The sequence below is a fragment of the Crinia signifera genome, chromosome 6 (assembly GCF_055691185.1).
Source record: "Crinia signifera chromosome 6, ASM5569118v1, whole genome shotgun sequence".
Lineage (NCBI taxonomy): Eukaryota > Metazoa > Chordata > Amphibia > Anura > Myobatrachidae > Crinia > Crinia signifera.
The window spans coordinates 194,432,071-194,504,159 of record NC_139222.1 but is presented as its reverse complement, the minus strand read 5'-3'; the positions used below and the strand labels follow the sequence as shown (position 1 = coordinate 194,504,159).

The following is a 72,089-nucleotide window of genomic DNA, read 5'->3' as shown; positions in this document are numbered from 1 at the left end:
AATGGGTGGTGTGAATGATTACAATATTAGCATGATTGGATACTGGGATGGGCACCCCTGGGAAAAGTTCCTCTTATTAAGGATCCTGTTCCAATTGATAGACTAAGTACACCATTGATATGGAAAATTATTTTTCATTTGCTGTAATATAGAAAGATTAGTATTCTGGGAAATGTAGTCCATTTATATGTAGGACCGGTAGCTATAAAAGAAAATGTAACTCCACTAAATAAGAATTGCTATGTATTAAAAACAGTACCTATACCCATGAAAACAAGAAAGGATAATTTAAGTGAACATGAATACTAATAACTGTGATGTACAGTATTGAAAGCGGCATGCATCTCCATGACAACATGGTCTGTCTATTTATGTGGTGTATGTCACATGACCCAAATTTGTATTCAAACTGAGATATACTAGTCAGGAAACAGAAATTGATTGACACACTCAGCCGCGTATCCGGAGTCTGGAATAATAACCATACTTCCGGTCATGTGAGCGGACCTGAAACGCAGCCTGGAACACAAGCCAGACCTCCGGGTCACGTTAGCAGGTCAGATTACCCGGTACTTCCGAAGTTTCCCAGTGGACAATGGAGACCTTTGGAGAATAGGGAGTGAAAAGAGGTCATGTGACCAAATGTAAAGTGGGTCAAATCCAATCTAACACCTTATATATGTATAATTTTAATGTTTTATGTCTGCCTTCTATTTTCTTAATAAAATTATGTTTTGTACAAATAGATTCTATGTTAAAATTTAAAAAGTTTCACAGCGTGCAGGTAAAACAGCTGACAGCTGTACCAATTAGTGGCCATATTGGCCTCGGTATAAATATAGGGATACAACCAGGGCTATTTTTTTGCAGGCTCCAGCAGGAATTGTGGCCATTATTCTAGTTCACTCTTTCTGACAAAATATTTCTTAGATGGACAAGGTGAGACAGGTGTAAAACCCCACCCAAATCTAATTATCTCTGCACAAGTAACACCTGCCTCACCTGCAGTGCACATGGTTTTGTCCATCTAAGAAATATTTTGTCAGAAAGAGTGAACTAGAATAAGGGCCACAGTTCCTGCTGGAGCCTGCAGAAAAATAGCCCTGGATACAACCAAGGGAGCAACACCTTTGAAAAAGCTGGGAGTCCCCCAGCGAAATGCGTCAGTTACAGGCACCCCTTCCTCCCACTTTGTAGATTACAAATATTGGATTTAGATTCCTGAACCAGGACTATTGATAACTATCGCAAGCATCATCAACTGATGTGCGCTAATCAAGGGCAGCAGCATCCCTTAATCGTGTGGGGGGGCGGGGGCGTGACACTCTACAAGGCCTGAAATAGCTGAGAGAGGCAGACTTCCTAGCAGCACGACTAGCACAGGGACAGATGAAAGACAAGAAAGGAAGGGACAGACTAGAACAGAGAGAGAGGGAGAGAGAGAAATTAAAAAGGGGAGAAATTAGCAACAGCCTATACTTCGAAAAGAGGGAGCAAGTAAGGTTCACGTCCTACCCATTCCTGAAATTTCCTCAGAGAGGCAGACTTCCTAGGTCACAAGTCCCTCCTAGCCTAACTACTCCCCTGCACCCATTGGCTGCCAGCAACAGCACACTTCCAACAGCCCCTACTCAAACTGTTAACACAGATGCAGCACAAGAAACTTTCGGTGGTTTATGTCACCTCTGACTTAATCAGCCATCGGTTTTTCAGAAGTTAGGGACTACAAATGTCAATAGGGATTCTTGATGTATAAATTAAGGAAGCAATTCTACCTTGCCAGAACTCTATTTATTTCATAACAAGCATAATCTATAATCATTGGAACTGCAATGCATCAACAGTGACAGGAAATAGCTTGCCCCACATTCTACACATTTGGTGACACACTCAAGCAAAACTCTTCTGTACTACAACAGAAAGGATCAGGCACCCATATCAATAGGAAATAGGATTGGGCCTAGGCAGAAATTCACCTTCAGCACATTATTGCTTGCAAAGTAGGCAATTGCCTAAGGCATCTGCTATGCCTAGGGGCCGACTCTGTTTAACAGGGGTGGTCCATGGGGCACCCAACAGATGGTGTCACCACCACTGACTCTGTTCTTGCAAAGAGGTGACTCTCTTTGTTTGTACCACCCTCTTGCTTAAACATAGTTTCTGTATTTTGCTGTAACTCACCAAGGAAACGACAGAAGAATGTCTTGTCTAGGTTGTAGGCAGCTCTCTGTATAATATGCTATGGTATTGTCATTAGCTGTCAGGGCCAAATACCCACGGTACACAGTCGAGTAGGGCACCACACATAGAGGGTGCTCTGGCTGTTACAAGTCAGCAGGTAGTGTCCACCTGTAATATAACACATTAGCTGCCAGCCTGTTCAGTGCTGGTGATGATATTCTCCAGCTCTGTGGATGCGGCTCCTTTAGATGTAAATGAACAGTCTAATATCATGGCATCACTTCAAAACTGTACCGGGGAAGGAAGGAAAGTTGACTGTGGAGGACAGAGAGGAGGATCGAAGCCTGGCAGCCTTCCCGCCATCGTATCGCATACAATTATTGTAAAGTGTATGGGCATCTTCACAGACCCAAGGCTGGGCTTGTGTTTTGGCTTGGTGAGGAGGCTCCATCACTTTAGAGAATGTGCTACCACATATTTTGTCATAGGCCATCAACCACTTCTCCACACATTTTACATGGCTGTGGCAGCATTTACATTGCCACTGGTGGCATTTTAGATTGGACACTTCTGTATCAAACCTGTGGCGTACAGAGATCTTAAGGTGCCCATACACATTGCGATTATTGGATGCGTTTTTGGGACCTAGTTCAAAAAGAATGTGCAGCACATACTTTTCCAGCTGTGCGATGGAATGTTTGAAGGAGCATGCATTGCACCACCCTGTCGCACTATGTATGGGCACCTTTAGTGCCAGTCAGGTTGTTTATTTGTTCATGATCTTCAAATATACATGTCTATGCTCACCAGGGGCACTCTGCTGTATTGTATAAATGAAGGAATGGATCATTTCATGCAGAAGAGTCCCCACTATTTTTCTCCAGGACTGCTGAGTTTTATATTGCACGGCCCGCCATTAGAATGGCTAGGGTGCTGGCAGAGTCTGGCGCATTTCTTCAGCTTTTTACAGCTTTACTTTACTTTGTGACTCCAAGATCTTCTTGTTAAACTCTTTATGTATATTTGGGCTGGAGTCTATGGACTCCCAAGCATTGTCAGTTAAAGACCTATTGCCACTAAAAACATCATCTTCACTCACTTGCCTAGAACTGAGGCTCAGTGACTGTCAGGTACTTAGAATGCAAACTGCAATGCATGTATCACAAAGCCAGTTGTATGATGCCTATGCAGGTCACATGGAATGTTTGTGGTTGAAATGGGGGTCGCACCTATTAACCCCGAAGGGTGCGGATGATTCACCAGATGCGAATCATCATGACCCCGGGCGCACTTTACGGTGGTCCGAATTCGCTGAAAAGTACTCGCACCTCCATAGGGGTGCGAACAATTTTCAACAAATTCAGCCCTGCAAAGGGTGCACATTTGGCTTAATTCGGGTGTCATTTTCAGCGTTAAAATGGCACCGGAACAGCTTGCACCCTTCAGGGTTAATAGGATCAACCCCATAGAGAGAAGATAGGTAAGATAATTCATTTCAAGACAAAGGATGTTACACCATAAATGGTCAGGTCCAGTATGTTTTTTTGAAACATCTGTTTATTATTTTTTTAAACAAAAAGGAGTAAGCAAGAAGGATGAAACATAGCAGAAACACGGTCACCAACCAGCAGTAAAGCCACTTTGGAACACATACTGTAGTGCATATATATACATTGTTGGTCCTGAGGAAGAAGCGCGGAATAAAGCTTTGAAACGTTGACCTGACCTAGGGGGTCTGTGAGTGTTATTTTTGCTGATCGAGTGCCACCTCTACGCTGTCTTTATTATTACCTGCAACGTGCAGGTTGTGGTGTGCACCGGACATTTACCGGATGTGAGGAGTGCTACTCAAGATTAGACTTTCATTGTATCGTCCGCCAGTTTATTTTTTCTCAGCTTGTTGTAATTGTTTTTTATGTATCACTGTATATAATTATTTTATTATATGCAACATCTTGTTATGTGCATATTCTTATATTGTATGTTGTTTTATCTTTGTGCATGTATCTAACCTCCTATGTTACCGCACGCCCCCCACCCCATACGCCGGACTGAGCATTCTGTTGCTTAGCAACAGTCAGCGGTACGGACGCACTGATGGCATCTAGTTGCGTCTGATCAGGCTGATTGCGCTCCGGTGTAGGAGAGGTGTGGCGGTCGGTGGATGCGGCATGTGCCTTCGGTACATAAGGTGAGTGGAAAGCATTGTACATTTGTGTGTGTATTCCTCCTGACGACGGGGCGACAAGCCTCGAAACGTTGAGGTAATAAAAGCCACCTTTTAAAAGTCCTCCAGTGCCGTGTTTGGTTCCTTCATTCGATTGGATCCTCCAGGGTCCGGCACTCCACTGGTTACAATGCTGGTTCCTTGCTCCGGTGCCCTCCTCAGACTCCAGGGTCCAAACATATATATATAGCAGCGTATGCACGGCGGCACTCAGGACTGAAATAAGGACAAGACACCAGCCGGTATAATGCCAACGTTTCAATAAGTGTAACTTATTTTCATCAGGGCTTATTGAAATGTTGGCATTATACCGGCTGGTGTCTTGTCCTTATTTCAGTCCTGAGTACCGCCGTGCATACGCTGCTGTGTGCGGGCTACATGTCTCCTAATATTTCACAGATGGCAACAGGCAAGTTTATTCTGATTTAGCGAGTGCCATTACCCATTGACAAATTATTTATATATATATATATATATATATATATATATATACCAGTCCAGGAGACCCACCGAAGCGGGAATGAACGGCACTCAAGGAGACTTTGTAAATGCACAAAAAAGTGTATTGAAGAATACAGGTATGTGGGGGACGTTTCGGGGTATCAGCCCCGTCCTCAGCCCCAAACCTACAGCAATCATATACAATACAAACACACAATATATACTCACCTGGTCCTGGAGTCACCGCAGACGCATCCTCAGCCCGCCTCCGTCCGCCGGAAGTGACGCGCACCGAACTTCCTGTCAGCGGCACAAGTTCCCGGTTGCCAGGCCTGGACTGGTATTTATTGTATTTCTGGCACCTGGAGCATTTGCCCATGAGACAATTGGAGTGCCGGCAGCATTGGATGGCTATATATATATATATATATATATATATATATATATATATACATATATATTCAGGAAAAATACTTATCAAAAGTGGTATCAAACATCGGATTAAATGTGATACAATTATTTGTGTGAAAACCAATTGTTTTTATATCATTGTACAAAATAAACTTTTTATATATTGTTCCACCGATGTGTATGTAATTTGGGTGAAACCTACACCAGTGCACCTCTATACTTCTTCTTTCCATATATATATATATATATAGACTTTTGGTTTGCAGGATGGCACTCTAAATAGAAAAAAATCCCGGTGCCAGGAACATAAAGTTTTAGGACATGAAAAGCACTTACCCCCCTTGGTTGTAGAAGGATAGGAACCGGCACACGGGTGGATGGTGAAGAAAAGTTGATTTATTGTACAAACATGATTGCACACAACGACAGCTGTACACCTGACAGCTGTTTCAACCGAAATAAACGGTTTTCATCAGAAACAATTGGGGTGCGCAATCTAATCCTTACAGTGTACCTCCCAGTTGGTATTACAATAAAATCAGTAAAATCTGAAATACATTCTGGAAATCCTTGTGTTCAATGTTGAACGAAACGAAACGCGTTGGGTTTATTTCTTGCAATAAAAAGACCATTCATCCTGAAAAGGACTGTGCATTATTATTGCGAACATATTCAACATTGAACATTGAAGGATCTCCAGAATGTATTTCAGATTTTACTGATTTTATTGTAATACCAACTGGGAGGTACACTGTAAGGATTAGATTGCGCACCCCAAATGTTCTTTTTTGTTGTATTTTGTCTATTGTTCCTCACTAACAGGAGGAATTTTGGTGGTGCCGCATACAATATTAAGCGCAATTCAGAGTCAAACCCCCTATGTTGTATGTATATATATATATATATATATATATATATATATATACATATATATATATATATATATATATATATATATATACTGAATAGTATATATATATGGATGTACATTAGGTATGAGGTAGCACTCAATCCTAGTGGTTCCTCCTGGTGCAGGGCTTTAAACACAGCATGGCTCAGGGTTTACAAATAATCCATAGAGACACTCAATCCAAATAGATACAGTAGATCCTGTGGACATTCCATCACCACATTTGGGACTAATACGGCCACCTGCTAATATAGTGTGCTGCTTAAATACAACCATTTGGAGAGGTCCCTTCCAATTATATCTGCTGGCCGTGATATAGGAGTTTAAAGTAAGAATATAATGTGTCATAGCACGTTTTTATTTTTTTAAATGAATTTATTGTTTAACTAATTGTGTATTAAATATGTATTTTTTACTTTGGAAGAAACTGTCCTTTTATATAATTTCTCTTTAATTATATTGTACAGCCAGCACTGGTTCACTTTCTTTCCTTGTCTTTGTGCATATTGAGGACTGACAACCCTCGCACCAGTGGCAGTTAGCAGCGCACCTTATTGCATCCCTCTTTTTCCTAAGACTATACTTACTTTTATCCTGGTCAGAGATCACCGCCCCCATCGTTCCCAGGGGAACGCCCATAAAACACTGATTTTCTAATCACGCAAAGTGTGAATTAGTACAAAAACCCACTGCAAATAGGCCTACATTCAACTCCTGTGTGTAAGACTTCTAGGTATACACTCATGTATGACCATGTGATAAACAGTAGCAAGTAGCTTTCACCTACAAGCTAAATGTTACTGGGCCTTTGTAGGATTGACAACTAGAATATTCTAATGATTTGTCAACAGATACAGGCCTGTGATACATCATTTCTTGCATAGGTAATTAACTTTCTGTAGAGAACATACCTCATGGCGGCAGAGAATCCCCATACATGCACAGAGCCATTTGACAATGCATGTCCCAATCAGTGACTTTTAACCATGTGGAACAGTTTCATTGTAACAACAAACAAAATAAATGACAGTAGTGTCACAGGTAATGATTCATTTCACAGTATTCAGCAAAATATGACACAAAGAAGGTTTTTTCACTTAGCATACAGAATCAGAGTAGAAGGCTTCCGGCTTCCGCTTGTTAATGTAGTAGCAAAAATATGCTGAAATACACAAACTCTTTTGCACTATTTTTTTTTTTTTAAATTAAAACAGCAAACATATAGTATATCCATTTTTGTTTAAGAATATTAAGGTAAACACAGGTGTTGTTACCCTTAGCAACAAAACAGCTCATAACTATTTTTTTGTAAAACTATAAGGGGGAGGTTTATCAAGTCCTGAAGAGAGATATAGAGGAAGGATGCATCATACGTGATGCCTCCCGCCACGGATCACATGCATAGGGGCATTTAGTTCCACCGTAAGAATGCACAATTGTGATCACCTCAAAAGATGGTCTTTTAGGGTAGTCCTTCTGCGCATCAGCCACAGGGGGAAGGATCCATCTTGAGGAAGCCTGCAGTCAGAGACACATATGGTTAATGCATGCTATCCCAAATGAAGGGGAGCCTCTTTGCCAGTGCCCGCCTCCCAAGGCTAATACAGAAGTGGTCACCCCCCCTCTTCCGCTCATTTCATATTGCCATTTACTGTCCTAGCAGTGCTTGCAATGGTGGCTGTGGCATCAATTACAGCCTCAGCGATGGAGGCAGCCGCGGCTCTCACATGATCTCCTCTTCTTTCCACCCTGCCTCCGTTACACCAGTATTCCCAGCATGCACTGCTGCTCCCAGTTTGCAGGGGAGATTGCAGAAGACCTTGCCCTACTCCAACTCCAGTGGCACCAGGAAGTGCTCACATCCCACTGCAGTCTATTATGCTGGTACTGCGCCCCCTGCCCCAGGATGCAGCCTACTAGACTGTAAGCTCCTCAGCTCCCTCCTGTTGTCAAAGCCCTCTTCTCTTCACACTTCACTCACAGCTCTCCCATACTCAAACACTCAGCTACCATCTTTGTCCACATACTCATCTCCATCTTTGGCCACCAGTTCTTGTAATATGTTGATCAAGTCCTCAGTACTTACAAGAAAGCTGTATTGAACTCTGGCGCTCTTTTTAACTGTACTCTATTTTTGTTAGTCATTTACTGTAATGCTAAGTTTTCTCTCTCCTGTACGGCGCTGCAAAACACTTGTGGCACCTTATAAATAAAATTATAATAATAATCAGCTCATTGGTTAATCGGGCCCTGCTCTTTGCTATGTCAACCAGTGTTGCCGATGTCCAATCCGGCAGATCCTTCATGTAGCAGGTCCAATCTCCGACTCCAATTTGCACAGGACCACACATCAGATCAGATCAGATGTTAACCCCTTCCCGACATTTGACGTATATATACGTCATGGCCGGGATGTACTTCCCGACACATAACGTATATATACGTTATGACTTTAAACTGTCCCCGCGTCTATAGACGCGGGGACAGAGGGACGATGTCTGCTGTCCCTGACAGCAGACATGTCCCTGCATGCCCAGGGGGGGCTGCGATGCCGCCCCCCCGTCGGCGATCGCTGTGATTGGCTGTTCAGTGTGAACAGCCATTCACAGCGTTTTCCTGTGTTACCGGCGAATCAGACGCTCGGTAACACAGGTGTCAATCACCGCCGGGCGTCAGGGGGCATGAGGGGGTCATCGGTGACGACGACACCTCACCCCACCTGCCCCCAAGGCCGTGATTGGTCCGTGGGACCCACGGACCAATCACAGCCAAGGCGTGTGATTTAAACTAACGGTGACTGCACTGCAGACGCCATTCCGGTCTGGAATTGCGTGCAGAGCTGTCACCGTGCCAATCTGTCGTAATACATACCTGATCCTTGCCTGAAACTTACCTGATCACCGCTGATCACCGCTGGTAGCGTGCTGCCAGCAGCTGGATACTTCCTGGATCTTGTGACTTCTGTGTGTGCTGCTGCTGCAGTGTCATAGAGTCACAGATCGTGAGAGATAGGGACAGATAGTGACAGAGAGTGATAGAGAGTGATAGAGAGTGATAGAGAGTGATAGAGAGTGCTATATTTTGTGTCTGCTGCACCCCCTTTTGTGCTGATCACTATATCTGAGGTGATCAGCAACTTTTTGGGGGTGCAGAGTTTTTTTTTTTTATATATATACCTGTCAGTTGCAGCAAAGGTTGTGCTGCCTGTGCAACTGACTGCTGCCCCCCCCTGCTGCCCCCCCTTTTGTGCTGATTGTGCTGATTAATTAACTGATCAGCAACTTTTTGGGGGTCCAGGGTTTTTTTTTTTATATATATATATACCTGTCAGTTGCACCAAAGGTTGTGCTGCGTGTGCAACTGACTGCTGCCCCCCCTGCTGCCCCCCCTTTTGTGCTGGTCAGTTTAAATTAATTAATCAGCAACTTTTTGGGGGTCCAGGTTTTTTTTTATATATATACCCTGTCAGGTTGTGTGTCTGCTGCCCCTCACTGCTAATCAGTGTTGCATCACTGCATCACTGATCTGCAGTTTTTTTTTTTTTTGGAGAGTGCAGTGGGGTTTTGTTTTTACACCCACGTTGCTTGTGTGGGTGTCCTGTGGCCGCTGAGCGCTGATCAGTTACGTACAATCACTGAACAGCATTTTTGGCACAGGGTTGATATAATTTTTTTTTCTGCAGTTTTTTTAAATTTTTTTTTTTTTTGGAGAGTGCTGTGGAAATTTTTTTTAAATTGTTTTTACACCCACGTTGCTTTTGTGGGTGTCCTGTGGCCGCTGATCAGTGACGTACAATCACTGAACAGCATTTTTGGCACAGGTTAATATTTTTTTTCTGCAGTTTTTTTTAAATTGTTTTTTTTTGTTTTTACACCCACGTTGTTTTTGTGGGTGTCCTGTTGCCTTTGAGCGCTGTTCAGTGACGGACGTTACTGACCAACATCTGTGCTCAATTTTTGGCGCAGGACCTTTTTTTTTTTTTTTTAACCCCTTCAATTTTTTTTTTTTATTGGGATCAAATTCCTGTATAAAGTATTTTTTTTTCTGCACTACATACACACTACACACTACATACCCCCCGTGTTGAAATAAAGTTTGTACCCCCCCTACACTATACACGTGTTGAAACATTACACTTACAGAAACACAAAAATAAAAATGGCATCCCAAATGTCATCCCAGTCATCCAGAAGAATGTATTCAGCGGAGGAGGCATATGCCATGCTTGCCTCTGACTCTGACTCTGACACAGCCAGTGATGCAAGCGGGGAATTTGAAGGATTCGCCTTAAGCTCCTCTTCCTCCTCTGCTGATGAGGGACCCCCTCAAAGATGCCCCCGTAGAGCAGCTGAGACCCCCCCCCAAATGATTGATCCCGTATGGACCCCACCACCAGACAATTTTGAGCCCCAGGTTCCTGAGTTTTTGGCCATCCCAGGAATCCAATTTGATTCAGCAGGTCTCAGAGAAATTGACTTTTTCAAATTATTTTTCTCTGATGATTTTATAAATTTAATGGTGGACCAAAGTAATTTATATGCCCAGCAGTTTATTGCTCAAAACCCCACGTCATCATTTGCTAGGTGGACCCCTGTAGATGCAGTAGAGATGATGACGTTTTGGGGTCTGGTGTTACATATGGGCATAGTAAAAAAGCCAGAAATTAGGCAATATTGGAGTACAGATGTTCTGTACAGCACCCCATTTTACCGTATGGCCATGACTCGGGCTCGTTTTGAGATAATCCTTAAATTTTTACATTACACCGATAATACACTGTGCCCACCCAGAGATGATCCCACCTTTGACCGGCTATTCAAAGTCAGGCCGGTCATTGATCATTTCAGTGCCAAATTTGCAGAGATGTACATCCCTAAAAAATTTATTTGTATTGACGAGTCCCTTATACATTTTAAAGGAAGGGTTAAATTCCGCCAGTACCTTCCCAGTAAGAGGGCAAGGTATGGCATAAAAATGTATAAGCTGTGTGAAAGCACCTCAGGGTACACCCACAGGTTTAGGGTATATGAAGGGAAGGATTCAAGAATTGAACCGCCAGAATGCCCCCCCTCCCTCGTAGGTGTTAGTGGAAAAATTGTCTGGGATTTAGTGCACCCCTTCCTGGATAAAGGTTATCACCTCTATGTGGATAACTTTTACACTAGCATCCCCCTGTTTAAGGCCCTTGGTTCAAGAGGTACAGCAGCTTGCGGTACTGTGTGTAAGAACCAAAGAGGCCTCCCAAAAACGCACATTGCCCAAGTAATGAGAAGGGGTGAAAGCAGGGGAATATGCACCGAAAATATGTTGTTGGTCAAATATAAGGACAAGAGGGATGTCCTTATACTGACAACAATTCATGGAGACAGTACCACCTCCATCCCTGTACGAGGTACCAGTACCCACACCTCAAAACCTAATTGTATCCTAGATTACAATAGGTACATGGGCGGAGTGGATCTTTCAGATCAGGTACTGAAGCCGTACAGTGCCCTGAGGAAAACAAAAATCTGGTACAAGAAGCTGGCCGTGTATATCATCCAGATGGCACTGTATAACGCTTACGTGCTATTCCGTTGTACCAGCCAGAGGGGGACATTTATGCACTTTCAAGAGGAAGTCATAAAGGGCCTAATATTTGGGAACCAGCAGGCAGAGGGCCCCAGTACTTCTAGTACTGGCCCCCGTATTGTACCAGGGCAGCATTTTCCGAACGAAATCCCCTCCACTGCAAGAAAGGGCAGGACACAAAAAAGGTGCAAAGTTTGCTATAAAAAGGGAATAAGAAAGGAAACTATTTTCCACTGTGAAACTTGCCCCGACAAACCCGGCCTATGTATAAAGGAGTGTTTTAAAATATACCACACATCTATGGATTATTAGGTTCATCATTTCACCGTGCTTCGGGGGTCTTGCTAATGCCACATAGCACCCACCATTCATTCCACCAGAATCTGAGCTGCAAAATCCAAAAATCACTCCTTCCCTTCTGAGTCCTGCCATGCACCCAACTGGTATTTTTTGGTCACATATGAGGCATTGCCATACTCGGGAGAAATTGGGGCACAGATTTTGGGGTGCTTTGTCTCCTTCCTTCCTTGGGAAAATGAAAAATTTTGAGCCAGAACTGCATTTTTTGTGTAAAAAATTTAATTTTTCATTTTCACTGCCCAGTTGTACCACAATTGGTGAAACCCCTGGGGGTTTGAAATGTACACTATACCCCTAGATGAATTCCCTGAGGGGTGTAGTTTGCAAAATGGGGTCACTTGTGGGGGGGTTCCACTGTATTGGTGCTTTGGGGGTCTTGCTAATGCGACATAGCACCCACCAACATTCCACCAGAATCTGTGCTGCAAAATCCAAATATCACTCCTTCCCTTCTGAGTCCTGCCACTTTTTGGTCACACATGAGGCATTGCCGTACTCGGGAGAAATTGGGGCACAGATTTTGGGGTGCTTTGTCTCCTTCCTTCCTTGGGAAAATGAAAAATTTTGAGCCAGAACTGCATTTTTTGTGTAAAAAATTTAATTTTTCATTTTCACTGCCCAGTTGTACCACAATTGGTGAAACCCCTGGGGGTTTGAAATGTACACTATACCCCTAGATGAATTCCCTGAGGGGTGTAGTTTGCAAAATGGGGTCACTTGTGGGGGGGTTCCACTGTATTGGTGCTTTGGGGGTCTTGCTAATGCGACATAGCACCCACCAACATTCCACCAGAATCTGTGCTGCAAAATCCAAATATCACTCCTTCCCTTCTGAGTCCTGCCACTTTTTGGTCACACATGAGGCATTGCCGTACTCGGGAGAAATTGGGGCACAGATTTTGGGGTGCTTTGTCTCCTTCCTTCCTTGGGAAAATGAAAAATTTTGAGCCAGAACTGCATTTTTTGTGTAAAAAATTTAATTTTTCATTTTCACTGCCCAGTTGTACCACAATTGGTGAAACCCCTGGGGGTTTGAAATGTACACTATACCCCTAGATGAATTCCCTGAGGGGTGTAGTTTGCAAAATGGGGTCATTTGTGGGGGGGTTCCACTGTATTGGTGCTTGGGGGGTCTTGCTAATGCGACATAGCACCCACCAACATTCCACCAGAATCTGAGCTGCAAAATCCAAAAATCACTCCTTCCCTTCTGAGTCCTGCCATGCACCCAAATGGTATTTTTTGGTCACATGTGAGGCATTGCCGTACTCGGGAGAAATTGGGGCACAGATTTTGGGGTGCTTTGTCTCCTTCATTCCTTGTGAAAATGAAAAATTTTGAGCCAGAACTGCATTTTTGTGTAAAAAATGTAATTTTTCATTTTCACAGCCCAGTTGTATCAAAATTGGTGAAACCCCTGGGGGTTTGAAATGTACACTATACCCCTAGATGAATTCCCTGAGGGGTGTAGTTTGCAAAATGGGGTCACTTGTGGGGGGGTTCCACTGTATTGGTGCTTGGGGGGTCTTGCTAATGCGACATAGCACCCACCAACATTCCACCAGAATCTGAGCTGCAAAATCCAAAAATCACTCCTTCCCTTCTGAGTCCTGCCATGCACCCAAATGGTATTTTTTGGTCACATGTGAGGCATTGCCGTACTCGGGAGAAATTGCGGCACAGATTTTGGGGTGCTTTGTCTCCATCATTCCTTGTGAAAATGAAAAATTTTGAGCCAGAACTGCATTTTTGTGTAAAAAATGTAATTTTTCATTTGCACAGCCCAGTTGTATCAAAATTGGTGAAACCCCTGGGGGTTTGAAATGTACACTATACCCCAAGATGAATTCCCTGAGGGGTGTAGTTTGCAAAATGGGGTCACTTGTGGGGGGTTCCACTGTATTGGTGCTTGGGGGGTCTTGCTAATGCGACATAGCACCCACCAACATTCCACCAGAATCTGAGCTGCAAAATCCAAAAATCACTCCTTCCCTTCTGAGTCCTGCCATGCACCCAAATGGTATTTTTTGGTCACATGTGAGGCATTGCCGTACTCGGGAGAAATTGGGGCACAGATTTTGGGGTGCTTTTTCTCCTTCATACCTTCTGAAAATGAAAAATTTTGAGCCAGAACTGCATTTTTGTGTAAAAAAATGTAATTTTTCATTTTCACTGCCCAGTTGTATCAAAATTGGTGAAACCCCTTGGGGTTTGAAATGTACACTATACCCCTAGATGAATTCCCTGAGGGGTGTAGTTTGCAAAATGGGGTCACTTGTGGGGGGGGTCCACTGTATTGGTGCTTGGGGGGTCTTGCTAATGCGACATAGCACCCACCAACATTCCACCAGAATCTGAGCTGCAAAATCCAAAAATCACTCCTTCCCTTCTGAGTCCTGCCATGCACCCAAATGTTATTTATTGGTCACATGTGAGGCATTGCCGTACTAGGGAGAAATTGGGGCACAGATTTTGGGGTGCTTTGTCTCCTTCATTCCTTGTGAAAATGAAAAATTTTGAGCCAGAACTGCATTTTTGTGTAAAAAATGTAATTTTTCATTTGCACAGCCCAGTTGTATCAAAATTGGTGAAACCCCTGGGGGTTTGAAATGTACACTATACCCCTAGATGAATTCCCTGAGGGGTGTAGTTTGCAAAATGGGGTCACTTGTGGGGGGGGTTCCACTGTATTGGTGCTTGGAGGGTCTTGCTAATGCGACATAGCACCCACCAACATTCCACCAGAATCTGAGCTGCAAAATCCAAAAATCACTCCTTCCCTTCTGAGTCCTGCCATGCACCCAAATGGTATTTTTTGGTCACATGTGAGGCATTGCCGTACTCGGGAGAAATTGGGGCACAGATTTTGGGGTGCTTTGTCTCCTTCATACCTTCTGAAAATGAAAAATTTTGAGCCAGAACTGCATTTTTGTGTAAAAAAATTAATTTTTCATTTTCACTGCCCAGTTGTACCACAATTGGTGAAACCCCTGGGGGTTTGAAATGTACACTATACCCCTAGATGAATTCCCTGAGGGGTGTAGTTTGCAAAATGGGGTCACTTGTGGGGGGGTTCCTAAATTTTAGCATCTTATGGTGCCTAGAAACCTACATGGTACCTAAAAATAATCTCATAAAAAGGAGGCTCCAAAATCAAGTAGGTGCTCCTTCTATTATGAAGCCTGTGGTTTGGTCAACGTGCACACTAGGGCCACATATAGGATATTTATGAAAACAAAAGAATTGGGGGAATCAATTTTTAGTCACATTTCTCTAGTAAAATCTACTGTGTTCCTTAGAAAAATGTATTAAAATTGCAAATCTGCAAAAAAAATGAAATTTTGAAATTTCACCTACACTTTGTTTTAATTCCTGTGAAACACCTAAAGGGTTAACAAACTTCCAAAATGCTGTTTTGAATACTGTGAGGGGTGCAGTTTTTGAAATGGCATCATTTATGGGGGTGTCTCACATACAAGTCCCTCAAAGTCACATCAGAACTGAATTGGTCCCTAAAAAAATCAGTGTTTGAAATTTTCTTGAAAATTTGAGAATTTGCTATTCATATTGTAAGCCTCCTAGTGTCCAAAAAAATTAAAAGGAAGTTGAAATAATGATGGAAACATAAAGTAGACATATGGTCTATGTTAGTTATTAACTATTTTGAGTGGTATGATTATTTGTCTCACAAGCAGAAAATTTAACATTTTGCAAATTGCTAAATTTTCCATTTTTTTACGACATTTTGGTATTTTTCACAAAAAAACACAGACTGTATCGACCCAAATTTACCACTAATTTGAAGTACAATGTGTCAGGAGAAAACAATCTCAAAATCACTGGGATAAGTAAAAGCAAAAAAAAGTTATCCCCACTTAAGTGATACATGTCAGATTTGAAAAAAAGGGCTCTGTCAGGAAGGCAAAAACTGGCTGTGTCAGGAAGGGGTTAAACAGCTGTGATTTGGCTACTTTTCACCCGGTTACTTGGCCTGATCCGTTGGAATAGGGTGAAAAGTGGCCAAATCGGACAAGTGTATGGCCAGCTTAAGTCTAACTTGCGCCTCTTGTTCCACATTTGCTAAAAAAGAATAGCATAAACAATTGTATATAAAAATAAGATAAAAATAACTCATATAGCATTTATCCATGTGCCACTGCTATGTACATACTGCAAGTGATTACAGGACAGTGACAGATGAAAGACATGGTGTAAGCCTATTTAACATGCAAGATCTCTAAATATGGTGAGATTACCATTGGTGAAACTCAATAGTAGCCACCAATGGCTTTAGCCTTTAATAAATAACAAAGAAACCATATCTATGGTGAAAACAGCAGGGCTTTTCACAGCTCGCTAAATATACCCCATAATAATTACATTAATGGACAGATCACTGTCTCTCACCAGATTAGAGAATTTACTGAAATATTCTGTCAGCATTTTGGTTATCTGATTGGCTATGGGCTTCTTTATCAATGCCCACTTCAAAAAATACTAAAGGTGTGCATGGACTAACAGAATGTGAATGCTGACAATACAAAGGTATTTTGTTAGTTGCACAATATCAACCTATTTACCTCCTCCATCTTCTATGCCACTCACATTCAATGAAATAGGAGAGGAAACAGACTGAGTGGGCAATCTAATACAGGTTGAGTATCCCTTATCCTCTTCAGCTGCATCTTTGGTCTCAGGGGTGCATAGGACGAGTGCGGGGACGCGCAATGCACCCCTGGGACTGGAGATACTGCTGAAGAGGATCCCCGAGGCCACTGTGGACCATCGGGGGACGAGGTTAGTATGGAAAAATAGGGACGGGGGACGGGGGACGGGGGCAAAAAAATTAAGATTTTCTGAAAAACCACGGTTTTCAGAATATTTTGGTTTTTGGAATACACGGATAATTGAGACCCGACCTGTATTGTAAACTGAATGAGGACTCCTCCATTGCAGCTTTGCTTAGTGGAATATACACATAAAGAACGTCCTTTCTGGTTTTAGTTCAGTCAAACTTAGTAATTATCATTCATTTTCCAAATACATTATTAGGTATTATGTGGCAATGACAGATAATGGAATAAAAAGAAAAACTATTAAGGCCATGGACAGCAGTGTCAGAATATGGCTGACCCAAAATGTCCCCCATATTGTTAGATAAACATAAAGAAAAGAGCAGATTATAAGTGTCCTGTGGTAGCACTACTTAGTGAATTGTCCCTCAGTTAAGGTATTACCGCAGTAGCCTCATCCCTCCCAACTTTTTCCATAACAATTGACTGAATCATCATTAAACAATGAGTGGGCTGCAATTTATATCTCATACTTGAGATATTAAACACATGATTTTACCATGCTGAATGAGAGCGGGTCATAAACCGCACAAGTCTCCTGTCTATCCAGTGTGGAGCCTGTGACCTCTATAGATCTTTTATCCTTCTAGTGAACGCATCAGGAGACATACAAATACAGCTCAGCTAAGAGCGAAAAACTCCAGTGTAACATTCAAACCAAAATCAAATCATTAAATTGAAGCAGAAGTACTTGTCTATTTGTAAGGTGACCTGTTCCGATTTACTTCCATAGTGACATAGGAATTTGTGTTAAATATTACCCCTTTCACATTGCACCTAATTACCATGCGGGTTTCTTGCCGGTTTGATGCAGTAATTGGTGCGATGTGAAAGGGGTTACTGGTTGTAGCTAACCGGTAAAAACACGGCATACAACCTGGGTAAAAAGAAGGGTTCTTAACGGTTCATTGTCATGTTGCTGTGCAGTGTGAACAGGTTAATTGGGTTGAGACTCATTTCCCATTCACTCTATGGAGGAAGCAGTGCTTGGAGCAGCGCCAGCTTTAAGCGCCGCCTCCTTCCCCGCCCCGATGCTGCTCCGCCAACCCCCCCATGACGTCAGCGAACCGACAATATTGCTGGTTCACTGATGCAATCTGAACAGACTGCAAATGCAGGGTTGCACCAGACCTGAACCATTTCAAAGTCCCGGTGCAACCCTGCTTTTGTGGTCTGAAAGCGGTATGAGTCTAATGATGTTCAGAATGTGTGGTCATACTGTATAAGATATTCAAAACAAATGGCGGTGTTGCCCATATAAACCAATCAGATTGTAGGCATCATTTATAGTATCCAACAAATTCTACAATCTAGAATCTTATTGGTTGTTATAAGAAATATAGCCACTTATGCTTTTCAAAAGGTTTGATAATACTTCCTTAATAGGGTTATATTTACAAAAGCTTCTAAAAATGACAAGTGGTGATGTTGCTTCTAGTAACCACGTGATAGAGAAACAATATATACATTCTTATTGGTTGCTATGGGCAACATCACCACTTGTCATTTTTAGAAGCTTTTGTAAATCTGCCCCATAGTATGTATTATATGTAATAATAGAAATAACAACTATAGAAATGCAAACTATTTTTATTAAATGAGATATATATCTGTTATAGACGTGTTATAGATCCATTTCAGTGGGTAGGAACTAGAGAATATTGGCATCACAGCAGAGCTTTATGATCACATCTCTACTAGAACATGGAAAGCATTCTCCTGACAAAATGGGAGAAATCTTTGTTCTTATATTAAGGGGGTGTATTCATGAAGCAGTGAGAAGAGCAGTGAAAAGAGTAGTGAAGCAAGTAGTGGAGAAGGTGCAACATTTATTAAGTGCATTCTATAAAATTATACATAGCTGATTGGTTGCTAGGGGCAATGCTTCGATTGTTCACTGAAACCCCACCTGTCATCAAAGAATACCCTCCTGCATAACCTAGTATCAAGGCCGCTATCCCTACCTACTGATTTATGTCCTTGCCATCCCTGAAATGTTCACTTTTTGCCTTCTTACCTGCCTGTCTGTCTCCCCTCCCCTCTAGACTGTAAGCTCCTTGGAGCAGGGCCCTCTGTCCTCCTGTTCTCACATTCCTCTTCTCTTGCACATCGGTTACTGCTCTCTTACTAACCTACCATCTCTTTTCACTTGTGTTCATTCACTTCTACAAATGACAACTTGCCCCTGGTACATGCAGAATACTCCTCTGCTTCCCTATATCTTAGCTGTATTGTGTACTAAGGATTGTGCTGTTAATTGTTACCTGTGCTCTGTTTTTGTTCTTCAGTTACTGTTACTCAACCCTTGCCGCCCCTTCCCCCAATTAATCCAGCTCAACACACCAACTGCCGGTGATGTTAGGCAGTGTTGAGGGTGGCAGTTGGTGTGGCTCTCCTTTTTAAATTTGCACTGCACTGCAGCCTCACCTCTGGAGCCGTCACTGCTTATGATTCAGTGGATGCAGCAGAAGGGCAACAATACAGATAGATTTGCATCCCGTGAGAGGTGACAGCAGCATAATAATTGATATTAGAGATGTGCAGGCTCTGATTTACTCTGATTTACTCTGATTTCAAAGCAGGATCTTATTGGCTGTCAACTGTCATGTGATTTGGGATAGCCAATAAGATCCTGCTTTGAAATCAGAGTAAATCAGAACCTGCACATCTCTAATTGATATTAGAATTTGTTGAACTAAAACAATGTAATAGTCAGGGTTATTGGTCCTAATTCCACGCCAAAAAGAGCTCAATGAATTTTAAGGCTGGGTCCAAATATAATAGTGAAGAACTCTGTATTCAGTAGTAATGACAGTATATCATCAAGCAGTGTCTATAGCCATTAACGACCAAGAAATTATAATTGCTTGATGACAAAGTTATTTCTATATTGCGGTTCTGCCCATGAGAACAATCACATGGCTGGTCTATTGTAAAAAAAATATCAATTGTTTTTTTTTTTTCCAACAAAAAGTTATATGCAGAAACAAACTTAAAACAATAGAATTTAGCTTGAGAGCTTACCATCTATTTCCAATGTCGTAGTCTATTTATATCATCCCAAACTACAAACCTTTGCGAACCCTGTAATGGAAAGTAGCACTGTATGTTGTGAAATACAAATATTAGCTCTATGATTTATGTTAGAATGACAAAGCATATGGGGACAGGGTTATTGGTCAGAGACCCATAACTCAGCGTTTCCAAACTTTTATTACATTTGACGTTGACCCATAACACTCCCTTGGCATAGTTTTTTTAATGAATCGTCCTAGTTAGTTTGTACATCACTGCTTCCGCTGACAGTGCTCGGCTGGAAATAAAATACTCCACTTTCCCTCTCAACCCCATTTGTTCTTTCCTTATTTTTTTTTTCTGGTTGTTTGTCTTAGACTAAATTCAATGGTATGGAAAATGCAAAGGTAAACTCTTCTGGCAAAAAGGAAGAATGCTACAAAGCTTTTACAAGTCATAAAACCAAAATCCCTATCACAGGAGAGAGCCATTAATGGCAATTTAGAATGCAGTGTCCAATTGCGGATTTGGATAACTGAGCCTATTTTTGTCTTCAAACAGTGTGTAACAACCCTTATGAATTGGCAGGTTATTGTCTGTATTGTTCATCCATGGTTACATGTATAACTGACACACTCCAGGCTTCGCGACTTTGCCACTGCCCCTGTGTGTATGGGAGCATGAAAAGGTTTCGGTGAATCCTGTTTAAATGTATGCAAAAAAAATTATATATATATAGACATATAAATTTACAATAAAAAAAAAAAAAGATGAGGAAAGGAAGTGAATCAGGGTCGTTTCCATTTTAATTGTAAAACAGATAAGCACTAAACACTTTGAAAAAGTAAATGACTTGAGAATAATTACTATCTATTACTCTGCATCCCAGGGGTGCAGTTTGAGGAGCCCAGATGGCTACAAAAATGGGATTTAGCAGAAAATTGAAGACATTATTCACCGTAACACATTATCAATTACCTTCATATCAATTACAATAACCTTACATTAGAAGAGGGGCCAAGAGACTTCCTGTAGCCCCCTAGACTTAATGGTAATTGTGCACTCCATGCAGATTCTGCAAAGGAGGCAGAGGGGAGGAGATAGTGAAACAAGTTAAACATTAAGCCCCCCTTACCCGTGTCCCTCTCCTCTGCAGTGTTACATTATAGACATCACTCCCCCCTGACTCTTCACGCTCACCTCACTCACGGTTTCTCGTTGTCCTGTTTCTTTAGGTTTAATTATTTTGCAGTTACTGATGATGTTGTTTCTTACTTTTCTGCCTAAAAAACAAACCTGCTTGACTTCTGCGGAAATCTATTTTAGTGCAGTAGTGTAAAACACCTAGGCTCCTGATGCACCTGCATTTTAATAGTGCCAACAAAGGGGGCGCTTTAGAACACAAATCACAGAGGCTCATAATAAATACAGTTAGTCACAGTCTATAGTTATTCTAAATAACAAAAGGCTAACGATGCTCCACACATCTATTTGGGAATTCAAGTGTTGTGCATGCTAGTGGCCACTAGATGGCGCCTGGCAGAGCAATTCAAATGTTGCACTACTCAGTCGCACACAACCAGTGGCGCTGACATTACTGTTACGTTGTTCTGCCTGTTTTTGATAAGTTATTAATAATATTGCTTATTTTATTAGGGGTTTTAGATTTGCTTACACCTTATTGGTTGGGCAGAACTGTAGCCTTACGTATTTAAAGGGAGAATACTTTATTTATTATCCTACACCCCCCCCCCCCAAAAAAAAAAAAAAAAACAAACAAACAAAACCCCAAACAAATCAAAACCTACTGTATTAAAACTTTCTTGGACTACTACTAACCCTCTATACAGACCCTTTCTATGTTTTCTCCCGATTACTATACATAAAAATTAGAGTAACCTGTGCAGTTGGTCAAGATTAATGGTGTAACTACCATATGTGCAAGGAGTGTAGCTGCTATGGGGCCCAGAGCTGAGTGGGGCCCACCATGCAAGTCAAAGCACCATGTGCTATATATATTTTTCACCACTGGGTGGTACATAGTATAGGCCCTTAGAGATTTTTGCCATGAGGCCTAGAAATATCAAAATATGTCCTTGGTCAAGATGCTGCTGATTGGATGATTAGTAGCATGATGCTACATTTTCAGTTATTTCACAATGTGTGCATTGACTGGAAACAAGAGTCTATTGGAGGAATTCAGTTCATAGCGATGGCCACAAAGGGCCTTTAGAAGGATCGGGTGATGGTACTTTGTGCCTGGTATCTTCGTTATCTAGCAGAGATTTTCTACCCTTGTATTCTGTAATGAGCACATCACTGTGATGCCTGTGTACAGGATTGGTACTAAATCCCGGCATTCAAAATCCCGACGCTGGAATCCCGACCACCGAAATCCAGACAATGGGGGGATGTGGATAGCCCCCCCCTTGTGGGCTGGCTGCGCTCGCCACACTAATTTATTCTCCCTCTATGGGTGTCGTGGACATCCATAGAGGGAGATAGTGTCGGGATTTCGGCGTCCAGGATTCCGGCAGCTGGGATTCTAACTGCATCCCCGTGTACAAATCTCTATGTACTACGACTGTCAGGTGATTGGGTTATTGCCTCAAAACAAAGATGATGTACAGTATTGGCAATATAAGCCCCAGAATCTATCGCATTCCGGGGCTTGGTGCATTTGAGGTAAGCAGCCAAACCTCTGGGACATCGTTATGTTTTCTGCATCCTACCCACAGTCATAAACATACATTCAGTCACACACTTATACATATATATGCACATATATTGTTTCCCCTCTCCTCACACTTACTTCACAGAGGCCTTTATTCAGATCTGATCGCAGTACAAATTTGTTTGGAAAATGGGCAAAACTATGTGCACTGCAGGTGGGGCAGATGTAACATGTGCAGAGAGAGTTAGATTTGTGTGAGTTATTTTGTTTCTGTGCAGGGTATATACTGGCTGCATTATTTGTACACTGCAATTTAGATTTCAGTTTCAACACACCCCACCCAAATTTAACTCTCTCTGCACTTGTTACATCTGCCCCACCTACAAACAAATTTGTACTGCAATCAGATCTGAATAAGGGCCCTAGGTTGTACAGAGGATGTGGTACATCCCATCACTTACCACATACATGCCAATCACATATGTACTACTAACATGAAATTTGTAATGCAAACATGGGCCCTGACTCAAGTGCATTCTGAAGGGGCCGAATTTGTCCCTGTTTCCATGTTGGGGGTCTGCGCATGTGCAAGCATGTATCTGCGCATGTGCAGACCCTGGCAATGAACAGCTTTAGTGAGTTTCACACTCACCGACCGTTTGCTGCAGGGAGGGAGGGCCAGGGATCGGATGGGGTCGGATACAGGGATCACCCATGGGAACGCCACAGGACGACAGGCGCCCACACCATCACACCAGGACGACAGCCGCCACACCAGCGTCCTAGCGCTCGTAAAAGAAAAGTCAGTTCAGACTGACTTTTATTTGTGAAGTTAGGAGAGATCATTCGAGAGATCTTTCTCCTGCTTAGCAGCTGCAAGGGGATGTGATCTCGTACACATCTTCTCGTATGTCACTGAGGGGATGCAGCGTGGGAGGGGGGGTGGCGGCATTACCCCATGGTTGGACTGGTGGGACCACTGCCTCAGGGCACACCCCCTTCTCTGGTGTATTCTCTCCAGTCCATTGCTGTTATTAATCTTGTAGCTAACGTCACATGCCTTCCTATCAAATGCCTGCACACACCTGCGTTTTTTCATTGACACTCCCAGAAAACGACCGATTGCCACCCACAGATGTTGCCTTTCTGACGATTTCATCGCAAGAGAGTCTTGCGCATATGTACTACGGGCCGTGCGCATCCGCAGTCTATGTATAATTGCCTGGCCTGCGAATTCACAGCAATCAGGTCTGAATTAGGCCTTATGTCAAGGTTGACAGCCAATAGGTTGACAACAAAATGTTGACATGCAAAAGGTCGAAATTAGTTTTTGTAGGAATTTTTTTTTTCTTCGTTTTTTCTTTTGCTTTTTTCATTCTTTACCATCCATAAGGATGAATGAAATATGATTGGTAACAGCAAGCCCGAATAATGATGAGTAAAGCAGTACCCTAACTGGGGGTCCGTGTGCTCAGGGGTCAGTGAAAAACCACAATTCCAAATATTGGTGTTTTGTATAACCTATATTTATATACAAATCTGCTGCTTTTGCACATTTTCATGCCACAAAGACACATCTGCTATATCAGCCCCAAAATGTGTATTGCGTGGAACTTGTAGTCTATGGTAGGATGGCGACGATCAGTGGGTGAGGGTAGAACTGGCCTAACTACTCTGAAGAAACATGCAGAAAATGTAAAAGTGAGTGCAGAATATCTCACAGAACAGCGTAGAGAACATCAGCATATTTACATTTTAGTAAAAACAGAAGCATATTTGTACATACATTTGTTTTTTAAAAACAAAAAACAACCACATTTGTACAGATGGAGCTATATCAATAATGATGCTGAAACGAGATTTGAAGAATGCTGAAACAATGAGCCAAAGAATACGCATACAACAATTTTCGATGAGTTTTGAAGCCTCCAAAATAAACAAGTTACACATTCTTCAGTTGTGTTGATTAGTGAAGGGTCACAAACTTTAAACAAAAGCAGAATAGAGGTCTAATCTCATTCAGTCCAGAGAGAAAAACTGAAAACACAGAACAAAAGTTGCATAAAGTGTTTTTAGTACTGACACATCTCCACTGACCTCATTTCTGGCTGCTTCTCACTCCGTCATTTGTGACTTATGCATGGGTACTGGGAAACACAATAATTAACAGAGACCCTTATTCCATCCACAAAGGACCTAAAAACATTTACTAGCCTATATGTAGATCTCCTGTTCCCTAAGCAATAGAATGCTAGAAAGACGCCAGAATTGCAAATCCAAATCCATTCTGAGGAGTTTTTTTTCTGTGCCAGCTGTGTCTTGACGATCCTTGAATGTCAGGACAGATAAAAAATAATTTAGTTCCCCTCTGACCAATACCATATTTTTGTGAAAGTCTATTTCACTTATCTAATCTCCACATTCTTAGAAGAGCACTGCTATAATGATGGATTTGCAGCAGGAATTTTTATCTGTTTTGCATACCAAACTGAAAAAGCCAATTTCTTACATAATAATGAAGTAAGTAGGCCCACCATTTATAAAGTTCTGATGATGTTACCCATTCAAGATATATTGGGGGATATGTAATATTGCGGCATGTGTGATGTCTCTCATAGGCGTGCGCAGCACATTTCATTAGGGGGTGCACATATCATTAGGGGGTATCTTACACGCCCATTGGGTGTGTCTAACACTACCAATCAGACGTGTCTACCATCAGCTATTGGCACTCGCTACAATATAAATCATCTCTCAGCCACAACATAATCTCCTGCCTAGTTCAGTTTTTAATCTTCTACTTACTCTGTGTAACAGTACATGCAAATAAAGTCATAAACATATATGGATGACGCAGGTATGTAGTGATATGACAATGTTCTAGTACAATTAACAATGCAAAACACACATACTTGATTGATGGGCTCTTGTTTTAATGGAATACCAGTTCTAAAAAGCAAAAGTATATAAGGGTGGGCACAGCATTAGGGGGTGCCTGTGAACCTCTAACACTCTATGTGCGCACGCCTATGATGTCTCTATAGCTCTTCCTGCTAATCGAAGCAAAGCAGGAAGCAACATTAAGATGCAGTATTTCAACATTTCAGAGATAAAACAACCCCGACGGCCATAATTCAGACCCAGGTGTGTATAGCTCACAGACAATGTCTAGGCTGATGACCAAAAGGTCGACATACAGATGGATCGCCTCTCATACCGTCCCGGGAATCGCCAGAATGCCCCCCATTGGTGATTACCGGTGGAGAGGCACTCCATCCGACTGGGACACGCAAGCATCTCCCACGCACGCGCGTCCCAGGCACTCGTCAGCGGGGAGCGGAAAACCTGCCCATCTCTTCAGGGAGGTGCGGGGAGGCAGCGGGGACCGCCTGGGACCGACGGGAGTCAGAACGGGGCGCGCAAACATCTCAAACGTACGTTCCCCCTTCAGGCGGTGATTCTATCGCCAGCCCCCCGGCTGAACAGGTACCACTTTATCTGTACACAAGGTTGACACTGGAAAAGATCAACACAGCAAAAGGTTGACCCAGAAAAGGTTGACATAAGAAAAGCTCAACATGTGTTTTTCATGTTTTTTTGGTGTCAACACCCGAGCACATTGATCCCCAATAAGTGTAACACGTCCACGTCTACATTGCTGGAGAGGAGTGGGCCTAAGGGGAGCCTGCACAATGCCCTCTCCTCTCTTAAACCCAGTGCCGTAAGTAGAATTATGGAACCCTCCACCACAAAAATGATGGTGCACTCCCCTCATACAAAAATGGCTTCCATCTCCTCTAGCATCCGTAAAAATTGTCTTCTCTGAGGCGGCAGCCATTTTGGTGATATAAAGGGTCCAGGGTCTGCGTCATTAGACACAAATGTTCTGGACCTAAGTGTCCAGAGCCTATTGCAGCCTTGCCGTACCTAAAACATCATAGATCGTAAATATTGGTTACTATGGTGATCTGAGGCTGCATCCTCACATGCAGCATTCAGATCCTTGCTAATGCAAACAGGACGTGTTTATATCTTACAGACACCTCCTGCTTTATTACAATTTTAATAGCAGGTGCAAAGAAGTTGCTGTGCAATTCCTTACAGACATGAATCAGGCCCTTTATGCGGAGTGATGCAATAAGTATTTCGTTTCTAGGGATTTTGTTTCTTTTAAATACATCTATAAGAAAAAAAAAGATCTGGTATCTCCTTTACACCGCAGCTGGTAATAATCTCCTAGTGTATATCAAACTGAAGGCAATGTAGTACATTGATGTAGGTACAGTACAACTAATTTCAAATGTAATCCAATGGCATTCTGGAAAATTACCCATTATGTTTAACCACATTTCATCCTGTAAATATACAAATGTGTGGCCTGACTGGTGAACCATTCTGACAGATCAGCTTGGGACTGATTCCCAGATCTGTTAATTAGAATTATATTAAATATGAAGTCTGTGAAGTAGTCTTTTTGAATGAGCATTGACAAATTGTAACATGGTTTCAGTGGCAGCAGTAGAGATAGCAGGCTGAGGTACAAGGAGGTGGCTGCAAAGGAAAAAACAGATGTGACTTTAACAATAATTACATATAAATGGTCCTTACAAAATCAGTAGGAATGCCCTGCAGTCTCTTTGACATATGCTCTAATATTGCAGACACCACCTTTCAATTGTTCAGCAGATGTAAAGTATTGCTATAATGGTTACGTTAGGAAGCCATACGCAAACCGTAAGAGGCAGACAGCGGCTGTGGTAAATTTGTGGTCCTTCACTACCAAAATCGAAAACTATACTTCCATTTAACCTGTTCACTGCCAATACCATTTTTCGACCAAAGCTTACTTTTTTTAAACAGACTTTTGTGTTGGAACTTTTGGGGTGTAATATAACCCGCCAAAAAATGTAAGCCTGGCAGTTTTCTTCACTACATAATGACTACAATTGATAACTGCTGAAATGTCTTTTATCAAATTGATTGTTATTTGAATAAATACAGTAATGCCTCCGCGAATATGATAGGAATATAATGAATTTCTGTTTTAACATACTAACATTTTATTTTTAAAGCACAGAGAATATTTGGTTTGGAGCCAAATAACTTACCAGTGTATTTTTAAATTGTGGGAGGAAACTGGAGTACCTCCTAGATAGAGGCACCTATAGCTAGAGAATATCACCTACCTGGGAGTAGGAGTGGGCTGCGGCTGGTCCCTGCCACCTTGCAACTGCCATCTGGTCCTAGCAACTACGCAATGTAACCGTTATGTGCAGTAGCGGTATTGTCTGGGAGTGGCTTCCTACTTTTTTTCTGCACGGTCTGGCAGTCCCGGATAGAGGAAACACCTCCCAAACTGCCTGTCATGCGGGTGACTGGCAGGGAGGACTTCCAGGAAGAAGTCACTGCCAGTCACAGTGTAGCCAGTGCAGTCTCATGGACTCCATTTAGCTCACTGACATGAGCCGAAGTGGCGGAGTTTATCCATACCTGCAGGGCTGTTGTGTAATCATTTTAATAGATATTCTTCAGATTTGCATCCTATTGGGCTGTTATACAATAATTTTAATATATATTTTGCAGAATTGCATATCTACTCCCTCTGCAGACCGTAACAGAACAGTGCCATATCGAGGTCTTACAGTCCTGATTGTCACAAATGGAGATGGGTTTTAGGGGAGAAAAGGGGGCAGCCAAGCAATTTGCAATCACATGACACACATTGTTGTAGTGTGCTTATCTACACCTAGGTCTAGGCAGTATAGGGGATGTTAGAGTTAGGCTGCAGGGAGAGGGTGAGGTTAGGGAGCAGGGAGGAAGGCGGGTTAGGCACTAAGGGGGTACAGTTAGGGATAGGCACTAAGGAGGGGTTTAGTGTTAGGCAGGTAGGAAAGGATACGGATCCAGGGGGGGGGGGGGTGGAGTGGGATAGAATACTTGCCACCTGGGTGTCAGGATACTGCATATCTGGATAACCAGCAAAATGTAACAGCTCACCAAAGTTGTGGGACGCCGGCCGAACTTGTTTTTTTTTTTAAAGCGACAATCATTTACAAGGCAAACATCCAGTTCGGCCGACATCCTGCACCTCCGGCAAACTTGGACCCTATCACATTTTGCCATTCATCCCCTGTGACTTTGCCTCACTTATGGTCCCCTCCCCTCCCATTGTCTCCAAATGTAAGGAGGCAAAAGTATCACATCGGCATGTGTGTGCTTATGCATGTGTGTGCGAATTTGTGTTTGCTTGTGCATGTGTGTGCGCATACATGTAGCTCTCGGAAATTAAACAGCTGCTGGACTAAAACTATACTCTGTATTCATGGCAGTAAACATTCATTTTATTACATATGGGCATTTTGATTGTATCACACTAACTGACTATGAGCAACCCTTGTATGGTGGAATGTAGGAGCCAAAAATGATCATGTATGAAAACCCCACATAAACATTTAATCCCCCCCCCCCCCCCCTCCTACAAAGGTATTGTGAACGCCAGGCTCTCTTTATCCCTGCGCTTACTGCTTACACAGCAAGCCATATGGGGTTAACCTGCTGGCAGTCCCTTCCATTCTGCCATCACACGAAGAAGTGTGTCCACTGGGTGAAAGGACTAATTGCTATTAAAAGCATTTTATCTGGGAGATTAGTGCTGGCTCCAGGCACTGTTTTCACAGGATGGAGATGTTTCCGATGCGAGGAACGAGAATTTGTCCTGCTGTTTTGTTGATAGAAAATCATTTTCCCCTCTTTTTTCCTCCTTTGTTTCCCTTCCCTCCCTCTTTCTTCACGAGCTGAAATATCTATTTATTTGCTGTACGTCACAGCCGTTACCTCAAATTATAATTAATAGGCTTCTTTGTGCTAGTTTGTATTCAGATTATTGAGCCCCCACTTTGCTCTATTTCAGGGACAAATTAAAAAACCTAACTACGAGATTTGCCGGCTTCCGGTTGGGAAAAGATTTCGTAGAAGCTGTGACACTGGAAACAGGCGTTTTATTAGACCTAATGATGTTTGCATTTTTTCCTACTGAATTATTGCTGTTTGCTTTAACATAACATGAAAAATGGAATCATTTGTGTAATGGTATTAGCAAAACAATGAGGTTTAGCATCACCCCATAACCTTATTTGTATTACATGAAATATCTAACTGTTCTATACCCTTCCAAATCACTAAGTTGTAAATTGCCAAAAAGAAACTGATCACACGTGGTTTAGTCTATTCATATGTATTCAAAGTAAAACCATATTAAGTTTTCTAGTTGGTTTTCAAACACACCCTTCAATGAACACAACATAACACTATATATCACAGCTTTCATTGTAGCATAACAAATCATCTACATCGCATCATGTGTACAGTATACAGCATTGCATGCTCCCACGGGTCACATCCAACATCCGCCAGTCATCCATGTTGCACAGGTAACAAAGGATATCGCATGTGGCCCGGTGCAGTTCAATAAAGAACGGAACGAGAGATCATTCCTTTGTTCATTAAATTGTCTAGTGTGTACAGGCAATAGGGGATGGTCCAGGGCGAATGGAAATGATCGCACCCATCGTCCCGATTGGCCGACTTTTAGATGTGTACCCTCTCTAACTACCAAGAGACAGCTCCTGTGTCAGCAATATGGCAGTTAGGAACTGATTGGCTGGTACTTAATATCTCTCTGTTTTATCTATTTCCAAGGCTTAGTAAATAGACCCCAAAATATCAATACATCAATACAATCCTGTCTGTCATGTTACAAACCCTTGCATGCACCTGAAAAGTTTTACTGAACTAATTTGAGCATCTACCACTATCTGTATGTATGTTACAAACTGTGTTTTAATGATGGCAGTTAGGCACTGATTGACTGGTACTTTAGCTCTCTCTCGCCATACTTTATCTCACATTTGATATATCTCATCCATGATCCCACCCTACCTCCCATTATCCCATAGATTCCCCATTATATATGATTATTTTTTTTAAAAGGAGGCAATGGGCCAAATGTATTTAACTTTGAAAAGTGATAGCCAGTAACATTGCAGTTAGGGGCTGGTTGCCTGGTACTTTATCTCTCTATATCAGTGGCTTCCAACCCTGGTCCTTAAGTACCCTTAGCAGTTCACGTTTTTTCAAGTCACCAAATGTGACAGTTGGTGATACACAGTGCTTTTGCCGGTTACTTGGAAAACTTGAACTGTTAGGGGTACTTGACGACCAGGGTTGGGAATCATTGATGTAGAGAGATAAAGTGCAAGCCAACCAGCTCCTTACTACCATGTTACTGGCTACTTTTGAAAAATTACATTTAGGAGCTAGTTGGTGGATGGTTTCTCATTTTATACTTTTTCATTTTTCAAGGCTTATTACATCTGGCCCTGTGTGAGTCCCAAGTGAAGAATTTGGGGGAAGAAAATGTGACAAGGGGAAAGGGGAGACCATATCTGCCATATACCCTCCTTATTCTCCCTTTGTCATAGTGGCACCATTACCTCATTTATTTATTACCAGTTATGTTGGATATCTCCAAAAGCCAAAACCAGAATAATTCATGACCACTAGTGTGTAGTTGGGGGTTGAGATGCTCCCCAGAGCAGTGGTATTTTCTAATAATTGTAGTGTACACACACCGCACATGCACATGGGGCAGAACGGATGATGTAAAGGTTAGCATAACTGTCTCACAGCACTGAGGTCATGGGTTCGATACCCACCATGGCCCTAACTGTGTGGAGTTTGTATATTCTCCCTGTGTTTGCGTGGGTTTACTCCGGGTACTCCGGTTTTCTCCCACAATCCAAAAATATACTGGTAGGTCAATTGGCTTCCAACAAAATGAACTCTAGAATGTCTGTGCGTGCATGTACTTGTGGTAGGGAATATAGATTGTAAGCTCCACTGGGGCAGGGACAGATGTGAATGTTCAACTATACTCAGTAAAGCGCTGCGGAATATGTGTGCACTATATAAGAAACTGTTAATAAATAATTAATAATGCTGCACTAATTTTTCTAATACTAACTCTTTGTAGAGTGCTGCCCAAATTGCCGGGAAAATGTCTGGACAGCCTTTTTGCCATTGATCTACACATGTTTGTTTGAGTCTTGTATAACCTAGAGCATAAGCTACTAGGCTTGGGGTGACTGACATATAAGGACATCCAGACTAAACACAATGTAATGGGGCTGACATACGCACTCAGCTTCCACGCCATCGTGGATGACTGGTCCCCTATGTGATCTGACTTGAATGAGGGTCATCATTCAAACACAATATAGTACATGGCTGAACAGTGTTATTAGTAACTACTAATGTTGCATTTACTATATTTATAGAAATTAGAACATGCAATGCAAATACAAAATTAAAGCATTAAGTACAAATCAATAGAAACATCATCCCCTTTTAAATTAACAAATTAATATTTGCTTTGTTGATGCAGCGTGATAACTAATATCACTGCTTACTTGATTAGCCTCCTGGAAGCTGTGGGAGACTCCTGTTTTTGGGGGTAATCTCCCACAGCCCTGGGAGAGTAGGTGGTTCTCCCGCATCCTTGCTGCTTCCTAGTAAAGTGGGCCGAATGGTGTGATAATTACCGGTAATCACTGAGTGCTGGAAGGGAGCAGGCCTAAATGACTGGAACATACTGTATCATTTAGCTCCACTTCCTCATAGCATAATTGCAAATTGGCGGATTCAGGGGGGGCTCCAGGCATGTGCCACCTGTCATTTCAGCTGAGGACCAGGGCTTTCCAATGAGCCCAGCCCTGTGTCACTAGCCCCCCCGGGAACCGGAGATATCGCCTGGCAAAGCTATAACGTTTTTCCCCATAGGATAATATGGGACCCGTTAATTCTGACCCCCACCCGGTTCCAACGGCTGCCAGTTCCCCCATGGCATCACAGAAGCTTGTGGTTGATCTCTTTCAATTCCAAATCGCTGGGCCTTCAATATGATACCAGGCTGGTCCATATCGGTCAATCGGTTCCAGAGATATTGCGGGTATACCGATTTTTTTATTTTTGAAATGTAATTTCATGGCTGTTCATGTTCTTTGAGGGCAAATTACCCTGGAACCAAACGTTCCAGTTTCACTGGACCAAAATCATTCAAAGCACACTCAAAAGTTCTTCAATATGATACTTGTCTCATGTAAATGGGTCAGTTGGTTCCAAAGACATAGCCGGTTAAATGAGATAACTGGTTAAAGAGGGGGAGGGGTGGTTTTCTCTCCCCCTCACACCAGGAAATGCAGGGACTAGGCTGGTGTAAAAGGGGCCAACCTGGGAATGCATTTTCTGGTGTGAAAGGGGTATTATTTCAAATAGCCGGGACCTGCAGTACTCTGAATTCAGCCAGGCTCTGCCACTGTCAGTGGCTATCACTTCTGCCTGGTGGCGGCTGTCCTCCATTTACCGCGAGCATGTATTCCCCATGGCAATGAGCATGTAATCCCACATGGCAACGAGCATGGAACCTCTGGCAATGAGCATGGAACCCTTGGCAATGAGCATGTAGATAAGCAGCACTTATGTAGCATAATTTCTAATAGGCATTATGGTGTTTGGCATAATGCATAATGGACATAATGGCGTGTAAATTAACATGTAAAGGACATTATGGTGTAAATGTTTAATGCGCGCCTTTGGCGGACAATGTCCCGTTTATGAAGCGTATTGTGAATTTTGGCTTAATCTGTGTGGCATTATGTGACTTCTGGCTCAATCCATATGGCATTATGTGAATTTTTGACTCAATCCATGTGGCATTATGTGAATTTATGGCTCAATCCGTGTGGCATTATGTGAATTTTGGCTCAATCCATGTGGCATTATGTGAATTTTGGCTCAATACGTGTGGCATTATGTGAATCTTGGCTCAATCCATGTAGCATTATGTGAATTTTGGCTCAATCCGTGTGTTATTATGTGAATTTTGGCTCAATCCGTTTGGCTTTATGTGAATTTTGACACAATCCATGTGGCATTATTTTAATTTTGGCTCAATCCATGTGGCATTATGTGAATTTTGGCTAATTCCATTTGGCATCATGTGTAAGGTGCAAGTACAGATGGGGCAGGCTTCATCCTTGCTGGTGGATCGCCAGAACGTCCCCGTTGGCGATCCGCCAGCAGCCTCGCCATCCATCAGACTGAGACGCGCGTGCGTCTCACACGCACGCACGTCTCAACCTCCGTCTCCGCCTCAGGGAGGTGCGGGCAGGCGGCGGGGACCCCGGGTTACCGCTGACAAGCCGGCGGGGACCCGGGGGAGCGGATGGAAGCGCCGTCGGAAGGGGACGCGCGCGCCTCTCGTGCGCACGTGTCCCCTTCTCGTCATCGATATGGTGCTGGCGGGGGATGGCGGCTGGCGTCGCCATCGCGATCCCCTGCCAAGATGGGACCTGCCCCATCTGTATACTGGGGTCTAGTAATTTGTTGCATAATGTGTAGAAGTTGTATATGGTGTGGTACACTAAACTCAAGGACACGCCCCCTGTTGAGTGGCCACACCCCCTTTCCATGGTGGGCCTGCGTACTTTAAATGCCAGGGCCTATTTTTAATCCCATTCCCACCCTCTCTCTGCCGCTCTCTTAGCATGTACACTGGCACCACTAACACCGCCCCTCCCCCACCCAAACCCTCTTTAATCATGGTGCCCCCTGTTATTTTATCCTGGATCCGCCCCTCATTTCAGCTGAGGACCAGGGCTTTCCAATGAGCCCAGCCCTGTGTCACTAGCCCCCCGGGAACCGGAGATATCGCCTGGCAAAGCTATAACGTTTTTCCCCATAGGATAATATGGGACCCGTTAATTCTGACCCCCACCCGGTTCCAACGGCTGCCAGTTCCCCCATGGCATCACAGAAGCTTGTGGTTGATCTCTTTCAATTCCAAATCGCTGGGCCTTCAATATGATACCAGGCTGGTCCATATCGGTCAATCGGTTCCAGAGATATTGCGGGTATACCGATTTTTTTATTTTTGAAATGTAATTTCATGGCTGTTCATGTTCTTTGAGGGCAAATTACCCTGGAACCAAACGTTCCAGTTTCACTGGACCAAAATCATTCAAAGCACACTCAAAAGTTCTTCAATATGATACTTGTCTCATGTAAATGGGTCAGTTGGTTCCAAAGACATAGCCGGTTAAATGAGATAACTGGTTAAAGAGGGGGAGGGGTGGTTTTCTCTCCCCCTCACACCAGGAAATGCAGGGACTAGGCTGGTGTAAAAGGGGCCAACCTGGGAATGCATTTTCTGGTGTGAAAGGGGTATTATTTCAAATAGCCGGGACCTGCAGTACTCTGAATTCAGCCAGGCTCTGCCACTGTCAGTGGCTATCACTTCTGCCTGGTGGCGGCTGTCCTCCATTTACCGCGAGCATGTATTCCCCATGGCAATGAGCATGTAATCCCACATGGCAACGAGCATGGAACCTCTGGCAATGAGCATGGAACCCTTGGCAATGAGCATGTAGATAAGCAGCACTTATGTAGCATAATTTCTAATAGGCATTATGGTGTTTGGCATAATGCATAATGGACATAATGGCGTGTAAATTAACATGTAAAGGACATTATGGTGTAAATGTTTAATGCGCGCCTTTGGCGGACAATGTCCCGTTTATGAAGCGTATTGTGAATTTTGGCTTAATCTGTGTGGCATTATGTGACTTCTGGCTCAATCCATATGGCATTATGTGAATTTTTGACTCAATCCATGTGGCATTATGTGAATTTATGGCTCAATCCGTGTGGCATTATGTGAATTTTGGCTCAATCCATGTGGCATTATGTGAATTTTGGCTCAATACGTGTGGCATTATGTGAATCTTGGCTCAATCCATGTAGCATTATGTGAATTTTGGCTCAATCCGTGTGTTATTATGTGAATTTTGGCTCAATCCGTTTGGCTTTATGTGAATTTTGACACAATCCATGTGGCATTATTTGAATTTTGGCTCAATCCATGTGGCATTATGTGAATTTTGGCTAATTCCATTTGGCATCATGTGTAAGGGGCAAGTACAGATGGGGCAGGCTTCATCCTTGCTGGTGGATCGCCAGAACGTCCCCGTTGGCGATCCGCCAGCAGCCTCGCCATCCATCAGACTGAGACGCGCGTGCGTCTCACACGCACGCACGTCTCAACCTCCGTCTCTGCCTCAGGGAGGTGCGGGCAGGCGGCGGGGACCCCGGGTTACCGCTGACAAGCCGGCGGGGACCCGGGGGAGCGGATGGAAGCGCCGTCGGAAGGGGACGCGCGCGCCTCTCGTGCGCACGTGTCCCCTTCTCGTCATCGATATGGCGCTGGCGGGGGATGGCGGCTGGCGTCGCCATCGCGATCCCCTGCCAAGATGGGACCTGCCCCATCTGTATACTGGGGTCTAGTAATTTGTTGCATAATGTGTAGAAGTTGTATATGGTGTGGTACACTAAACTCAAGGACACGCCCCCTGTTGAGTGGCCACACCCCCTTTCCATGGTGGGCCTGCGTACTTTAAATGCCAGGGCCTATTTTTAATCCCATTCCCACCCTCTCTCTGCCGCTCTCTTAGCATGTACACTGGCACCACTAACACCCCCCTGTTATTTTATCCTGGATCCGCCCCTGCTATCAGCATTGTTGAACTACTACACCATGCAGGTTGAACTTGTCAATATCAGCAGTGTAGTAGTTAAAACTACTACACCATGCAGAGTGTCACTATCAGCACTGTAGTAGTTAAAACTACTACACCACACAGGTTGCAAAGCGGGGTGGGAGAGTGAGCATGCGGGCATATAGTGACTATACGTATAGTGACGTTGTCCGGATCTTGCAAGATCTGACAGCGGGAACTCGCGGGTGCCGGAAAGGCACGTGCCGAGTCTGGGCGGGAAAACCCGAACAGGCTTGTGAACGCGTTCGGATAGAGGGGTGTTCAGATTCCCGGAATCTGGACGCGCTCATCTCTAATTCCTAGTTTAATTATAAACAGGAATCAATATGATGCTTTAAGAAAATCAGAAGCAGTCAGTTTGAATTTTGAACCAACTACCATTAATCCACAAACAGGCACAGACTGTATGCTACTGGCCGGAGACCAACCAAAGGGCTATTCTTGAAATAAGCAAAATTAAAGGAAGATAGCACACAATCTCTAGCTTTTATTCCTTTAAAGTTTAACAAATAAAAGTTAATATTATAGATTTATGCTTCAAGATTAGACTATGTGATCACAGGAAATAACAAAAATAAATGCTTTATTAAAAAAAAAATTAGCATGCAACATTATTGTGTTGCACGTTATAATGCATAGATCTTACTAGTCTTATTCAAGGTGCATATTGATTTAAGCAAACTGGAGAGGATAGTCTAGCTACAACGGTAGTCATTATTTACAGCATGCTTGTAGACAATTATTTATTCCAGTGTATGTAAATAGACAAATTATAGCATTACTCACATCTAAAGTAAATATTCAGCATGAACTGTCCATGCAAGGATTGATTTATATACACAAGCATGCCTAGGAAGTATAAAACCTTCACTATAAATTGTATTCAATATACTGATTTTCCATATTTACCTACTCTAACGGAGACTCTGGAAAACTCCTTAATTTTGTGAGGTCCCCCAGGATCCGAAAAATAGTGGGTGTCCTCCTGCATCTCACACAGAGGAAAATGTATTAAGCCTGGATCAAGTTGTGATGAAGTGGAAAGTGATAACGCACAAGCCAATCAGCTGTGTTTGAAAAATGACAGTTAGAAGTTAATTAGATGATGCTTTATCACCTTCTACTTTATCATCACTTTATTACTTTACCAGGCTTCATACAGTACATCTGCCCCACACTTCCTAGTGAAGTGGGCAGGATGGGGAGAATAAGGCTTGTAAGTCACAGTGTATTGCCAAAAGTGGACAAGCCCTAATGACACATTAGTCAGGTCCTGCCCCAACATCAGTTTCACCTGCATCTCCTCCGGGATTTTCCATATAAATATTTCATTTTTTTAAGACTACCTCCTACATGCTTACCTACTTTCTGGCTGCCCTTTCTGGGGGGGGCAGAGTCACATGAGTGGGTACTGAGCGTTTGAGCCATTTTATACAGGCCCCGACTTGCAATGCCGTTTTTAAGGCATTGCACTGTGGTGGGTGGGGCTAAAACAGCGCAATTTGCGCTATTTGATCAGCAGACCCCCTGCCAAGGTAGGGGGGTCGGGGGAGCCGGGCAGCTTTCCAGAGGGTAGGCCACCCTGACCTCCTTATGTGCGTGTGCAATAAATAAGAAAAGGATACTGTAGAGCAACTTATGATATGAATTTATTAAACCAAAAGAAGGGTTTATTGCTTTAAGCAATAATGTTTGCTTGTACCATGGCTCCATACAGATTCAGGCTGGACACAGTCTCCTGAGGAGACACAACGTATGTATCCGGTAGCGTTCTCTCGCAAATTCATTTTCAAGGGCCTCTGAAATGGAAAATGATTAAAGTGTGGTCCTACGCCAATAATAATAAATAGCTTGTCAAAAGGAGTGTTGCTCTTGAGCAATTTGCTAGACTATACTATTGACATCTATCAGAACAGTGTTACAACTCTACCATAAATGTTATGGAAGTGACATACTGTAAGACCAAAGAAGGTTTTCTGGGTTAATACAGAAATAAAATAATTTAATACTAATAAGATTTTTGTAATATAAACAATGGACCATGTATTTATGAAATAATTTAGCAGACAAATGGAAATATTGTAATTACTGGAGTGTAAATATGGGAATGGTCACATGTGGCATTTGTCAGTTCTACCATGACTGTCCTACATTATCTGTCATACACAGACTGTAATCTGTAAATCACCACAAAATTAATTTGCACAGAAACAATTCATAAAACACTGAATGTACATATGCACAAGTTTCACCTCTATTTTTAATACAGTATGTCCATCTCTCTGCATTCCTCATTCAAGCACACATCCACAGTCTAGCTCCTGAGTCAGTGACTCCTTTTGTGAGAAATAACAGAATGTTGCTTGCTAGGCCAAACACCACTGTTAAAAATATGCATTTGCTCATGTGGTCTTTGGCAGCCAGCTTATGAGACCATGGTCAGTCACCACAGAAGTGTTTTGCCTGTACAACTGTAAACTGTGGAGTCAGAACTCCTCAATGGTGGCATAAACAATCACCCAGTCCACTAGGTTTTGGGTATGCTTGTGGTGCTTGTGCTACCTGTCTAAGTACTGATGCAAGTCCTCAACCTGATATATCAGTCAGCATAATGGGCCATCATTAGATGGCATTTATGACAGGGGCTTGACCATGTAATTGGTTTGGCATGCTTTTTAGACAATAAGTCAGGGGCTTAGCAATGGTACTATACTGAGGAAGAAACTTATGGTAGCACGAGGCCATCATAAGGAAAGCTAGGACTTGATTTTGGTTGGGGGGCATTGCATAAATAATCCTACCCCGTGTTCCAATAATAATATCTAATATATCCCCAATTGTGTAACATCAGCTTGATTGACAGCTCGCAGCTTCTGACAGTCCAGTGCTACTCACAATCTCCACCAGGTGTCTGAGTGGCTCCCACAGCTCATCTACATACTGTGGGTACTGCCCATATCCTGAAAATTCCCTCCCAGCTTTTTTGCCTTACTCTCCAGGTACTGTATACAGTAGTTCAAAAGAGGAGAACCTAGTATATTCCTGTAGCTTTTCATAGTATCAGAACAGATTCTATTCCAGAGACTTCATCCAGGTCCCCCCTTCCACCTGAGTACATGAATGTTGGCAGAACCTGCTTGAGGTTGCCAATGGACCCATCACACAGGACATTATTAGGAACTAAGGGTGCACAAGGGTCTGACCCCAAATATCTTCTACAGAGTCTGAATCCATTTAGCCTGGAATTAGGACCCTTGATCACATATCACCAAAATGCAAGAAGCCCTGTACTGTTTTACATCTTGTGTGATCTATGGCCTGAAGATGCTGTGCTGTAGTCTCTCTTAGTTCTTACGTTTTCAAGTTGTTACCAGGAGGTCATCATGATTCACGGCTAAAAGCAGTACTCTGTACTTGATGTGGATAATCAACTGTCTGCTGGTCATTCATAGGTCACATATTAAGTCAAACACATATCAAGTTAGCCAGTTGCACTACTGAGTGTCAAAGATGAAGATATTGATGGGATCATGTGATGTTCAGGGACGGAGGACGGACAAGAAGCAGCGGGTTTAAAACGGACAGGTTTAATGAAATTACTCATAAAAAAAGCTGAGGTCAAATACTTCCTTGGCAAGGCGATAAGGAACTAAAACGATAGTACTAGAAAAACTTAAATGGCAAGTCTTTGCAAAAGGAAATAAATAGGCAGTACTATGAAGGTTCAAACAGGACTTGAAGGAAGGTAGTAGCTGAAGACGTAACTCAAGGTGAGCTGATCTCTTGTAATAGGGAGTGAGAAATTCTGGGTGGAGATGGAGGAGGTAGGGAACCGGAGGGTTACTGAGAGATCCCACTAGGCCCAGTGATTGATGGCGGCAGACGGACTGGCAGTAGGAGAGGCTTAAGTGAAATTAGGCTTAAGCTCAGGCACTATACTGGTGAGGAGAGATCCAGGAAGTGCTCAGTAGGAAGAATTCTTTGCACTGACTCAGAGCAGCCTAGACCGATCCCCCTTATAGCAAGGGAGTTGCTGTCATTGGCCCTTTGAGCAGGAGGCAGGGAAAACTCCAGAACCTGGCCAAACCCTGCTTTGCCCATTTCCAAGATGGCGGAGCATACCTCCCGGCGTCATCAGACAGAACCTCCGGCTTGCTGCAGCCCCAGCCCTCCAGAGCAGTGAACAGACACTGCCGACAAGCCCAGCTGCCGCCCATGACCCCTAGGAGCCTGCTGGAGGCATGCCAGCCATTGGCGGAAACGGACGGGTGAGTACAGTGCACGCCGTGTCCGGCAACGGCGGCATGGGACACTGAGACTACAGTATGTGGGCATACCTAAAATCACCCATAGCTACATTCCTTAAATCAACCCACAGAAAGGCATATCACCTCCTGAGACAGATTTTCTCCTAGATGCAAGACACGTTTGGTCATCCAGGAATGAGGCCCACCTCTCTGTAGTCACATTGCATTTGGGGTGCTCTGCACAAAGGCTCTCTTGGAATTTCCAAATGATGATGATATCTTAGGAACTAGGATGAAGCACAAACCTCACAACAGCTTCCCTACCAAAATAGGAAGGAGCCACCACTGGATAAGATTGCCAGTTTTGCAGTTGTGTGGGGGGTCTGCTGAGACTGGAAGGGTTATCAGAGATGGATATTAGGTGGTTGCGTGTACACATGGTGAAATAAAAAAAACTGATAAAAGAGATAAGTTGAAGGGAGCAAATACAGCAGTAGAATTAGCAATGGTCAAGCACAACCAGAGCATGTTGAGAGAGTTTTGTACAATAGATAGGGAGTGTAGGGTGTCTCCAAAAAAATAACAACATCCCTCTTGTTCCCAAAAGTGAGTATACAAAATCTGAGCTTCTATGCTGCAGGGAAAAGTTTGCCCTTAGGGGCCAAAAGTTTTGAAAATTCGGCTACTTTCCACAGCTGGTGCTGTGGTATTTTCATTGTATGGGCACCAGAAGCGTAGAAGTGCCGTCGGTGTCTTCAGTGTAAAGATGTCTGCAGTGCAGGGGTGCTGGTAGTGTCAGCAGTGCTCATGTCAATGGTGCCAAAGCAATCTTTTTACTGTTGTGCAATACATCCACAAGACAGTAGAATCGGATAGGAATAGGAATCACACAATTCACCTATAAAATTCATTATTATTATCTTTTCTATTATTTTCTCACTTTTTCCCCATTGGCACTTCAGTTACTGTACCCTATACATTTGGTGGATGAATGGGCTGGAGGAATAAATATCACTGGCTCTGTCTTATACATGATTTCAATGTGCAGAGTCACAGGTGGTGTTACTGTTTTCACAAAAGTTGACACATATCAATTATTCTGTTCCTTTTTCTGTCTCCCTCAAATATCGTTTTACATTATATCTTAATCATTGTGAGCAAAGTAGAAGAATTACCTATGTACTAAGTCCTGTTGAGAGGTAAAGTGAACAGAGATAAGGTACCAGCCAGTCAGTTCCTGTCATTTTCCAAACACTGGGAATAGATGTATTATTGTGGCGCATATCACACTGCTATAACACTTCTTGCGCCGTATCATTAAAATCTGGTCCGCCAAAGCACAGGAGCTCAAACTCCCCCCTCTGGCGCTGTCTCCTTCCCTACGGCTGGCTGTACAAGGCATGTGTGAGATCTCGCTGGGTTCCCTGGTAACTGTACTTAAAATAGTCTTCAGCTGGGACATGGTGGAGACCATACCATCAATAACTAATCTGGCAACATCTAAGAAATGTTTTTTTTTTTTCCCCTAACAACAGAGCTTTTGTTATTACATAAAACACCTTTTACAATCATTTCTCCAAATAACCATTCATATTTCTCCCAGGCACATTCACCTACCCTTTGGGGTCCCTTCCACCACTCACCACAAAAATACATTCTTTCTCCATGTACAGTAGCTTCAGCCACCCTTTGTCAATTTAGCAGCAAGCCTGAAACAACGCCAATTAATTTTTACCAGAATATAATACACATACTGTATTTGTAGCTGTTTCTTTCCCAACTTCGGAGGTTATTCTGGTTGGTGCGTAAATTTCCGAATTCTTTCGGAGCGGACCGCACGCCACGCTGTGCGGACATTGTAAGAAGAAATGCCCACAGGTCCTCCGCATTCGGACGGACTCGCTCTCTAAGAAGAGGGTGTGTTTACGGACAACATCCAAACCGTGCGTGTGCAGTGGCCACACAAAGATTCTGCACGGTCTTACAGCGTCAGAACGGACGTGAAGCTGCACGTACGCACCGATGCGGTGTATTTCCGCAAAACTCACGACTATTCTCTGAACTCATGAATCTGTCACATGACACACTTATGCAATTAGGCTACCTCATTAAAAATTGTTTGTTTTGTACATTCCTGTTATGGTACCTTTATTTTTTGGCATGTGCCAAATAACATGCTATTAAAATGTTATGCTTTCCCTAACTGTAATACATTTTTCATTTGATCCCCAAATGTGTGGTGTTATTGCTGAATGTAAAAGTGACATGTATATTTATATTAGTGATACCAAGTTCTGTCCATTGCTTGCAGTATAAATGTGTGTAAAAAATGCAGCCGTGCTTTCAGCATATATTTGTGTGTTTTGTAATGGTCCATTTAAGCTGCAATGGTTCCAATTGAAGCAATGAAAAGTGTGTAATTAATGAGTAATGAGTAGTGGAGTGGATTGTATTGTGTTCAGCTGACAGTGGTTCAGGTGCGGCCGTATTAATTGGGCGATCCGAATGCCTAGCGCATGACCGAGTGGTGTTCGCAAAGTGAAACTTGCTTATGAAGACCGCATATTTCCTGGCGGTTGGTTCGTTTGCAGTCGGTGTTCTGTCCGAATGCAAGCCTACCAGAATTAGTGCACTCCCTCGTGTACACCCATGTTTACGCCCAGTTTAGCCCACTTCGAAACTATGCCCCTGTGTAGTTCCGAATGGAGCCCATATTTCACGAGTAAATGTGGTGCACATTTCTGTACGGTATTAGTGAGAACGAGTACGGAGGCCGTGCGTGGCACATGCGCATAGCGTTGCCTACGCATGCGCAGACGGCTAAAAAACGCCATCTGAAAGAATTCGAAAATGTACGCATCGACCAGAATAAGGCCCTTAGTGTCTTGGTTATATTGTATTTTACTTATTATCCTCTCAGCCCTATTCATTGTGAGTCAACCTCCTCGCCCATTCCCCACCAACTCTAACTTGTATTCAATCCCATGCTATTAATCCATAATGTTTCCTTTACAAAAGCATATACTGTAGCGGATATTTGTTAGAAGCAGAGTTGAGTAGTTCAGCTTGTTTCTCTGTCACAAGTTCAGATCTTTCTTATTGGCTAGCCAAAACACATGACCGACAGTTAACCAATTACAGATTCTGGTCAAAACAATCTGAACAGGATGGCTCATCTAATATGTTAAATAAATATTTTAATAACATTTGGGATACAGGGATAAAAAGGATGATAAATTTTATTGTATATGCCATGCCACATTTGAGTAAAATTAATGCTTATAAAAATGGGGGTATATTTACTATTGCTCAATTTAATTTTAGATTAGTTCCAAATTGCTGAAAATTGATGTAAATTGATGTTGCATTCAATGGGGCCAAAAGTCATATTTACTAACATTTACAAATAATATAAAAAAGTCTGTTAGTAAATGTGCGTTACAGCCCTGAAACACAACATCAATCCAGATCGATCCCCATTGCTTTGTAGTTGATCAAAAACATACCCCCAAGTTTCTCTGAACTCATGGTACATTTGGTCAGTGTTGTGCTTCCTTATTCAAACCAGCCCCTAACTTCACTGCGCAGTTGTACATTTTTTAATTTGAAATTATACTTATTGTAATACAAAGAATCATATATTAGGCATTTACTCAACATGATCAGTTACCTATCAAACCATAAAAGCAATGTAGGCTTATTAGCTCACAAGCGGTTTAATCCACAAATTCTACTACAGAACATGCCTGTTCATTTAATAAGATTGCGTGTCGTATCTTGTAAATTTAGAGGTATAATCTAACTGCTAAATAAATTGAGTTACCCGTAAAGATATGCACTAATAGCAATCTCTTGTACATTACTAAGAGATTCGCATTCTGCATGTCAATATCAGGAATCCCTGGAGATATTAAGTAAAAGAACTTAATCATTTCATTATGTACTCAGTTCCATATGTCCCCGGTGACCGCTCTTAGTGAAGTGTCACTACTATATCCCCTGCCTTCCAGTAATTATCGCTAAGATTGATTAACAAACTTTTTAAACTATAGGATTTCAAGTCAAAATTTACACCAAACAGTCTTAGTGTTTGCCCAAATAAATCAGGCAAAAAATCCATATGAAATGCAAGGTTTTCTCTCCTAACAGTACAAATGGGGGAATAATAGATAGCACACAGGGTTTAAGTAATTGTTTATGATGCAAATATGTTTAAAAGAACAGCATTGCTTCCCCTGGGAAAAGGAGCTTAAAATTGAAGTCTAATGATAACAAATGATTGTTAATGAGTTGTCTAAACATAATAGATGGTAAGAATTAAAAGCCCAGAATATGCAGCGTTTCATTAAGACACAATGAAGAAACAACACGGGGTTCATAACAGTGAATAAATAGGCCCCCATGCTGGGAAAGGGAAAATATGGGGAATTTTGGAACAATAAGCATAATGTGTATATGTAACGAATAGAAGAGTAATATGTTTTACTGTATGTAATAGGCTTCATCTGCCTGAGAAAAGGGTGTTTCACAGTCATATTCTCTATTGCATCTAAATTATGGTTACCTTCAATCCATTGCTCATTGTGACATTTAGGAACATGTACCCTGTAAACTATCACCTTCAAAATCCACGTGTTCAAGTACATTTGTTCATACAGTCAGGGCCGGTGCAAGGCACCGGAGCGCCCCAGGCAGAGGGGATGCCCCGGTGCTCACCCGATCCACAGGGGGAGGGGTGTGCCGGGTGATGGGTGCTGCTGCGCGGGAGGGACCTGGGTTCTCACCCGATCCATGGGGGGGGGGTTGCCTGGTGATGGGTGCTGCGGTGCGGGAGGGACCTGGGCTCTGCCGCGGTGCTCCACGAGTGAAGGGGGGGTAGGTGGTGTGCCGGGTTATGGGTGCTGCGGCGCTCCAAGGGTAGGAGGGGGCAGGCGGGTTTTGCCGGGTGCAGGAAACTTACCTCTGCTGCCAGCGTCCCTGCTGCTGCTCCGATCCTCTCTGCTGATGAAAGAGGGGGTGCGAGGGTGATGCTCCGGTGGGGGGAGAGAGTTATAGATTTGTGGATGGCATTGACCTCCATCGGGGGTGGGGGGGGCTCCAAACTGCCACCCTCCAGTGGCCGGCGCCCTAAGCAAATGCCTAAGGCTGCCTAGTGGTGGCGCAGGCCCCGCATACAGTACAGTATGGGGCACTCCTGTCTGCCTGCCCCTCCCCTTTAGAAAGTAAGCTCTCACGAGCAGGGCCCTCTCTTCTCATGTGCAATTCTTAGAATATATCTCTGCCACCCTGATAAATGCGTCAATTCCCTGTCCCCTGACGCAACTGTCTTTATGTACCATGTACTTGTCCTAAATTGCCTTGTACTGTAATTCATTACTTTTCTTGCTTTTTATTTACCTATGTATGGTCAGGTGCTGCGGAACCCTTGTAGCACCATATAAATAAACATTAATAATAATAATAAAAACACCCCAGTAACTATATACCGTGCATGGTGCAAGTGTTAATATATCTTATTCTGAATTGATTTTATTTAGAAGTTATACAGTGTGTATGTCACTAATTTTACATGCTGTAAGTATACCTCTCCTGAAAGAGGCATGTGGAGTGATATCATGTTTGTCTTTGAGGAAATGTGCCATGTACTAACCAATCCCCATGCAATAGGTACATGGCACCTCTCCTGTCTGAGGCTAGACCCCTCTTAATGTAGTCATGCTACTTCTGGGTTGAGAAAATTGGAAGTAAACTGCAAAAAACTGAACAGTTGCTAGCTATTATATATGGTTTTCAATATCTAAGGAGGTGAGACAGCTTTTATTTATCATTTTACAGGTTAAGTATCCCTTATCCAAATATTCATTATACAAATTATTCCGAAAAACATAGTTTCCAGAATGTACATCTGTAACTGGCACTACTGGGGACATGATGTGTAACGGGCACTAAATATGTGCAAGAAAATGATTGCTGGGCATTCACATTCAGGTGGTTATTCTGATTCACTCGGAAAGGCACAATCACTCTCTAATGGACAAAACCATGTGCACTGCAGGTGGGGCTGATGTAACATGTGCAGAGAGAGTTAGATGTGGGTGTTTTATTGTTTCTGTGCAGGGTAAATACTAGATGCTTTATTTTTACACTGCAATATAGATATCAGTGTGAAGTACACCCTCACCTAAATCTGACTCTCTCTGCACATGTTATATCAGCCCCACCTGTGCAGTGCATTAGGTTTTGTCCATTAGAGAGTGATTGTGCCTTTCCGAGTGAATCAGAATAACCCCCTCAGTGTATGAGATACTGTAGTACGCAAACTTTCTTTATGTTTTAAAAATAAAATCTATGTGTGTATTTCATGTGTTTTATGTGTTTATATAACAAAAATGCAAGATAACTCATTGAAATATAAAAACTTTCCAAAATACGGAATAATCCGTTATCCAAAATGCTTCTGGTCCCAAGCATTTTGTAAAAGGGATACTCAACCTGTATTGCCTTCCTGGGTACTTATGTAATATCTGGGCTCCCGTTTTTCTTATGAGACCGCGTGCGCTCGCCACACTATATAAAATCAACTCCATGCGTAGTTGGATAGTAGGGGTATGAAAAAATGGGGTGCATTTAACATGGGAGCCCAGATAATACATAAGTACCCCTTCCTGTATTGTATATGGCTCTGTTGCCAGTTACTGTTTTCATAGCCAATAAGTAGAGCTCGAAAATATGGGGAACAAACCCAAAAGGAAAGACTTAAAACCAGGGATTGACGATAATATTTTAGTAAGTAAGGCATTGTAGGATTGAGGAATAAATTATAATGATATAAAGCTGAGATATTGCTATGCATTTGTACTGGAAGCGCGGGGCCAAGTCTCAAACTCTTCTATATAATTTTCTCTGACATATTTAAACTGTTGCATGGTCCAATAGCTGTCCAATAGCTGAACAGCAATAATAAACTGCTATTTAGTTATGGACCCAGGGTCTTTTACAGGGGTGCCAGATGACTGACCGGTCATTACACCGACGTCGGAATCCCGACTGCTAAATGCCCGACAGACGGGCAGCACCTATTCTCCCTCGTGGGGGTCCATGATCCCCAGAGAAGGAGAATAAAATAGGTGGCGATCGGGATTCCGACATCGGGCTTCTGACTGTAGGAATACCGACTGTCTGTGTTTTATACCACACCCCTTTTACAGAGGTAGGACACCACCATCAATATAATTGGAATGTGGCTTGGCACTGAACAGCATGGGATATACCTGGCCAGAGAAGTCACCCCAGGATCAGATGTGAGTGCCATGTGGCTGGCTAACACCCTATATCAGACAACCTCTACAGTCATGTTTGTCTTGCTATTGACTAGACCTCCAACCTCATCAATTCAAATAGTGTGATATAGCCAGATCTCCTAACTTCAATCAATCAAGGAATCAATGGATGCTCAGGTTTTTTTTTTTCCAACATAAGCCTAAACCACATAAATTGTCCCAAAATGAAGTCGCACTAGTGTATGGGCAATTTTAGACTTTTATATATTACAATTAGAATTGGTTGCTTTCTGTGCCATGGGTAGATAAAACATTAGAGTTGAACTATGTGGACAGAAAGAAGTTGTTATGTATCTCCAAGTGGCTCCAGTGAATCTGAGATGAAATACACAATTTGTCTCTTCAATATTGCACCATTTGAATTCTGCTAATGGATTGTTACCCAATAACAGCCGGAAATGTGCTGATGTGAAGAAAACAGCTGATGTTGATGAATTTCATCATTCTTTAGTGTCCTGGACAAGAGATGGGAAGAGAGAGACAAAAGACAAGCAGACATTAACTCCTTTGTCATGGTTTCCTGTATTTTACAAGCAATTGTCCAGAAGGTTTGCACATGGGACCAACAAGCCGCAGCCTATCTCATGCTGTCAACTGTCAGATGAGGATCTGAAACAGCAGATTTAACTGAGTGATGATTTAATGACAAGCCCAGTGTTGTCAGGCTAACGCCTACAGCATGCCAATGTTACCACTGCCAAGCAGAGGAGAAAAGACGGCTATTAATCAAAGAGATTTCACCATGACAGATGTCCCACACATTCACCAAAGTTCAATCAATGGGAGTGTTTTAGTTGAGGCATTATTAGGTTATAGCCATTGCACCAAGTTCATCAACATCATTCATGATAAATATAGCAGTAGACAATAGGATTGCACATAGTAAATATGCCATTTGCAAATAACATCGTTGGAATATTTGAGATCCCGAGCTGGGCTTGTGGCAAGACTACAGAATTCTAAAGGGTACATTTTCTAAATCTTCTAAAAATTTAAAAAACAAACAAAACAACCTGATGTTGCCCATAGCAACTAATCAAATTCTGTCTATCATTTTCTAGGATGCAATTGGGAAATGATAGACAGAATATGATTGGTTGCTATGGGAAACACCTCCTCTTTTCATTTTTAGAAGCTTTAGGAAATTTACCCCTAAACAGAAGTTAAACAGCAGATTTGGAACATTATAGCATGTTGATATTATTTTATAGTGATGTTTTTCATATGCATATTTCAGCGGAGTACTAGTTTGTACACAATTTGTATAGATTTACAGTAAACCTCCAGAGGCATAACAATGGCACTGCACCCCAAATGGTGGCTTGGGGGAGCCAGCGCTGTGGGGGCGCATGGTCTCTGCAGATTCCAATGGGTCTGGCTGTTTGTATGGAATCTGTTGAAAATGTCCCTCCAAACATGTCCACCCCCTTGGAGGAGACAGATGCTAGAGGTCCTACTGGATGGATGGATAGATGCGAGAGGTACTATTGCCATTGCCATAACTAGACATTTTAGTACCCTGTGCCAGAATGGGAATTGGTGCCCCCACCCCCATACTTGATGTAGGGACAGCTCTATCACACTGACGTGCTCCCTAACCTTGTCGCCTGCGTTTTGACACACTGACACATTCCCTTACAAATGAATGCACCTGTGTTCTATCACACTGAGGCGCTCCCTCACTCTGCACTCTATCACACTGATGCACTCCCTCACCCTGCAGTCGGCTCTCTACCACACTGGCGCACTCCCTCGCCCTGTGGCCTACACTCTATCACACTCCCTGTATTCTATCACACTGGCACACTCCATCATCCTGAAGTCTGCTCTCTATCACATTGATGCACTCCTTCACCATGCAGTCTGCTCTCTATCACACTGGCGCACTACCTCACCCTGTGGCCTACACTCTATCACACTCCCTGCATTCTATCACACTGATGCACTCCCTCACCCTGCAGCATGCACTCTATCATACTGACCCACACCCTTAGAATGCACCTGTGCTCTATCACACTGAAGAGATTCCTAAACCTGTATCACACTGTATCACACTGAGGCAATCACTCCTCCTGCGGCCTGCACTGTATCACACTGACATGCTCCTTTACCCTGCCCCCTGCACTCTATTACACTGACGCTCTCCCTTCCCTCTGCTGCCTGCGATCTATCACAATGATGTGCTCCCTTTCCCTGCACTCCATCACTGATTTGCTCCCTCACTCTGTGCTCCCTCACCAGGCCCCCTGCGCTCTATCACACTGACGCGCTCTCTAAGCCACCCTCCCCCTTCAGCCTAATCCTGACTGTCTCTGCTATTGCCTAACCCCTGCATCCTGCCACCTACCACCTACCACTAACCCCCGCCTCACAGCCTAACTCTAACCTTCTTCCCCACAGCCTAACCCTAGCCTCGCACAAAGGTCTCTTGACACGGTCTTACTGTACAAACATAGGTGAATCTTATGGGTGGTCCAGGGGAGCACTGGACCAGCCATTAGACCGCCAGTCACATAACATTTAAAGAAATGACAGCAGGGCAGAAAGAGCTGTGCGCTGCCCGGCTGTATAGTAAGGGAATTGCTTGTTGCCAAGGGGGAGTGACTGTGAGACAGCCGCTGGACGCACCTAATTTAAAGAAATGACAGCCGGGTAGAGTGAGCTATAAGCTGCCCGGCTGTAGTCTAAGCAGGAGCATCGATATTTTCAGTTCTCCCTCCCAATTCCATGGCATCTCAGTGCAGATTAGTGGAAGCCTCAAACCTACTCATATTTGCTCAGATGACAAAAACGCTTTGATGTTCTGGGAATTGTGACTGTATCTGCGAATGCATGGCGGTTAGTGTTACATTCACAATATTACAAGGGGCCTTTATTCTTTCTCTCTGGGCGCCAACTTTTTGCTCGCAGTCCACAGCGTTTTCTCTAAATAGCAATCCATGATGAATGAGGGCCGTAGTCACTGCTGCTTAAAAAGATGTTTTGTGGTACAGTATAAAAAATTATATACTTGACATTTGTAGTTTAGCATATAAAGAAATGTTAATTGTCAAATAGCATATACCATATGCATGCTAATGTGCAGATCAGTGCAAAACGATAAGGATGGACTGTATGCTACTGCACTCCTGTCAGCCATGAACAGGAAACTGATGCAGCAGTAGGTTCTGATTGGGAGAATCATTCTCTTTTGTCTTCCTCTCTCCCAACTGTACCAATATAAATATATCTCCAATGCTGAAACTCATCTCATCTACCTATGTAGTATGTAGTTGATCCAGTTCAACCCATGCTTCCTTTCAACCTCTTCACTAGCTCGACTTCTACAGAATCCAGGTTGATCTTTTCAGTCTAGATTTTCAGACCATGCTAATCGGTCATACTGCTGTTATAGACAACTGGGGTATACATCAGGGGACATCCCATTCAACACCCCTGGTATGTGATCTTCATTGTTGTCTACCAAACACTTTCCTTACTCGTGGGAAATACCAATGAGACCCTATGCATCGATGAGGAAGAAAGAATGAATTTGAAATGGAGATAATCTGCGAGGGAGCATGATTAAGGAATCAGGTGATAGGCGAGTGCCACAGTTGGGGGTTGGAGCATCGAATGGGGATAGAGGAGGGAGGGCAGGCAGAGTCCAATGCCGAAGATAGGGTGTCATTATAGAGTGAGGCTGCGAGGTTCGGGCAGGACACGGCGGCGATTGGGGCGAGAAGAGGACACAGCGTGTCCGAGAAGGCAGCAATACCAAGTGTGTTGACGTTATGCCGTGAGACAATGCGCTTGGGAGGGGGGTGGGAGAGGGGGAAGCAGTGAGGGAGAAGGAGATAAGGGGATGGTCAGAAAGAGGAAAAGCCGAGATAGTGTAGTTGGTAAGGGAACCCCTCAGGTGCTCCCTCAGCTTTGCCCTGCATTTCCCTTCAGACTGTTCTCATCATTTATGGTCACTATCGGACACATCTCTTCTCACCTGCTTCTGTTCCACACAAATCCAGTATATATTTGAGTTCCAGACAATTCCATTGGTTTCAGCTGGTTTCTAAAACACCACCTTAGGTTAAAGACAATTCTAAAGACTCTGCCAAGTCCATATGGAACATTAAAATTTGCTAACATATTGTGAACTCCTGTTCTTGGCTTCCCTGCCCACTCTTGAACTATATGATCATGTCTCCAGGATCTACACTATCATATCCTCTGAGAGTGACTAATATTTATGTGGAGAAATCCCATCAAGCATCCAGGCTTCCACTTCTATTAAGCCCCAGAGTTACACTTCAGACCAGGTCAGACAAAACCCTCAGACGTGGCATTCTTTTGTTTTGGACTGACTGGTTTGTACCACTGTACTGTTTTGCTTTTTTCTCTGCACCCCATATTTTCGAAGTTTGGGTTCCTGTTGTGCATTAAGGGGGAAATTTACTAAGAATATGAATACAAAATTTCGTATTCTTAATACGAATGACTACGACTGCGTAAGGCTGTTTCAGCCGTATGCAAAGTCATGTTCCGGAGGGGAATTTACAAAGCAGTCAAATACGACTGCTTTGTAACCCTCCGAAGGCGTATATACGGCCGCTAATACGGCCGCTAATGCGAATTCGTACATGCAGGTAAGTCCCTCCAGGACTTACCTGACCAGGCTGAAGCCTAGTGCTGTCCCCGGTGACCCTGGAAGCGGTGGTCACTGGGCTGATCTTTGTTTTAAAAAATAGAATAAACTATTGTTTAATACTGTGGAACTATGAGTGTCAGCAAGCCTCCCCCGCAAGCGGGGATTTGGAGAACCACAAGTCCCAGCATGCGGGGCATTAAAGGGCCCGCAGGCACTTGTAGTTCCACAGTATGAAAAATAGTCAAATAAACACACACAGACATAAGAAAAATAAATCTTTAATACATCCAAAGCCCACACATACTGATACTTACCTATCTTGATCCCGTCGGTAGGTCCCTGGGTCTGGGGTCCGGTGCTCCTGGGTCCAGGCCTCCATGGTCCAGGGTCCGGGGCTCCAGGGTCCGGTGTCTTGGTTCCTGGGTCCGGGGCTGCAGAGTCCGGGGTCCGGGGCCTTGGTTCTGGGACTGGTCCGGGGCTCCAGGGCTGAAGAGTCCGGGGTCCAGGATCCGAAGAAATTCATAGGGGGACCTGTGGAAGGAAATCCAACTCACCAAGGTCCTCCGGCGAAGATTACGTGTCCGAAGTAGTCCTGGTCTTCTGAAAATAACAAACACCGGCGATTCCGGCCGGTACCCGAGACGAACTGAGGATAGATGCAGAGATGTTTCATCTTCCGCGCCTCTCCTCCGAATGATTCTATTGGCCGCCTAGCGGCCAATCAGGAGCCACTTAGAGAATCCAGCCGCTTAGAAAATCAGGAATCACTATTCTTTTGAATGGTGATTTATGTAATATTCTATCGATAGTGTAATCATTCGTATTTGTAAATACAAATACGAATGTCCCATCAATACGAAAACGAAAATTCGTATTTTTGGCATAGTAAATGCCAAAAATACGAATACGGCCAAAAAAATCATATTTTCGTATGAAAGTACGATTTTTTTTCACTAATTTATCTTAGTAAATTTCCCCCTAAATGTCTGATAGCTTCCAGTACACTCCTGACAAACTGCTAATATGCTTTCTTTGGCTGTGAGTACAATTCATTTGCAACAAGTGTAGCCTTTGCTGGTTAGTTTCAATGTTGTATTAACCAAGGGTGAACATGTTACGGTACAAGTAAGGAAGTCAATGCAGTGTTCTCTTAGCATGTGTTGGAGTTGGGGGTTAAGTAGTTTATTACTTATTAGCAGGTTCCACTAAGGAGGGACTTACAAAGTTTAGTTGAGGTTTAGCGTGATGGCAGGCTCAGCTCTTTACTCTAGCATTGGGGTCAGGGCAAAACCAGCAGATTAGTGGCCATATTGAAGCAGTGGGCCTTATTCTAGTTCACTCTTTCTGACAAAATCCTTCTTAGATGGACAAAACCATGTGCACTGCAGGTGGGGCAGATGTAACATGTGCAGAGAGAATTAGATTTTGGTGAGTTATTTTGTTTCTGTGCAGGGTAAATACTGTCTGCTTTATTTTTACACTGCAATATAGATCTCACTTTGAAGTAAAACTCCACCCAAATCTAATTCTCTCTGCACAAGTTACATCTGCCCCACCCGCAGTGCACATGGTTTTGTCCATCTAAGAAGTAATTTGTCAGAAAGAGTGAACCAAAATAACCCCCAGTGTCTTAAGTTTGCTCTGGGAAGGCTAAGTTTATCCTTCTGAGGTCAGTGTTGCCACCAGACAATATAAGTGTATTGGTATGGGAATTGCAAAAGGCCTTTTGGCCCTTGAAGGTTTGTTGTTGTAATCATTCTAGTGTCAGGTAAGTGGCCGTTGATTATATGGATGTTCTTTCTTTCACCGCTATACTATAAATTACCAATTTGAAAGCCATATTGTTATTGTTGATTGAACTACATTATAGCAACAATCCCGCTATGGCACTTATTTTATTCTGTTTAAAAGGTCTGATAAATCTGCCCCACTGCATCTTCCTCACTGTGGTGGGGGGTGCATGAATGGAATTCGGTAGTCAGGATAAAAGATCAAAGGTCGACATGCATTGGGTCGACTACTGAAGGTGGACATGGCTTAGGTCGAAATATGAAATAGGTCGACATGGCTAAGGTCAACATGGATGGAAGGTCGACAATGACTAGGTCGACAGTCAAAAGGTCAACGTGGGTTTTTCATTTTTTGTTGAGCAAACGTGTGCCAGCAGGTGGTATCTCATGCCCTACCAGCCAATACCATCCACTAGGGTATGGAGGGAGAATAGAATAGTGTGCTAGGGGTATCGAGGCACCATGCCCGCAGTGAGCCACGCGAGGGGACGTGGTACACTTTGACGAAATCTAGGACAAAAAAACTGAAAAAACCCATGTCATCCTTTTGACTGTCGACCTAATGATTGTATCAACCTCCCATTCATGTCGACTTTAGCCACGTCGACCTATTTCATAAGCCATGTTGATCTTCAGTGGTCGACCCAATGCATGTCAACCTAATGTTGGTCTACCCGATGACTCATACCCACATGAACAGTATAGCCCCGTACACACGGGGGAGATATATTGCTCAGCCATATATTGCTAGCAATATATGGCTGAGCAATATATTGCACAGTTTCACAGATGGTCACTGATGAAAGTGAACCTCTGCCGGGCGGAGCCGCTGAGGTAATCAGCTGGTCGCAGGAGCTTGAGAATGGGGCTGAAAACGGGAGCGCGCACCCGGCGATTTATCCCCGGAGCACACTCCCATCACTGGCAATATGGTCGCCTGCGACCATATTTCCAGCGAGTTCAGCCCCTATCGCCCCCGTGTGTACACAGCTTTAGGGAATAAATACGAAGCATTACACAAGAAGGGTATCACTGAAGCTATTTCAGATTTGCATCAAGGGTGGGTCACATTTCATACTATGCGGTAGTACTAGATTCTAGAGGGTGACATTTAATAGGATGAGAGATTCAGAAAGTGAGAGATTTGGTAAGAAATCTCCAGTTTTTTAAAGTGGCAATCATTTACACTGCAAAACTAGTTTGATTTTGCAGTGTAAATGATTGCCGCTTTAAAAAAACAACTTGGATATTTCTTACCAAAACTCTCACTTTCTGAATCTCTCATCCTATTAAATTTCCCCCCTCTGTATCACTGCAGTAAGTGGCAATACATAATGTTGTATACCACCGCCAGCTGCTTCATATTAATAAATACATCAACTAAATATTTCTGTGTTATTTTTTCACTCTTGAACTTCTGTTACTTTTTAAATATTTTTTTTTTTTTGCTTCATTGTAATTTTTTACTGTACGATGATACGGACTCTTCATAGCACCATACAAAAGATACTAATAATCGTGATTTCAGCTTTGATATGCAGATGGTACAATCAGAATTTGGCACAAACAATATGAATCCATGGATCCATTCTACTTTGTGTCAATTTCTTAGGCTAGTGGCTATGTAAGGGTATGGGGAATGTTTTTTGGCACAAATAAAGCATCTTAATACTAATTGAGCATCATTAAAAACCTAACCCCATGCAAGTATCATTGCTGAGCATATGGCCACAGTCTGCCCATCTTTTACTACTTACAGCTGGATGATGCACCATGTCATTTTAAGATGGTTCCACCAGAATTACAATGAAATCAGTATACTCCAATACCCTGCAGTCACAAGATCTCATCCAGTAGAACACATCTGGGTAATGGAACGGGCAGCAAGTTACGTTAGCTGCCCACCTGCGTTTGCTTGGGGATGCCCAGAGTTTTCCTGGGCGCACCCAACATTTTCGTGGGTAAACCCAGGAAGCGCTGCACGCCTCCATCAAGCCCCCCCCCTGTTCAATCGCCACGGCAACTATGCGAGTCGCCGAGTATGTCCGCACAGAAGCGAATATGCAAAGAAGTTGGGAGGTATATAAATTATGTATAAAGACATATAAAAAAGAGGTTGACGTTAATAGTTATATCTTGTCAACCAGTTGGCACCACCCGAGCTGGCTGAATGCAGTGCCCAAAGGGCCAGTTCACACGGCTACGACGCAACTGTTCAAAGATGCCGGACTACATACAACATGGGGAACAATTGGGTACTTGTGAATTATCCGGGCGCCCGATGTTGAAATTGTATTACAGTACATTAAGAATACGATGCGACGCGATTTGCCTTGAAATTTCCTTGAAGACAAAATCGCGTTGCATTGTATGCTATTGTATGGTATACAATGCGACGCGACGCGATGCGACGCGATTTTAACCCATTTTGCCCAATTGTAATCCCGCACAGGCCACTATCAACGTGAACCCGAAGCGTGGCGAGCGCAGCGAGCCCGCGGGGGGCGGCGGTACGCGTCTTCCGACCTTTTCATACCCCCACTATACACGTCGGCGTGGAGGTGAGAATATAAAGTGTGGCGAGCGCAGCGAGCCACCGAGCCCGAAGCGTGGCGAGCGCAGCAAGCCCTGCGAGGGGACGCGGACACCTATGAAGCCCGCGAGGGGACGCGGATAGCTTTGAAGGTATCGGCGTCCCCTCGCGGGGCTCGCTGCGCTCGCCACGCTTCGGGCTCGGTGGCTCGCTGCGCTCGCCACACTTTCTATTCTCAACTCCACGCCGACGTAGATAGTGGGGGTATGAAAAGGTCGGAGGACGCGTGGGGTGGCATTAACAATGGGGGTGGTATTTCACTTTTTGGGGGATTTTGGGCATTTTTACATTGAAATAAATGTAAAATCGGGTCTCAGGGACCATTTTACATTGATTCCAATGTTAAAATCGGGTCCACTGCTAAAACCGGGTCCTTCTCTCGTCGCGTCACATCGCATGCCATTTGGTTAACACGCGATGCGACGCGATTTTTTGGACCCGATCAAAATATCGGGCGCCCGGATAATTCACAAGTACCAACAATTGACTTTACAGTTCAAAGAAAAACAGTACAGTGAAAAAACCACCAACACAGCATTTGAACAAATAGGACAAACAGACAGAGATGAGCTACTCAAATACCAAATTAAAAATGAAGATACTACACTGACAGAGATACCATTTATAACACAATTTTCCAAACAATCGAACCAACTAAGAAAGATTCTAACCAAACACTGGCCGATCCTGTTAGAAGACGAAACCTTAACCAATCAGCTACCAAAAACACCAAGACTGATATTCAGGAAAGCACCCGACTTAAAACAGAAATTAATTAGAAACCACATCCCACCTAGAAAAATGACACAAACAACCATAGACAATAACCCCACCAGTAAGGGCTTCTATCACTGCGGACAATGCACAGGGTGCAAAAATCAGACACAAAGATCAACAAGATCCACTACAGTATTCAAATCCAACACCAAGGGAGACACATACGTAATAAAACAAGAGATTACGTGCAATAGTAAGGGGGTTATCTATTTACTTGAATGTGGCTGTGAGAAGCAGTATATAGGACGCACTAAAAGGAGACTGAAAGACCGCCTATATGAGCATATTAGGAACATCAAACGGGGATACGAGGACCACAATCTCTCAAATCATTTTAAGACATACCACAACAGCGACCCAGGATCCCTCAAATTTATAGGCATAGAAGAAATAAATCCAAATTGGCGAGGGGGAGACTACACCCATAAACTAAACAAAGCTGAACTTAAGTGGATGTACACCCTTAATACATTTGCACCAAAAGATCTCAATATGGACAATGAGGTAAATGCAGTCATATTTAAGAATAAAAAATAAATAAAAAATAGGTAAACAGGATGACACTATGCCACCCCCTACTGCACCTAGAGACAGATCAATAACCCCGTACTGACATAGATACCATAGACCTGTCTATAAAAGTAAATATATGGAAAATTACGATGCATGATATGCAACTGTTATACTGTTTATTAGACCTAAACACGCAATCAGGATTTTATTTCTGTATACAGAATTTATTCAGACAAACATCCAGTCATCGACACCAAGCTAAGTCCACACTTTGTAAACACAAAGGGATACAGCGATCCCTGCCTGACAGAATCCAGAATATAATTATCAAAGTACCGGCACCTGGAGACATTCAGTGATATAATCATGTGGGACTGACAATCACATGAACCAATGAACGAGCGGCATTCCTGGCCAATCACAGAACTAGGGGGTAGATTTAAACCGGCTCCATACCAGACACACTAACCTCCATGAAGAAGGCTTTTGAAAGCTGAAACGCGTTGGGGAATACGGACACTATCCACAGTCAGGTCCCCTAACAAACAACGCCCGGCAACTCTGTGACGCAACCCCAGGAAGACTCGACAGCAAATGCTGAAACTGAGGACGCAGCACGGCAGGACCATCCGTGAGAGGAAGGGTAAGTAGGAGACAGGCACTGCTCGAGAGGCAGGAGGGCTCCCAGTCGGACGGCGGGACACCACGCATACACCGACACTATCGGTTAAAGCGAGGTGATCCTGTCACCCGCTCCAGTGCACACGTCTGCTACACCGGGACCGCTACACGCTGTGGGATCCACACGCGTGCGGCGGTAACACGTATGACAGGCTGACCGCACACTGGCACACCCTAGGCTGCACCAACAGTAACCACCTCCGAAAATCCGCACTCACACCGTGGCAAGTTTTAAAGGGGTACCCGAAGTTTGACATTGTATCTGAGCAGCGGGACTTTCTGCACTTTGCAGTACCAGCAACCAAAACCTTGAGACATTCGACTTAAAAACCAAGGAATCGTCTGCATACCCACAATCACCTTGGCAAGACGGGCAGCAAGCCCGGTGCGCAAGCTTCTTGGGGAGTTAGTTGTCTAGAAGTATTGTATCATCTAGACCACTATTGCTGACGAGGTTTCTCCCTTTTATTCTCTGGGATTGATTGTGGGACTGAACCCAGGTGTGGGAGAGCTTCATGGGAAATCCCATGAAAACACATAATAAATGAAAAACATTAAAAAGCCATAATGAAATTTGTATGAATACACAGAAGGATTAATTTTTAGATGGTTATGGACATTGTAAATGACATAAAAGCACATAAATGTCAGAACATAAATGAATAAAGTTTTATTATGGTGAGGTCACGTGACGGGCAAGACGGGCAGCAAGCCCGGTGCGCAAGCTTCTTGGGGAGTTAGTTGTCTAGAAGTATTGTATCATCTAGACCACTATTGCTGACGACAGTTCAATTTGTTACAACCCCACCTGTATTTGATTTTATTTTGTTTGATTTAAGATACTACTCAGTAAACGCATCTTTTTATTGCATCACTGTGTCAGATACAATTTATATTTATATATTTATTTGATTGTACGCACACCAGGGCAAAGCTCAGCACTAACCCCCACTATTTCCTATGTATAAAACCTATTGATAATGTTGGAATCAATTACCAGTTATACCTCCAGTCAGTCTTGTTCTTTGAAGGAATGTTCACCTTTGGTAAATTGATCAACACCACAGCCCTGAAATCTAGAAGAGAAATTCCAGATTTGTACACTTGTAAATCCTGAACAATATTTCATTGGGACACAGATCTCAAAAGTGACATGATCCAGGGAAAGCAAAGAATACTGACATCTGTAAGAAATATGGAGTAAGATACAGCGCTCGGGTTTTTCTGAATTTATTACAATATTAAAACATGATTATGAACAATACATATTATATGAGAATTCTCAAAGGTAAAAAATTAGAAAAGCTGATAAAAAATATATATATAAAAAAGGGGGTTTGCCTGCTAGCATTCAATATTGGAGCCAAATGGGTATTGAGTGTCCTGAGTCAACACCAGGGTGTATAATTACCATACGTGGTGGATGACCTGGTGGTTGTCCAAAAAGTCCCGGAGATTTCCCAGTAGTGGATTCCTGTGCCTCTCACAATGGAGGTGGTGGGGTGGCAGTCCTTAAGGTACGGCTGGTACCAAGAAGAAATGGCTGCGGGTTCCAGGGGATCCAAAATGATGTGGAGCAAAACTGGTCCGGGTGTAGTCAGGGGCGAATTTAGGGGTCAGGCCGCCCCTAGGCACAATTTTTGACTGCCCCCCCCCGCGCACACACACACACACACACACACACACACACACACACACACACACACACACTACCTTGGAGGCACCCACTTTTTTAACATGACAATTTATTAGCATAGCACTTACTGTTTAAAAGAAGGGAGACAAACAGTTAAAGTGCTCCAGTCCAGACACATTCCGTTCCCTCCGTGTGTAGCAGGTAGCAGCAGCAGCAGCATGATGACAGAAGGGAGGGCTACGTAACCTGAGTACTGCAGGGAGAATAGTTCCTTGCCGCTTGCAAGGAACAGAAAGCACTAGCAGGTAAGTTTGTGTGGACGGGCTCCGGAGTTACAGGCTGTCAGTGTGTGACTCTGTGAGCAGGGCAGGCATGCTGCCTGTATGCTCTGCACGGAGGGAGGGATGGGACTGTGGCTTCAGGCTGCCAGCGCTGCTGCCCAGAGAGGGACAGGTACAGCGGCAGCCGACAGCAACACTGAGGGGATGCAGAGAGGCTAGAGAGCTCCTCCCAGCACCGAGGAGCGGCCGCTCTGTCAAAGTCAATGTCAGACTGCAGCAGGTGCCCGGCGGCTGCCGCCCTTGACAGGTGCCGCCCCTAGGCCCGTGCCTCACGGGCCTAGTGATAAATCCGGCCCTGGGTGTAGTGGCCTCCGCAATGGTAAAGAGTAAATGAAAATGAAGATTTGTTGGAGCTAAATGGCTATCCAATGAATGCTGGAGCAGGGGTAAGGGCTCAACGCGTTTCAGCGTGTTCACACGCCTTCATCAGGAGCTGGAGTGATTTGTTGCTGCTAGGTTTCTCCCTTTTATTCTCTGGGATTGATTGTGGGACTGAACCCAGGTGTGGGAGGGCTTCATGGGAAATCCCATGAAAACACATAATAAATGAAAAACATTAAAAAGCCATAATGAAATTTGTATGAATGCACAGAAGGATTAATTTTTAGATGGTTATGGACATTGTAAATGACATAAAAGCACATAAATGTCAGAACATAAATGAATAAAGTTTTATTATGGTGAGGTCACGTGACGGGCAAGACGGGCAGCAAGCCCGGTGCGCAAGCTTCTTGGGGAGTTAGTTGTCTAGAAGTATTGTATCATCTAGACCACTATTGCTGACGACAGTTCAATTTGTTACAACCCCACCTGTATTTGATTTTATTTTGTTTGATTTAAGATACTACTCAGTAAAAGCATCTTTTTATTGCATCACTGTGTCAGATACAATTTATATTTATATATTTATTTGATTGTACGCACACCAGGGCAAAGCTCAGCACTAACCCCCACTATTTCCTATGTATAAAACCTATTGATAATGTTGGAATCAATTACCAGTTATACCTCCAGTCAGTCTTGTTCTTTGAAGGAATGTTCACCTTTGGTAAATTGATCAACACCACAGCCCTGAAATCTAGAAGAGAAATTCCAGATTTGTACACTTGTAAATCCTGAACAATATTTCATTGGGACGCAGATCTCAAAAGCGACATGATCCAGGGAAAGCAAAGAATACTGACATCTGTGTTTAGGAAACACCTATTTGGACCTGATCTTCTATTACTGACTGTTTACAAACACATTATTCTACCCAACCTGCAAATACACATACACGCATTAAAAAAAAAGTTAATTTGTATTTTTGGGCTACTCCCAGGATGCATTTGGGCACTAGCCCATAATGATATGTATAATTGCAAAGGCCTGCCAAAAAAAGCAGGCCGGATTTAATTGAGTCAACACACTGCTATTAATAATAAAATGGCAGAAGCTTTGCTATTAATCACTCGAGCTGGCTGCATTGCAGGCAGGCTCGGCTATCTGGCTACCAAACAAGACCCTAAAAAAAATGTTACTTTATAAATCTGCGATGGGAACACACCTGCTAAAGCATTATACTGTAATTCAGTGTACAATACATCTAGTATACTAATACAGCTGAAATGCCAAACAATAGTAAATACATGAACTGTCCACATCCTTCCCATATTGATAAGGGCTGTGTAAATGATCTCTCTCTTCTACTATAATCCAATCACAACGGCTTTTATTGAGTCAAAGATAATTCATATCTTTCATTTAGGGGTATATTTACTATGATGGAATATCTATGGCCCTTATTCTGATCGGTGCGGATATATCCGCGTGCGTTCGGGCCGCCGATGTTTTGTGTCTGCGCATGTGCAGAGGCGTCTCTGCGCATGTGCGAGCGGGGCGTACGGCCAAATCCCGCATGATATGTGAACACTCCGAACAGGGGGTGGAGAGGGGCGTGAAGGGCTATTTGGGCTCATTACCATATGCATACGCCCCGCGTTTCATGGGAGTTCCCATGAAAACGCTGGGCGTACGTATGGTAATGCGGCCATGACGCACGTGTAGGGGGTGGACATATGACATCGCCGGATGTCAGCTGCCCGCCCAGATCCCTGCTTTTGCACGGAAAAATGTCCGTGTGGTGTGAGGTTGCGGGTGCTGGTGGAGCACACGGTCCTGCATTCGATGGTCTGCGACCATCGAATGATGGGGGAGGTTCCCTTAGATGGAGGAGGCGTATTCCGTAAAAAAATACACGTGCGGTCCGTTCGGCCAGCTTCTTACCGCATACGGACGGAGTTGGCGATCCGTATGGAAGGCGGGGTTTCGCACGCACGGTCCTGGCCGCATAATCGGCTCCGGCCGCACCGATCAGAATAAGGGCCTATATCTGGTTGCTCATATCATCCATTCAGATTCTACTTATTTATTTAACACATTCTAGAAGATAATAGATAGAACTGGTTGCTAGGGACAACATCCCATCTTCTTCAGAAATAGCATCTTAGTAAATTTACCCCACAGGGTCAACTTCCTCCCAGTAGACTGTTAACCAATACCCTTTTTATACTGCAAGTGCCAGGGTCGCACCTGGGATTAGTACACAGGTCCATTCCAGGAGCAACCCGGCATTTGCTTGGAGCTGACAACGCTGCCTCCTCCATACTTTGAACAGGACGCGGGTCGCTCGACCAGGGTTACCCGTTTACACCGCACCATACCCCAGAAAGATCCCAGGAGCAACTCTGGTAGCTATCAGGGTTGAAATGCCGGGGCATGGCTTCTGGAATGTTGGCCCGGGACCCATTCACACCAGCACTACACCCGGGTTGTTCCCGGGGCCAACCCGGGAAAAAAAGGCTGGTGAGAATGGGGTATTATTTGTAACTGCAAAGTATTTAAATACATATCAGATTATATACACAAGTCAGAAACACCTGGCAGTATATTTATTAAATCAGTGCATTTAGCAACCTTGTATTTGTTTTTTATTTATTTTACAGTGCCAGAAGTAAAAACCGTATAAATAGAAACCCCCAAAGGCAGAACAAGGTAGTATTCTGTCCCTGTCCTGCCAGCCACATGCTGGTTCCTGAGAGAAAATTGCTTCATTGTTAGAAATAGCTGAAATTGGCTTGCAACTAGTAAAGATGCCAGGAATTCACACCTTGCTCTGTGACCTAAAGCAAAATGACATGAACATTGACAAATTTGACAAGGAAATTTGTGCAAAAAACAACTTCTATTTGGCTAGCCAAGCAGCAAATATGTCGGATGATATGCTTTATTAAGCAATCCATTTTTCAGCAGTAGCTGCGCCATCTGCAAAGGTTAGTGTATATCAGACTTTCTACAGCATTTCTTCTACGTTTGCAGCAAGGTACAACACAGAACACATTTTTCACGTACATACAATTTTGAATGCAAATAGAATACTTGATGAAAGAGATGACCTTCCAGCCCGGCTTCTCAGTGCAGTAAAGTCACTCTCAGGCAATGGAGGGAAGCCGCCGTTAGACACAGCTCAATATTTCCAGTGGAATTAACCCTACTGAAACCATAATGATCAGAAAAGATTTATTTATTTATTTTGTCGCACTGGGAGAACAGGGGTTAATGCCATTACAAAGCTGGAATAAAGGCAAGGTGCTGTGCTGTAAAAGTATACTGCCTCCAGATGTCAATCCATGTAATTCATCTAGATCTGCCCTCCGAGATACCCCACAGTCAGACTATATGATGCCATAGCACAGGTGAATGAAGTAAAAGAACTAACAAGCAGAATCTACCACCTGTGACGCCAGATATAAAAGGATACATCAAATTTAAACTAAATGCAAATAGTAGAGGATTACTGATCTAATGATCGTTCTGCAGTATAAATGACTTACTCGCTGCACTTCCCTTGTTACAGCAGGTGTTGAGTCCTCCTAACAGCTGCCTCCACTTTTCATATTGTTATTGGTTGCCAGTTTGAATGCCAATTCTTTTAGTTTCCCGCAGCGTCATAGCATTGATTGACAGTCTCAGTGCTATTGCAGCTAATCAGCTGAGACTGTCTACCAATGCTATGGCTATACGGAGGAGGAAGGGCTACAGTTAGGTAGGTCATTCCTAATATTTTTTTAAATATTATTTATCAACTGGGCTTTTCCATTTTCATTTGATTTTCAGTTGGACTTACTATTTGATTGATTATGTGACTATTGTGATATATCCTCATTAGGGTTACCATTATTTTAGCTGATAATTCCGGACAGGGGGCGGGAAAAATAGTGTGGCCAAAACCACAGTAGGGTTATGACCATTTTATTTGTCAGATTTGTCACATTTCAGATAATTTTTGTACCAATCTAACAGACACGTGACTGTTTTGTATGGCATCTGAGTCCCCGCATATCCCGAAAGAGACACTCAAGCTCATATAAATCCCATAGTTCCCTCATTCTATGCCTATTTACATGCCGCTAACACCAGAGGAGCCTTGTCATGCCATGCCTATTTTATATGCCATTACATCAGGTCAGACAGAGACCCCTTATAATATAATGTGCCTTTATGGCTGCCCAGAGCCCCAAATCATGTCTTCTTTAACCAATATCATATACAGCAATTAACACTGCCCAAGCGCATTGCAATACACAGCAGTTATTATGATCCAAGTACATATAATACATTGCATGGTGCACATCTGCCAGCTTATTTCTAACATGCCCACATTCCCCCATCTCCCTGAAATGGCCCCTCCACATCAACTTGTTACCCACATGTTACAAGCCTCTCCCTTACTTGCCCCCCTCACCACAGGTTATTGCCCTATTATGTGCCGCTCTTGACTTCAGATTTTCCCTCTTATGTCTGTGTGCCCTTCAGCTTCTCCGTGACAGACCACCTCTAAAGCAGGTTCTTCTCCATGACACCAACTTCTGCCTCACATGCCCCCTCCTCAGATAGCTTCTTACTTTAGTTTCATCCATTGCAGCCGAAGCGCCCCCAGATCTATCAACATCCTGCAGCTGCACTCAGGATCATGTTAAATAAGTCACATAACCTGCTGAGCCATCATTTATTTATTTATTTACAGTTTCTTATATAGCTCAGCATATTCCGTTGCGCTTTACAACAGTGATTAAATAAACTGGGTAACAAACCGACATAGAGGTAGATTGTAAGTTTGCCATCAGGGCCCTCATGTGAGGATTGGAAGAAGGATAGCCGCACCAGGTCCCACTCAGATTCAAACTTACTGTAGTATTAGGGACCCACCAGATATACGAGGTCACCTTGATGCTGGTTGGTGGGCAAATATTTCTTGGCTAATGAATATACCAAGAACCTCTATTATTGATTAATAATGTGGAGTGTGCATCTGCACTGTGTGTTTTTCTTTGCAGAACTACAAGTCCCATTATGATAGCACCTCATGTAAATAGGGTGTGCATTCTAAGATCCCCCTCCCCGACATCAGGCAGGCTGTTTCACCGACCATCTGGTTTGACAGCAATAGCCACTATTAAGGGGGATTTCATAACTGATCACTGCTGTGTGAATTCACATTGATACTGATTATTGAACGACTGTGCACGCCAAGCAGTGACAAAAATCAGCAAATTTTGATTGATTGACAGGAAGTAATTGTTTGTGGGTGGCGACCACCTGTTTTCTGGGAGTGTCTGGAAAAACACAAGTGTACAGCAAAGCCTCCAAGAGGGTGTGATGTCAGCTTCAGCCTCCTTCTAGTTTCTAGCACACAGGCAGAGTAGGTGAGTGAGTTGTGAATGTTTTGGCAGCTATTTGGCCCTCAGCGTGACTTTCACAAGCCATTTGCAGCCTTGAACTATTATTTATTATTTATTTATTTACAGTTTCTTATATAGCGCAGCATATTCCGTTGCGCTTTACAATTGGAAACAACAGTGATTAAACAAACTGGGTAGATACAAACCGACATGGAGGTAGGAGGGCCCTGCTCGCAAGCTTACAATCTATAGGGATAATAGGAGGGATACATAAGGATAGAATTCCATTGCATGGCAATCCCATCAGATTACTAGATGGTCCTGATGGGATGCAGTTGGATATGAATGCTACTGGAGGTTGTGTGGGGGTCCTGAATATGATAAGCTTGCCTGAAGAGGTGAGTTTTCAGGGAACACTTGAAAGTTTGGAGGCTAGAGGAGAGTCTTAGTGTGCGTGAAAGGGCAATCCATAAGGGGGGTGCTGTCTGACAAAAGTCCTGCAAGTGTAAGTGGGAGCGAGTAATTAGTGTGGATGAGAGACGCAGATCTTGTGCAGAGCGGAGAGGTCAGGTGGAGATATATTTTGAGTTAAGCAAAGAGATATAAGTTTGTGTAGTCAGAGTATTGGCTTTAAATGTAAGTAGAAGTATTTTATATTGAATGAGGTAATATACAGGCAACCAATGGAGGGACTGACAGAGCGGATCAGCAGACGATGAATGTCTAGCCAGGAAGATCAGCCTAGCAGCTGCATTCAAAATGGATTGTAGTGGTGAGAGTCTTTTCTTAGGAAGACCGGTAAGGAGGCCATTGCAATAATCAATGCGTGATATAAAAAGTGCATGGATTCGAGTTTTTGCAGTGTCTTGTGTAAGGAACAAGGCGTGTTTTCACTGGGGAGGGCCTCTGCAATTTCAAGGAGTAGCGATCAGGTCTGAATAACCGCAACTGCTATTTCCTTGCCGGTTCCCACTCCTGGCTATTGTCTCGATTCCCTGACATGTACTGTCTGGGATTTCTGGACTGTCTGGAGTAATCTGAATGGGGGGTAAACTTAATGCCCATTGCTGTAAAGGCATTACAGTATATAACATTATATAAATTCTGTCTTGATGATTTTAAAACTTGTTGCTACACCTCTGGCAAGTAATATCAGCAATTGGTCAGATAATATATGTATGTTATACGGAAAAAAATCCATAATGCCCTCCATTGATCTTACTGGAATTCAGTGTAATTTATAAATACAGTATGTTGGTATCAGCCTTTCAGCATTAGAGAGCGCTAAAGGGGTTTGGGTCAACAGATCTACCTTTTCCATGTCGACCCTTTGCTTGTGTCGATCTTTAACCTATGTCAATCTAATGCATGTTGACCTTTTTGCTGTTTCAGCCTTTGACCTGTCGACCAATAGTGGAGGACCTAATGACTGTCAACCTTTTTACTGTCGACCATATAACTGCATCCCGCATAAAAGGCTCATAACAATGCTGGACTAGCTGGATTCTCCAGGCGCCATAGTCATCTGCTGCAGATGGCATATCAGACCGCTATAATCAAAGGTCATTTATTATTATTATTATTATTATTATTATTATTATTATGGACCAGGTACAAAATGGTATTCAAATCAATACATTCAGAAATGAATAAAATAAGTTTCAGAGTATGGGAGATATGATAAATATTGTGTCTTGTAATTTTAGGTTAGTACCTGCAACTGTTTTCAATTACATGAACAATAAGACAAGCATAAAAGAAGCCAGGGGATGTACATTTTGGTGCTGCTAAAGAGTCAATACAGTATAAATAAAGAAAAGGATGGGATATTTGCTGCTCTGACTCTTTAAGCTGCAAGAGCAATGTGTTATTGATAACCACAAATATAACACTCCACGAGGCAGTTTTTTAGTCCCACAGGTTGTGATCTTCAAAACAAGTGGCTTAAATGGACTGGAAAAGCTATGTATTACACCAATGAAAAATGAATCACAACAGTGAAAATCTGTGTTCTCAAGGATCAATATAGCTGTTCGAACTCCATACTGCAAATTGAGACCAGAGATTAAATGATAACAGCAAAGCTTTAACCATGGTCAAGGTTGGGTGAGAGGATTGTGTTTCGCTGATTTTTTTATTTACAAAGTCATACCTACATTACCATCCTCAACAAGAGCTGATTTATCTTAGCAAGTCTCTGCTGCCCATACATATAAACGAGGATGATTTTAGTCAAAACAAAATACTACATACAGACATCCCAGTGATGACTGGCTGTGCACATTACCATTACTGTACAAAAATCTTTTCTAGTTTTTCCTCAAAGGGCTATAAAAGAGCGGGTCCTAAACAATGTCATGCCCTATGCATATCTGGTGCCCCCTAGTAACACCACCAGCGCTGCATCTGAACCAGCAGCACAGATCACAGCAGCAGCCAGCAACACTCATAACCCCTTGCCGATAGCAATCCTCATCTATAAAGCCATAACAAGGACTTTATTCACATTGTGTTACACAGTAGTGTCCCTCGTTCTTGTTATGCCACATAGTAGAACCTCTTTACCTTATACACGTTACATCCATCCCAGTCTCGCCACTGCCCACTGTCGTGGTTAATTGGCCCTAGGCTTGGAATGTATGCCCCTAGGCGTTTGCCTAGTTTGCCTATGCCTATAGCCGGCTCTGGGCTGAGGTTAAAATATACTTGCTGTGAAACACTGCACCAATTCTCAAAGCACTTAAAGGCCATCTACAGAGGTCCAAGTGTGTATTTTGCCCAATTTACTTCTGTGGCCTAGGTGACCAGTAAAATCCCATTACGATTATTAACGTTTTAATTTGAGTGCATGCTTCCCAATGGGTAATGTGGATAAGTAAATGAAGAGATCTCTTGACAGAATTACAAATTAAAAGGCAAACATAATATATGTCATGATAGCGTCTGCATTGCTCATATATTTCGACAAAACTCTTAATGGAAAATTTATTAAAGCTTCTAAAAAGAAAAATCGGTGATATTTCCAATAAAAGTCAATCCGGTCTCTCTATCATTTCTCTATTGCATTCTAGAAAATGAAAGACAGAATCTGATTGGTTATGTACAACATCACTTCTTTTTCACTTTTAGAATCTTAAGTAAATGTACCCCTACTTGTAAGTCTGTCATTTTGTTTACCCTATTAATGAAATCTATGCTTTTATGCAACTAATATAACTATGCAGGGGATGTAATCAAAAGGCTATGGGCGGGATTCTCTAATCTAAATATGCGGTAAAAACCCTGTTATCTGGGTTTTTACCGCATTTTGATATGCAGCAAAACCGGGCGGGTTTTCTCTGCGGGGGGTATCGCCAAAGAAGCATATGGGCTTCTTAACGCACCCGCGCTGCCCTGAAAAGACCCACCCTTGCCTTGCGCCGACCCCCCCCCCCCCCCCCCACCTCACCTGTGTCTGGGCAGCACAGCACTGTGCTGCCCGGACCTGTGACCTCCTCCTCCCTGAACTGAAAATCATCTTCCGGGTGCAGGGAGGAGGAGATCCTGCCTGCCCACAGCAGCAGCACAAACCGGGTAAGAAAGGGAGGGGGGAGCCGCCGGGATCCGCTGCACATCGCTGGCTCAACGCAAAATATATCTCTTAACGCAATAGCTGTCTTTTGCCATAATTATCGCAAATGTTAGAGCATATGTGATAATTATGTCAGCAGTAGCCGGCGATGTGCAGCGGACGGGGAGCGTGGATTTTAGAGCATCCCGCCCTATACCTTTAGACTGGAACAATATAAATAATGGAAGACACCCAGTCAGTGGTGTAGGTGGTGCTGCTGCACAGTTTAAAATTAAAATAGGGGAACCACACCAACTGCCAGTGAGTCAGTTTGGAATGGCAGTTGGTGACCCGCCTCTGGAGCTACCACTGCACCCGGTGTTAAGTTTGGTTCTACAGAAGGACTGGGGGGAAGAGTCCACTATCCATGCACAATGCTGGTCCCATTCCTGCTGTTGTCTTCACACCAGTTCAAACAGTTGAGATTCCAGCACCAATTGTCTCGTGGGCCTTCTTTAAATGTCATTGGTTCAATGTACTGTAAAAAGATTAGTATGTAGAGTTGTCGTAGGTCTCAGCCTATGGTCTATTTGCATATTGGGCCTACTACTGTGGGGATAGAAATTAAAACCTCAGCAATATGGAGAGGATGCTTGATGGAAGTAATGGCCAGCATTTTATGGGCATTCCCATGGGAACGCAGATGGGCCGATGCCTGCTGGGGGCGGGTGGCTGATGTCACAGTACGTCAGCGCCTGTCCCCTCTTCGGCAGACACTGAAGGAAATAAAAGTCAGTTGAGACAGGAGGCAGGAGAAGTCATTTGATCACTTATCCACTTCTCTTTCTGTACTGCTGTATACATATTAAGAGAGGAGTCTGTGGCTCCAACAGAAAGGAGGGGCCAAATTGCGCCTGCGCTGCATTCTCAGGGACATCTCTATTGTGCATGCTCCAATCACCAGAAAATGGTCCCAGTGGCTATTTTCCCAGTGATATTTGCAGCTCTGCAGCCAGCACTGGGCCAACAGGACAATTAAATGGATGCAAGGGCCTGAGTGCAATGCAATGCACACCTTGAACTTATTAAAAATACGTGATATTAAGATATTTTTAGTCTTTCCTGGTAGGTTTTGTGATGTAGGCCAAGCACCATTTTACAACAAGAGGTTTTTTTTGGGGGGGGACCCCTGTGCTTATCGCTGCCTAGGATTATGGTGGATAGTATGATTCACCTTTCATACACAATATAGACAAATACAAAGAAGAATACCAACTCAATCCTTGGCGCTGACTTAAGTATTTCTCACGTATTTTTCTCCCTCCAATAGGTACCCAAAAGATAGAAATACAGAAAAACACAATAGTGCAATATTGTTTTTACAATTGAATTCATTAAAATAAGGAGATTTGGAATTCTGGAGACTCGTACCATCTAAGGTGGTCTACTTTTTAAAGCAGACGTAATGCGCTTCCTTAGGGGGGTGGTAACGTCACCGTTAGGTCACCACAATGTCCACTCTCATTCGAAATTTATGCAAAAGAGGTAAAACTGGTATAGTGTAATACCGTTTATTTTACAACACATAAAAACATTTACATAAAAACATCTCAGCAGACTCTCACCGAGTAAATCTGTCCACAAAGAATTGTAGACAAACAAGGCAGATGGTTTTTTTTTTATCCCAGGCGTCCCTGGAGCCTTAGTCCCAGTGGAAGTCCAATGGTGTTCACCTCCTCTCCACGACCAACACGTTTCAAAACCACATGGGTTTCTTTTTCAAGGTACCATTTTAGTTGCCCTTTTATGGTTTCTGAAGTATTTACTGTATATCCTTCTGGCCTCCAGACATGAACACAATATTCTTGATGAGACCATTGACCTGTACAGTGGGATTATTACATCATGCCACTGATTTCTCAACCAAGCATCCCACTTGCCTTTCTCATTTCATTGTTACATTT

At 43.2% G+C, this 72,089-nt stretch overlaps 1 long non-coding RNA gene across 1 annotated transcript; it reads right to left on the bottom strand.

Annotated features, from left to right (window-relative positions):
* Positions 1-46,872: 46,872 nt before the first annotated feature.
* On the bottom strand, positions 46,873-60,962 carry LOC146007177 (uncharacterized). Its single transcript, XR_014444266.1, has 3 exons — positions 60,643-60,962; positions 59,876-59,954; positions 46,873-48,355 (listed from the first exon to the last, which is right to left on the bottom strand). It is a non-coding gene; the product is annotated as an uncharacterized LOC146007177 (long non-coding RNA).
* Between the last annotated feature and the right edge of the window lie 11,127 nt (positions 60,963-72,089).